Source organism: Nicotiana tabacum, chromosome 10, assembly GCF_000715075.1.
Source record: "Nicotiana tabacum cultivar K326 chromosome 10, ASM71507v2, whole genome shotgun sequence".
Taxonomy (NCBI): Eukaryota; Viridiplantae; Streptophyta; class Magnoliopsida; order Solanales; family Solanaceae; genus Nicotiana; species Nicotiana tabacum.
Genome location: NC_134089.1, coordinates 171,395,267 through 171,467,355, shown reverse-complemented (window position 1 = coordinate 171,467,355; position 72,089 = coordinate 171,395,267). Strand labels below are relative to the sequence as shown.

Sequence of the window (72,089 nt, the reverse complement as noted above, 5' to 3'; positions counted from 1 at the left end):
TGTGCTACCCAAGTCACGGCGCAACATGTCCTTTCAAGGGGAGTATACTTAACCTCATAAGATGTGAACTTCTTGTTGAGATAGTAGATGGCTTGCTCTTTCCTGCCAGTGATGTCATGCTGACCCAACACACAGCCAAATGAGTTATCCAAGACTGTCAAATATAGAATCAAAGGTCTCTCGGGTTCTGGCGGGACCAACACAGGTGGGTTCAATAAATACTCTTTGATCCTATCGAATGCTTCCTGGCACAAATCAGTCCAATTGACCGCAACATCCTTCTTTAGCAGCTTAAAGATGGGCTCATAAGTTGTCGTGAGCTGAGCAATAAACCTGCTGATGTAGTTCAGCCTCCCTAACAGACTCATCACCTCGGTCTTGTTCTTTGGCGGTGGCAATTCCTGGATAGCTTTGATCTTTGACGGATCTAATTCAATGCCCCGCCGACTGACTATGAATCCCAACAATTTCCCCGATGGAACACCAAATGCGCACTTTGCAGGATTGAGCTTAAGATTGTACCTGCGGAGCCTTTGGAAAAACTTTCTCAAATCTTTGACGTGGTCAGACTGCTTCTTGGACTTTATGATAACATCATCCACGTAAACCTCAATCTTCTTGTGTATTATGTCATGGAATATGGTTGTCATTTCCCTCATGTAAGTTGCCCCAACATTTTTCAAACCAAAAGGCATGACCCGGTAGCAGTATGTTTCCCATGGCGTGATGAATGCCGTCTTTTCTGCATCTTCCTTATCCATTAAAATCTGATGATACCCTGCATAGTAATCCACAAAAAACCCAATCTCATTCTTGGCACAATTATCAATCAAAATGTGGATATTTGGCAGTGGGAAGTTGTCCTTCGGACTTGCCTTGTTGAGATCACGGTAATCAACATACACTCTGGTTTTACCATCTTTCTTTGGCACAGGCACAATGTTGGCTAACTACGTGGGATACCGCGTGACTCGAATGACTTTTGCATCAAGCTGCTTTGTGACTTCTTCTTTAATCTTCACACTCATATCAGTTTTGAACTTTCTCAACTTCTGCTTAACAAGAGGGAATGCTGGATCAATTGGCAATTTGTGGACCACCAAATCGGTACTCAAGCCTGGCATGTCAGCATACGACCATGCAAGAATATCCTTATACTCGAACAATGCTTTAATTATTTCTTACCTGATTTGCGGTTCAAGATGGACACTTATCTTAGTTTCTATGACATTATCTGGATCCCCTAGATTGATTGCTTCCGTTTCATACAGATTAGGCTTGAGTTTTTCTTCAAAATGACTTAGTTCCTTACTAATATCTTCAAAGACCTCATCCTCATCATATTATGATTCATCATCACACTCTATTTCTTGGATTATTATTTCAAAATTAGATTGACTTTAAAGACTGGTCCGAAGATACCTCATACATGTCATGTCATTAAAACCAGCATAAAAAGAACTGTACAAAGAAGAAAAGAAAACAAAAATGAAACTATCAGGAATGATGGAAAAGGGAAATTGCATTTAATTGAAAAATAAAGGATAACAGGTTTTGTACATCAACAGGCAAAAAATAAAAATCTGAGTCACAACCCTGGAATGACCCAAATAGAAAGGAAAACAAAACAAACAACCAAGACTCCTTCTGAGTAGGGAGAGGAGTAGCCTTCCAATTGTTAAGCTTTACACTTTACCCGATGAACTGCATGTCTGCTTTGCTAGAACCTTCTCCAACCTCTACCATGTTCACATCATCAAACAACCTCTGGAACTTTTCAATTAACTCTTCATCAATGTCAACCACAGAACTTGGAACTGTCTTCATTGAGCGTTTCCTGGCACCGGGCTTGACAAAAGACCCGGAGAGACGCGGAATAGGCTTTGGAAGTGCCCACGCCTTCAGTTTTAACCTTTTAGCCCTGTTGCTGTAGGTTTGAATCCAAGACTGAACGTACCCAAATTTTCAGGGAGGGACACTGGCTGTATGATACCCTGCAGGGATGCACCCAAACCTTTACCGGGCACAAAGCCATTTTTCAGCATTTCAGAGGCCACCATGACTGATGCAGAGGTTATCTTTGGAGTTGGAATACATCTCCCTTCTGGAACCTTCTCGGCCGGTACTGTTTCAAAAACTTGATAGACCCAAGGCCCTTTGTCATCTTCAGCCTCAATGAACAGGATGGAGGCATTATTGTGAGCACATAAATTCTCCTCACCATGCACGACGATCTCCTACCTATCCCACTCGAACTTGACCATCTGGTGCAAAGTGGACGGGACTGCTTTGGCGACATGTATCCAAGGCCGACCTAACAGTAAATTGTACGAGACGGCTACGTCCCGTACCTGGAACTCCATGGTGAATTCCACTGGTCCTATTGTCAATTCAAGCACTATATCACCGATGTTGATACCCCATTTTTTTTATATATTTTCAATATGTAAAATACCTTCAAAATAGCATACATATGTATATATAAGCATGTTCCAGGTTTTTACTATTTTTTCCATAATTTTAAGTTTTTAAATTGATCTATTTTCTCCCTTTTTATCCATAAAATCCCCAATAATTATTTTCAAAATTAATTTTTTGATAATTCATCTATTGAATTTTTATATTTATTCCAAAATATGTCTAATGTAATTTTTATATATTTTTATAATTACATTAGTATTTTTAAAGCTAAATAGCACATAATTGCAATATTAGCCCTTTTAAGATATAATTATGTTTTATATGCATAAAATTGGATCCAGTATTTCTAAATTGCTAATTATGTATTATAAATTATTTTAGTACTTTAAATTACTTTTCAGAAATTATCTACTATTTTTTATAAATTAAATAGGGAAAACTAGCTATTTAATTATAGCCAAATTGGCTTTGAATTATAGCCAAATCGGACCCCAATTCCCAGCCCAATTTTACAATTAAAAAACCCGACCCACGCCCTATTAACCTATAACCAAACCCGAAACCCACCTACCATTTTGAATCTCGACCGTTGATCTCCCAGATCAACGATCCACATTATTCCTTTCCTTTTTTAATGCAACGACCCCCCAAACCCTACCCTATTCTCTCGTTTGCACTGTCCCTGAATCCTCTCAACTCTCTCTAGAACCTTCGTCTCCTGAGCTCTGTCTCTCACCTTTTCCGGCCACCTCCCCCGCCAGAAACCATGGCCTCTCAACATCTCCTGGCCTCTGCTTCACCCCACGCCGGTTTGACACTACCCTGAGGTCCTCAGGTGAACCTGGAGTGGTTCAACTCCTATCCATGGTCTTTCATGCCATTTCCTGGCCATCCATGGCTGTTCGAGTAAGATCTATGACTTTTCTGGCTAAAACCGGTAGCATTTTAAGGTCCTCTCATCTTCTCTGGGTTCTCTGAAACCCTAACTCTTGAAATTCTCCACTTTTCTTTTAGATCTGTCTTAGATCTAGGTATATCCAGAGTTATCTTGCTATTTTCCCTTAAAGGTTTGCCGATTTTCTCAAAATGACTCTTCGTCTTCAAACTAGGGTTTGTAACCCCTTTTTCAAAACCCTTTTCCTTCTGATTGTTGGTATTAATCTATGATTTTACTATGTTTAAATGGTTTATTTAAGCTTTTCTTTTTTCCAATTCATTAGGTTGAAAACCCTAATTTCTGGTTCTAATCTTGGGTTTCTGAGTGTGTTTTTGATAATATGTTCAACCAGTCTGTATGTTTCTCATGAACATTTTGTGCTTATGTGACCTTTACCCTATGTTTGCTTGTTAAGTTCTTTGACTTCGACTATGCCTGCCTATTATGTGTTTATCCCCAGAAATTTGTGGTTATTTCCCCTTATCAGTACCATCTTTTACTTTGAATCCCGGATTTATGTGATTCTTTTACCCTACTCTTGTTTGTGTTATATTTGCTTCGTTCAGTTGTGATACTTTCCCTTGGTCAGTATACCTTTAATGGAATCCCTGATTCCCTATGATTGGTATACTCTTTTCCCTACTGATTTTCAACCTCTAAATATTTTCTTGCCTTATTTTGTGGTTGATTGTGTTGTCAAATTGATTCTTAGATATTTTTCTTAACTAAAATTTGTCGAACCTAGCCTCTATTACATGCTCTGTACTATGCTCATTTCCTTATGTGTTATATTCCAGTCTCATATGATCCCCTTCCTTATTTGTCACCCGCTTTCTACTGTTGGTAAATTACTCCCTTAATTAAGGGAGACTTGGCTGATTTTCGATTCTTAATTGATTCTGCAGTCCTATAATTGCTTCTTGCCTTATTGACTGGAATTTCAAACTATTACATATACCCTCTTCTCTTTTTATCACACAGACGAACAATTACACTATTCTAAACTCTCTCTTACACATATACAAACTCTCTTACTTGAAACTCAGGCGGCTGCAAGCCAAAACTGAGTGGTTACATTGCTCTATTGCTCTATTGTTCTACTGCTCTTCTGCTCTACACACTACTGCTCTATTTCCCTTCATTGTACTGCTTTTCACTCCTCACTCTGCACTTATTCTCTCATTTTTACTGGTATATTTTCAGTTTAACGTACAACATCCAAAACAATATGTCCCTATTTGTATTGCACTTCCTTTTGTTTCTCTTATGCTTTCACTTGTGGTTCTGCTGTCTCCCTTGCAATTAGCATGCTTATTGTTGCCAGTGGTTACCCTTTCCCTGTAATTCAACATGTCTACTGCTTCCTTTCATTTTTCTACTACTATTCTGCCCTACCCCCTAACCCCAATACATTATAAGCATGTGTTTGTGACACCTAGTCACTATGTGATCCTGAACCCTTCCCCCTGAACCTAATGAGTAACTCTGTTTAGCACCCCTTAATCTAATACTGTTAAGATCCTGGCATGACCTTTTGTGATAGACTATTGCTGTGACTATTTAAGTTCGATAGTACTTTTATGGTGTTAACCTGTGTGCAAATATTCTACTTGTCCCCGATTCCTCCTTTCCCTGTCTGTGTTTGAACTATGTATGTTGATTTGGTTTTGAGTTGATGATTGTCCTATTTCTTTTCTTCTTCAAACTGGTTTTCACCAAGGCAAACGCTTCTATTGCTTTCCAAAACTTATGTCAAACTAATCATTGTCAAAACTATTTCCAACTCAACTCTTTCAAATCTATGTCAAGCACTCTTACATATACTCTTAGACCACTAGGTTCTGCCCCTTTTGTGTAAGCCTTGCCTTGGGACCCTTGAGCTCCCTCTGAACATGGACACATAAAAGTTGGCATTTCCATACTGCACTTACTCTATCTTGGCTATGAAATCTAGGCGTGAGCACTGCCCAAGATTCTTTGAGGTCCTTAGGGAACTCTAACACATCCAAATATGAGAAAAGACTATAGAAAATTCTTGGCACTTGAGGTGATTTATTATATAACGCAGGGGGCAAATCCTAATCAGGTGCTGAAAGTCTAGGCTTGTTTCAGACTCTCTATAGTGTAATTTTTACTTTTCTTATGTAATTCATTTTAGTATTGGTCTGTAATAATTTGTAAATGACTCCGGGGTTGGTAGTGAAAAGGGGTGGGTAACATGCATGCTGTAGTATAATTCAGGGTAGAAATCATGTTCCTAGGTTTACTTTCTATATGCGCAATAGTAGCCATGTTAGGTACAACATGACAAGCATGTCATGCATTAGATATCATGCTATTTAGGATTTATATGTACTGTTTTCAGCATCTCATCCACATTTAGAAATCCTGCCTTAGGGTAAATGTGTTAACACAATTTGTTATTCATGCACTCACCATATTATAACCATGCTCCACACTTAGAAATCCTGCTTTGGGTAAACAACATCAAAAAAACTATCACTCTTGCCTATTTTGAAACTGTGCATAACTTGATATGCATTTAGAAATCCTGTTTGAGGTATTATGCATCATGCTGCATTAGACATCATGTTATAGGATCACACTTATTCAATCACACCTAGTCTAAATACAGAGGTATAAATGGTCCTCCAATTCTAAATAAACTGTTAATTAGTCTCTGATGTTTGGCAATATTTAGAATTGCATGCTATTAGGTATAACAACCTGGAATTATTAACAATCTGAATAACTGCTACATGCTATTTTACGCTTAGGAAAGCCTTAGGCAATCAACTTTAAAATAAAACCAGAACCGTCTTTGTGATTAGTGTTTAACTATCAAGGTGTTAAAATCAGTAGGCAAGCCTGATTCAGACTTCTTTTCTAAGTCATGTAATAAATCTAGCTCTGTTGTTATCACTTAGATACCTTGTTAGTATCTGAATTTAGACCTTAATTGTGTATGAGTCATGTTGTTTATGTGTACTATGTGTGGAGGTATATCTGAGCCTTTCATTTATCTTCCATGCTCCCCTTTATTGAAGTCCTACTTGTTTATGGTATGTCGCCTTAGTATTTTACCTTTAAACTTGAGGGTCTGCCTAGAACCCCCCTTTATAGGATAGGAGTCCTAAATTCCTCCGGGACTTATAGGAAGGGACGGGTAACAACATGCAATATGGGTCAAGACCAACCTTCGCTTTAATTACCTTCACGGGGTGGGAAAGGGTAGATATGGATATGATGACCGGTGCATTAATGACACATGTAGCCCCTCTTTGAGGAGTGTCATACCGAGTATTACATTGATGTGATCCATATTATAAACAAACCTAGGACACCCCTCTTTCATTCACGAATATGTTTAGATTGTAACTCTTTCAAAATCTCGCTTTTCACTAATTGTTTTTAAACACTTGTGTATTTAAACTTAAATCCCCTACTATTTGAGCCATACTTGTTTATTTGCTACTTGTGCAAATTCACAAAAACTGTTTGGCCGGAAACCACACTAGTGGATCCTAAGGGGTGCCTAACACCTTCCCCTTAGGATAATTTCAAGCCCTTACCCTATCTCTGGTTACCAAACATAGTTATAAATGAACCCTATAGATGCCCTAATGCACCTTAAATCATTAGGTATCGACTCTCCAAAAAAAGCAAAACCCCTTTCCCAAAAGGAAAGAGTTGTCTCAAAAATGTCATAAACCCGATTCTGCGAGGAAGAAGGGGGCGTGACAACCGACCGAGTCTTTTCCTCCACTGTTGAAACCTCAGACGCATATGATGTTCTTGTGAATTCTCTCATCATCAACTTTCAACTTGTTCAGAGTAGAAAGAGGGCAGATGTTTGCACTGGAACCATTGTCAACTAACACCCTGGTGACCATAGAATCTTCATATTTTACCGTAAGATAGAGAGCTTTGTTGTGTTCAGTACCTTCCACAGGTAACTCATCATCAGAGAAGGTGACCATGTTCACCTCAAATATTCTGTTGGCGATCTTCTCCAGATGGTTCACTGAAATTTTGTCTGGGACATGATCTTCGTTCAGAATTTTCATCAGGGCCCGACGATGCTCATCTGAGTGGATCAACAATGATAGTAAGGAAATCTGGGCGGGCGTCTTTCTCAGCTGCTCCATGATGGAGTAATCTTGTACCTTCATTTTTTCTCAGAAACTCCTCCGCCTCTTCTTCAATGACTGCTTTCTTTACTAGAATTGGATTATTTCTGGATGTTTTAGCTTTCCTTAACTCTTCCAGGGCAAAACATCTCCCCGAAAGAGTTAATCCCTGGGCCTTATTGGCTTTCTCTTTCACTTCCTTTCCCTTATAGGTCACTATCACCTGTTCATAGTTCCATAGGATAGTCTTGGTGTTGATTACCAGCAACTGGGTTACAGGCTTGATGATGACAGGATCCGTACGGGCACCCTCTACAATTATGATGGGCTTATTTGCCAATCATGGCACGACCACTTTTGACTTTTCTTGCTTTGCTACAACATCACTTGGAGATCTTTTCTTAACTACCACAAATGGTCCATCGTTTGTCATGCTCAACTTGTTCATTGATCCTTCAACCATTGGTTTTTTGACTGGCTTGACCTCACTGGACCGAATCATCATGACAGACTGTGAAGGCTTCTTGGGCTCCCCCCATGTGTACTATCTGGATCATGTTTGTTCCCTCATGGGCTGGCAATGGGTTTTGGTTGATGTTGGGTGCCTTTGGAGTTTGGACTTCAATCTGGTTTGTGTCAATGTGCTCCTGGATGGCATTTTTCAAGTGCCAGCACTTCTCCGTATCATGTCCCGGAGTACCAGAATAGTATTCACAGCTCACGGAGTAATCAAGATTCTTTGGAGGAGGGTTTGGCAATTTCAACTCAATTGGCCTCAGCATATCCAACTACCTCAATCTATGGAACAAACTGGTATAAGACTCCCCCAACGGGGTGAAAGTTTTCTTCCGTTGCAACCTCTCATTTTTGAATGTTGTATTGGATCAAAAACCTGGGCCGGCAGGGTTTTGGTAGGCTCGTGGGGGCGGGTAAGCATTTTGTGGATCTGGGTAGGTGTTTTGTGGGGGTGGGCCATGCCATTGTGCGTAGGCAGGAGGTTGAGTATATGTATGGGCGTGGTGGACAGAAATCTGAGGATCTGGTGATAGGAAGTAATGCTGGGGTAGATTGTATGGGGTTTGGGTGTAGGTTCGGTAATGGTGTCGAGGCTGGGTATAATGGTGTGACGGGACCCTCGGTCCAAACCACAATCCTGAATCAACTGTTTCCACATCTTCTTTCTTCTTCTTTCCGATCGTTCCTCCAGGACCATTCTGAATGACTTGGGTAGTTGCTTTGATGGTCGAGTAGCTCATGATTTGCTTGATTTGAGCCCTTCTTCCACCATGCCACCCATCTTCACTACCTCATTGAAAGACTTTCCTATGGCCGATATCAGATGGCCAAAGTAAATAGGCTCCAAAGCCTACAAAAAGTACTCCACCATTTCTCTCTCCTCTATCGGGGGTTAACTCTTGCCGCTTGTTCTCTCCATCGAAAACCATATTCCCTGAAACTTTCACTAGGTTTCTTCTCAATTTAAGTCAAATACAAACGATCTGGAACAATCTCGATGTTGTACTAGAAATGACGAGCGAATGCTTGGGCCAAATCATCCCATGTATACCATCTGCTATGATCCTGACGAGTGTACCACTCCAATGCCTAGCCACTCAGACTCTGGCTAAAGTATGCCATTAACAACTCATCTTTCCTGCCGGTTCCTCTCATTTTGCTGCAGAAACCCCTCAAGTGGGCAACCAGGTCTCCATGCCCGTCATATAGATCAAATTTAGGCATCTTAAATCCTATAGGCAACTGAACATCGTGAAATAGACACAAATCCTTGTAGGATACGCTCACCTAGCCTCCCAATCCATGCATGTTTCTGAACGATTGTTCCAAGCCTCTTACCTTCCTGAACATTTCCTCCTGCTCTGGGTTCTTAGGTGGTTTCTCAGTCTCAACTGGGAGGTCGAAACGAGGAGTTTAAGAGTAATGCTCTGGGGCCTTGAAGGTAGGCTTTGGGGAATAGTATTGGTTATCTTGGGTATGGAATAAGGGCTCACTGGAGGATCGATGGAGTGTAGCGGGTGGGGTGCCACAAAAATAAGGGTGGCTGGTGGAGGGGGGTGTAGGATTGGTTTGGGTGGTGGTGCTTGTGGGGTTTGGGAAGTGGTGCCTTGGTAGTGGGGGAAATGGGGAAAGCCTGGAGATGAATCAACAGTGGGAGGTTCTTGGGACTGAGCCAGTAGCGGGACGAAAGCAGGGTTGGCGGGGTATGATGGTGGTGGATGCCCTTTCATCCATGCCTAGTACATCTCTGCCATTTGGTGTTTCAACTTATGCAACTCCTCTTTCAGATTAACATCAGACTCTTCCCCCTCTCTTGACGGATCAATAACACTTGCATCCAGTTCTTGGCCAGCCATGATCAACTTGTCTTTGGACCTAGTGTTGTATGGGTGAGTTGCCAGAATGCCAAACAAACTAACCACCTGCCTGGACTTGATGACAACAAGCAAACTCGTTAGCGATTAGAGCTTAACAAATAGGCAACCGCACATTGGAGATGTAATGCACCTAAGCAGTTAACCATTTCTATTATGCATTTGAACGGCTGATTGCGTCATCCCGGCTTCCACTAACTTTCATTTTGCAATTTCTCTCTCTCTCTTTTTATTCCTGATTTTCTTTGTGTGATTCTTGTCTTTATTCTTTTATTCACTCATTTTCACTCTCTTGTTTTGCCATTATTTCTTTCCCACAATTTTCTTGTTTTCTCTCTCTCTCTCTCTCCCTCTTTTCTTTTCATTTTATGGTTATGATCGAATCCTATGGGGATTGCTTACGTATCATGACGCCGCATGAATTAGATCAAGCGTAGTTCTGGGGATAAGTGTAAAATAACAGAAAGATACATTTTTGGGGTTTTCAATTTTTCATAAAATAAAAAACATCTTGATTACAACGACTTCTCCTACAGAATTTAATCATAAAAACTAACAGACTCGAAAACGGAGACTAATAGACTCCAATAGAAAAATGAAAATACAGAATCAAAAATGGACTAACAGACTCTGGAGGAAAGATGAAAATACAGACTCGAATGAAAATCATGAATACATAAGTGCTTCAACTGCTCCATGGGCCCGCGGGACATCAGTCTGTCTTGTCGCGGGCCTATTCGCCATATCTTCTTAAAAGCGGAATAGGTCGTCCATGATCTGTCGGACAAAAATCATAATGGAAGCGAAGAACATGGACCTGGTCATATCTTCACACTCGTTGCACTTCATCACAATGTAGTCAGCAATGCTCCTAGCCCTTTCTCTGATAATACCCTTCTCTTGTAGCAACCGTCCGATCTGCTGAGACCTGGTCTCCAAAACTTGTTCAGCTGTATGATTTTGTTCTTGAAGCTGCTGCAGGTCTTTTTCTAACTGCGACATCAGGGCGTAGCAGTGTTCTCTTTCTGTTTTGAAGCTCTTTGTTTGTTCGACCATCTCGTTCTCAAGGGTAGTTAGTTTTTTCTTCAAATTGGTGGCTTCTCCCTCATATTTCCTTTTTAATTACCGGACAAACTCTGCTCGTCCCTCTACGTTCTTCGCCAACTGTGCCCGGGCTCTCACCAGATTACCCTCAGATTTTTCCAAATCATCCTCACACTCAGCTATTTTTCTCCTAAGACCACTTATGAGTCTTTCATCCTTTTGGCTCTTTTCCTGATTCTCAGCAGCTATTTTCATTTTTTGGATCTGTGCTCGAAGGGCCTTATTTTCTTGAGCCAATTTCTTCTTCTCCCCTTCATCAGCAGTGGCATGTACACTTTTTTCAAGTTTAAGATCTCGGATTTGTCCCTCCAGTTTGCTTATGGTGGATCTGTAGCTTGCCTCTTTTGCCAACCAATCCCATTGCTCCTACGCTCCATCAGTGGATTTTTGGACATTGGGCCTTTTGGCGGGCCGTTCGGGCTCTTGATGGACTTGAGCCCTTTTACCGTACCAAGTTGTGTAACTATGCTCCAACTCGCCTCTGGACAAATCTTTTACCTGAGTCTTTGGATCTAAGAACCTACATTGATGCAAAATCCGACGCACCCTTTCTTCCGGGAAAGCAGCTTTTGGTCCTAGTTCGATGACTTGTCGGCTCAAATCCTCATCATGCGGGATAGTCTAGTACCTGCCTAGCTGGCGTAGAATTCTATGTAGGGCATAAGGTTGGATGCTATGGAGACCCATCAATAGAAGAAAACATACTTCGGCCGACATGTAAATGACTTCATTGAGCGGGAGCCACCCGAATGTCCACTCAATTTTCTCTGCGGTCAGGGAGCTCAAATGTGCGAACCGTGCTTCCGTACCATCCGGAAACTCATGGCCATCCACCCGTTGTTCATGTTTTTCAATGCATTTAAGACCGATCATGCCACAGTTCATGTACCCCGGATGGTGGCAAAGGTGTTCCTCCATCCATAGTTGTAGAAGCATATTGCATCCCTCAAAAAACTTTCCTCCTTCTCGGCAAACAGTTAAAGCTCGATAAATCTCCGCTAGGATCATCGGTACAATGGTGCCATTAGCCCTTTTAGTCATGAAGTCGGCTATTCCCACAAGCCCCAATTCTATGTTTCCATCCTTTCTTGGGCAAATCAAAACACCCAGGAATGCCACTATAAAAGCTAGTCCCCGCCGAGCTTCTCACTTATCTTTGTTCCCCGAATGAGTAAGACTGGTATCTGGCATCTCAAAACCGCGGGGATTCCCGTAACGTTGGTACAAAAAGTAGAATGTGTAGAATCCCTTAGCCAAATTTCCATCTTGAACTTCCCTACTGATGCTTAGAAGATCCAGAAACTTATGAGGAGTCACTATTCTAGGTGCCACTGGGTATTGATTTATGAGATTCTCACTAAAACCAGCATAGCCCGCCATTTCCTCAAGCGTAGGTTTAGCTCAAAATCAGCAAAATGGAACACATTATGCGCTGGGTCCCAAAAGGGTATCAAAGCCTCAATTATATCTGTTCTCGACTTAATCTTCAGAAGACCAACAAGATCGCCCAAAGCTTTTATCACAGTTTCTCTGCTGACTTCCCCTAAATCATTCCACCACATATGGAGTTCTGACAGGATTTTCCCCGAGGACAGTGAAAGGTTCATTTTCAATCGTGCTTATCCTGCACATTTATTCAAAGTGATTGGTTTAAAAGACCATGTATTACTTTGACTCAAGAGAAAAATACCAATTCTCGAAAACTGCAATTTGTAACAAAATACTTTTGCGAATACAGCCCTTCATCACCTCAAGAAAGAAATTTTTAGAGCTGTGTTTGTTAATCAACCAAAATTTGAAAAAGGACCTTAGGTGGCTATTCTTGCAAAAACAGCCTTCCGGCGCCTTTTTGGGGCATTTTGGCTATTTTGGACAAGAACGGCGTCACCTAATTTATTTATGATAAAATAGCGACACTTCAAACTTTTTTGGGTTATTTTGTAAAAATGGAGCTGGACCCAATGAGGGTTGCCTACGTATCCCACATCCGGTGAGAATTAAACTTTCGTAGTTCGGTCAACTTTGACGCAACAACCAAAAAACATAAACATTTAAAATAGCTTTTTTTCTATTTCTTCAAAAAATTCGGTAGAGTTTCGGGATATTTTGGACACCGGGTTTTTCATAAGTGGGTAATTGCCTCTCGCTCACCTCAATTTGGTTTTTCTCAATTTTTTCCCCATTCTAGAAACCGGTCAACATGCAATCCGAGTCAAATAAATGCGCACGTAGCAAGTGAAATACATCAGGATGGTCTTTTGATTTTGGGTGTACCTGTCCTAGACGGACCCAACCCCAGTGTTGAGTCCCCAAAGTCAAATGCACATGATGCAAACAAGTGTTCCTGCTAGGGATCCGACATGAGGCTATGTTATACTAGGTTTGAAAACCTGGATTTATTTGTTCTAGACTTGGCTTACCCGAGCGGATGGCTCGAGCCGGGGAGGAGGGCAGCGTACCAGGAATACAGAAGCTTCACCGGCTTTGCAACTTGTCCGAACCTCATTCTAAAATTGGGATATGACTCTAACAGAAGAGAAGTCACACGAAGTGCACACTTCCAAGATGATTTAGAAGACTCAGATAGAGGAGGGTTTCATATCAATTTATATACAGTTCAACAATATCAAAGCGGTAAAAAGCAACATTTAGCACATTAGGCCCAAGCATGTAAAAAATCAGATAATAAATAAAGCAAAATATAAAAATTATTCTATAGTTCAACTTATATACAGAAGAGAAGTCACACGAAGTGTACACTTCCTAGATGATTTAGAAGACTTAGATAGAGGAGGGTTTCATATCAATTTATATACAGTTCAACAATATCAAAGCGGTAAAAAGCAACATTTAGCACATTAGGCCCAAGCATGTAAAAAATCAGATAATAAATAAAGCAAAATATAAAAATTATTCTAAGCTCGAATTCTTGAACCCTGAACCAGAGATTCTAGGTTCTTGTCCACAGCAGAGTTGCCAAAGCTGTCACACCTCCTTTTTCTACCTCGGAAGGGTATAAGGGAGTTTTTTTTCCAATTTAAGTGACAATCGAAATGAGATTATTTGTTTGAAATCAGAGTCTCCACTTGGGATAATTTATGGTGTCCCAAGTCACCAGTTTGAAATCCCGAATCGAGGAAGTTTGACTCTAATTATGGTCTGCGAAACACAGAAATTCGGGTAAGGAATTCTATTAACCCGGGAGAAGGTGTTAGGCATTCATGGGTTCCGTGGTTCTAGCACGGTCGCTCAACTATTAATATTAGCTCAATTATCTGATTTAATTACACATTTTAAACCTACGTGCCCTTTTGACTTTTTAACCGCTTTTAATATTTTAGGAAAATTCAAGGTTATTTAAAACATATCACAAGCCACGCTACATGAAATGCACTCGTGATTCACGATACGTTCTATTTAACCTTGTTGGAAATTAGAACCGAATCACATAAAATGCACACCCGGATTTTAGTAATAGCCGTGATAATTATATAATTAACGCGCCTAAAGCAAACTACGAAGTTCATTTTTAATATCTAAATTATAATACTCATGAGAGCCATAGATGATTTAATTTGCTTATGGCATGCCTCAATCTCTTTCTTCAAGTGATGTCTTGATCTAGTCTTTAAGGGCCATAAATTATAGGTCTTGTTTGATATGGCACATTTCAATTCGTTTTTAAAAGAAACACATCTAATTAACGCAGGCTGGATACTCTTCTCTCTAATTGATTTGAACTAAAAGAACGGTTGTTAGTGGTAAAAAGGGTTGGGGTACATGTATTGGGCTCTTGATTATTTAGATCCAATTGGTTTGAGCTATTATTAAAAGACTTAGGGTACATGCTCTAGACCCTTTAACTAATTTTAGGAGAACAGGCCAACTAGAGGCCCCAAATTACTGCAGATACAACCAGAAACGAGACTAAAGGGATTGGGCTAAAGGGGAAGCCCAAAGTCGATGTTGAAGCTGCAGGAAGCATCAACGACTCAACTGGGCCAAACACAAAGCCCAAGCGCAGATTATTGGTTATCCAAAAGCGATTTAATCATACTGCCAACCAAAATTGAATTAAGCTAAATGAAATATCAAGGAAACAAATAATTGACATTGATCTGAAAATGCCCCAGCTTAAGACTGGGCCACCTGAAATTGGGCCCCATGTCAAACTCATTTGAGACCCAACAGCTTTTCTTAACCTATTGTGGCTCAAATAATCTGCAGAGTTTAGCTAAAATGAAACACACATTCTGAAATCAAACTACACTACAATATTAATGGACTAACACTGGTCCTAATCATCTAACCATGAGTGTTTACGGAATCAAAAAATTAAAACATGCTGAAAATACTCAAATGTCCAAGTCATTTAGCAACCTTACAACCATAGTTAAACAATTCTTAAAATTATAACCAAACACTATACAAATATGAGACTCAGAATATTCAAACTCCTAGTTCACTAAAGAAAAGCGCAAATACTAGCACTCAGACATAACTAGGAAGTAACAACTACCATAAACCAGTAAAACATATCAAATGTTGAAGATAAACAGAAGAATGAAAGGCAGAATAGTCCATTTCCACTTTAATCCATGCATTGCTTCAAACTTGTCATTTCAAGAGTAATGACCATACCTGGATACAGCCAAAAATAACAAAAACTTCAGCAAGGTGACAAAAGAGATCAATGGAGCTTCAGACCACAGTAAACAGCAACAACACCATTAATTTAATCCATGTTTCGAACCCAGAAGAGCAGCAATGTGTTCAAGCTTTTTAAACCCAAAAAAAAATGAAAATCAACTGCAATGGAACAGTGTTGGAGACCCCTTTTTGTGTTTTTCTTTCTAATTTTTGAACATATATCAGTGTGTGTATATTTCAGCCATTTGCTAATTTTTGTATTCTAATCCCTGCTAGAAAATGAAGGGAATGAGTCTTTTTATAACCAGCTTTAGGGCAGCAAAATTGATTTTAAAACTTTACCATTTACCCCTTCCCCAATTTTTCATCTTTTCATTTTGGACCCTAATCTTTTAAACTATTCAGTAATTCACTCAATTCCCACCTTCCTAGCAGCTTCCTAGTCAGTTAGCCAAGATTCCTATCTATCCAATTCCCCTAAATACCCTTTAGAAGGTTGTTATTTACCTTATCAAAATCCAACAAATGTGACATACAGCGAGAATTGAAACCTTCCCCCTTTTCTTTGGACTTCTGTACTACCAACAAACTGCAAAAACAACAGACCAATGGAGTTTTGAACTCCTGACATCAAATTTCCAAAGAATCAAAAACAAAAAGCAGAATTGAGCAAAAAGCAAGCACGAAATCAAATGTACTAACAAAATATGTTAATTGTATTATTAAGCTAATATTACTATAAACTAATATGATTTAAACCTAACATGCAAGCAGAAATCGATTTGAATCAGAAAAGAAATGAAGAAAAGGAAAGAATCAAGAAGAGACGAAGACTCAAAAAATAAAGATAAAGAAAGAGATGAACAACTCACCAAAACTCGGAGAATAAGAGCATAGATGACCAAACTTGGGATGCTTTGACGAAGCTTGAAGCCGACCATGATGACCACTCTAGTCAAGAATGGTCTACCAGGGCTAGCTTCGAGCCATGACAAGCGGAAGCTTCAAGAAAAAATCTGAACTCCGAAATTAGGGCACATCTGGATTTGAGATTCAACGAATTCCAGCAGTTATTTAGGAAAAACACCAAAGGTTTCGAGTTTGGGGAGGCTTGGTGGTTATAAGGTGTGAATTTGGAGGCGGTTTGGGGTTGCGCTGCCGGCCGGAGACGATGGAGATTTGAAGGCGGCAGATCTTCTAAGGTTTGGGTTGAGAGAGATGAAAGAGTGGGAGGGGTTCGAATGGTTTAGGGGGTGGGTTCGGACACTCTTGTATGGCTTGGATACCCAGTTCCCAGCCATTGGATCGAATTAAATCGACGGTTGGGATTGACCTAATGGAAACGGGGTCGTTTTGATTCGAGAGTGGGGCTGGGCTGCATCAGGGTATGGAGTTGGGCTGGGCGGATAGGTGAGAAAAAATGATTTGGGCTTTGTATTTTTGGTCCATTACACAACACCCCTATTTTTTAATTCTCTTTTTCATTTCTTTTTTTTTCTATTTTTCTCTTTTCCTATTTTAGTTAATTCAAACCTAAATTAATACTCCTAAAATAATCATTTTGAAAAAAAAAATAAGACTGATCATCTACTAAAATATTTATGAAAATTAATTACTCCTAAATTAAGAGAGGAAATTACTAATTTTTAAAATTAAAAAGCTAAAATGCAAAAGTGGGCCAATTTTTGGAATTTTAATTTTAATAAAGCAACTAATTCAATAATCAACCTCAAAAAATATAAAAATAAATTCTAAATGCAATGCATGGTGTTTCTAACATTTTCATGATTTTTAACAGAAATAAACATGCACAGAAATGCAAACAATTAACACAAATTCTCACTAAATCTTATAAAATTGCAAATAATGGAAAAATTTTATTTTCTTGAATTTTATAGATTCATATAGGGCAAAAATCACGTGCTCACACTTGGTTCGAAAAGAAAGGTACAATTAGTGCTTTTGTATGTTTCGAATCAAATTTAATAGAAATTCCTAATAATACTTGGTGGCTTGATTCTGGTGTAACTGCTAATGTATCTACTACATTGCAGGGATTCCTTACGATCCAAACTACAAATCCAAATAAGGATTTCTTGTTCATGGAAAATCGTATAAAGGCTTCAATTGAAGGCATAGGGACTTATCGTTTAATCATGGAGACTGGACGTCACCTTGATCTATTGCAGACTCTTTATGTACCTTCAGTTTCTAGGAATTTGATTTCTCTTTCAAGACTTGATGTTTCTATTATTTGATTTAAATGTTGGGAATGGATGTTTTAATTTATATAAGAATGCTATTTTGTATGGTTCTGGGTTTCCTAGTGATGGTTATATAAATTGAAACTCGATATTGGTTTTGCTGAATCCCTTCTTACTGTTCAACATAATGTTGGAATTAAACGTAGTTCACTAGATGAAAGTTCTGTTTACTTGTGGCATAGAGGTTTGGATCATATATCTAAAGAAAGGTTAGAAAGATTAGTAAAGAATGAGATTCTTCCGAATCTAAATTTTACTAATCTTACTATATGTTTGGATTGCATTAAGGGAAAGCAAACCAAGCATAGTAAGAAAGGTGCCACAAGAAGTACCTAGCTTCTTGAAATTATACACACCGATATTTGTGGACCCTTTGATGTTAAATATTTTGGGGGAGAAAAATACTTTATCACTTTTATCGATGATTTTTCACATTTTGGATACATCTATTTGCTGAAAGAAAAATCTCAAGCAACAGATGCTCTCAAAGTGTTTGTTAATGAGGCTGAAAGGCAATTAGATAAAAAAGTGATGTTTGTTAATGAGGTTGAAAGGCAATTAGATAAAAAGGTGAAAATCATTAGGTCAGATAGAGGTGGTGAATATTATGAAAAATATAATGAATCAGGACAACGTCTGGGTCCATTTGCAAAGTTCCTCAAGGAACGTGGCATATGTACATAGTATACTATGCCAGGAACACCTCAACAAAATGGTGTTACAGAAAGGTGTAATCAAACACTTATGAATATGGTTAAGAGCATGATGAGTAATTCCTCGTTACTCAAATCATTATGGATGTATGCTCTTAAAACCGCTGTATATTTATTAAATAGGGCTCCAAGTAAGGAAGTTCCAAAGACCCCTTTTGAACTGTGGACAGAAAGGAAACCTAGTTTAAGGCACCTGCATGTTTGGAGTTGCCCAGCGGAAGCTAGAGTTTATAATCCACAAGAAAAGAAATTAGATTCTCGAACAATAAGTGGTTACTTTATTGGTTACCCAGAGAAATCTAAAGGGTATGTGTTTTACTGTCCAAACCATAGTTCGAGAATTATTAAAACCGGTAATGCAAGATTTACTGAGAATGGTGAAGTTAGTGGAAGTGTTGAAAAATAAAGTTTGGAAATAAAAGAGGTGAGGGTCAATATTTTATTACCCACGAATGTGCCTACTTCCACACAAATACCAAATATTGTTCCAGTTATTGAAGAATACTTTGACAACACTGAACAACATTTGGGTGAAACACTTCATGAAGAAATTAACTCACAAATATCTAACACAAATGAACCACAAGAAATGTCATTAAGAAAATCTCAAAGAGTTAGAAAATCGGCTATTTCGGATGATTACGTGGTTTATTTGCAAGAGTCAGATTTTGACATTGGTCTTAATAAGGATCCAGTTTCATTTTCACAAGCCATAAAAAGTAATGAGTCTGACAAATGGATTGATGCCATGAAGGAAGAGTTAAAATTCATGTAATACAATAAAGTCTGGGATCTTGTTGAATTGCCAGAAAGTTCTAAAAGAATCGGGTGTAGATGGGTCTTTAAGACCAAACGCGATTCAAATGGAAATATTGAACGATACAAAGCCAGACTTATTGCCAAGGGTTATACTCAGAATGGAGGCATTGATTATAAAGAGACCTTTTCACCAGTCTCAAAGAAAGACTCGTTAAGAATTATTATGGCTTTGGTGGCTCATTATGATTTAGAGTTACACCAAATGGATGTGAAAACTGTCCTTCTTAATGAAGATCTCGAGGAGGAAGTTTATATGGACCAACCAGAGGGTTTTGAAACTAAAGGAAAAGGTCAATAGTGTGTAAACTGAAGAAGTCAATATATATATGGACTTAAACAAGCCTCACGATAATGGTATATAAAGTTTAATGATATCATAACATCTTTTGTATTTGTGAAAAATACCGTTGATCGGTGTATATACCAAAAGACAAGTGGAAGCAAGTTTATATTTTTAGTCCTATATGTTGATGATATTCTACTTGCTGCTAATGATTTAGGCATATTGCGTGAGACTAAAGATTTTCTCTGTAAGAATTTTAATATGAAAGATATGGATGAGGCATCCTATGTTATAGGAATAGAAATTTCGTGATAGATCACAAGGATTATTGGGATTGTCTCAGAAAAGCTATATCAAAAGTGTTCTAGAGAGATTTAACATGAATAACTGTTCAGCAGAAATTGTCCCAATTCAAAAAGGGGACAAATTTAGTCTCATGCAATGCCCTAAGAATGATGTAGAACAAAAAGAAATGGAATCAATTCCTTACTCTTCTAGTGTTGGTAGTCTGATGTATGCTCAGACTTGCACAAGACCGGATATTAGTTTTGCGATCTGAATACTAGGAAGATATCAGAGTAACCCAGGAATTGATCACTGGAAAGCTGCAAAGAAAGTTTTGAGGTACCTGAAAGGAACGAAGGATTACATGCTCATGTATAGGAGATCCAAGCATTTGAAAGTTATTGGATACTCGGATTCAGATTTCGCTGGATGTATTGACACTAGAAAATCCATGTTTGGTTATTTGTTCCAATTAGCTGAAGGAGAAAATCGTGAAAGAGTGTTAAACAGTCTGTCATTGCTACATCCATGATGAAAGCAGAATTTGTGGCATGTTTTGAAGCACAAATCATGCATTCTGGCTTCGAAACTTTATTTTAGGACTTGGGGTTGTCGATACCATTACCAAGCTGCTGAAAATTTACTGTGATAATTCTGCAGCAGTATTCTTCTCCAAGAATGATAAGTACTCCAAAGGTGCCAAACATATGGAATTAAAGTACTTTACCGCCAAGGAGGAAGTTCAGAAATAAAGAGTGTCACTTGAGCATATTAGAACAGATTTCATGATTGCAGACCCGTTAACGAAAGGTTTACAACCAAAGATATTTAAAGAACATGTACATAGAATGGGTCTTGGTTGCATTTATGATTGATATATTTATGATGTTTCGACACTCGGAGCTCATTTATGTGTTTCTGGTATATATTAGTGCTTTCCTATTTCTTAAAATAATGTACACATTATTGTTTTGAGATGTTACAGGATAAGTCTCAATAAGACATTACTATGAACCATAATATTTTATAGCTTATGAACCTCATACGATAAACTACTAATGTTGTAGTATATGGAAGGAAGTATGTAGACAAATTATATATAACTGCCATAACTCATATTTACTAGTTTATCGTATTGTGGTATTTATGATGGACATTATAGAGGAGATTTGTTTATGCGCAAATAATGTTCTTATATTAAATATTAATATTATGTGATTATTGGGCCAAGTGGAGAATGTAAGATTTTCTTACGTTAATTTATTGGTGGCCCAATAAGTTTAAGGCACATAATTAATATTTAATTAATGTGCAAATTTCATTCGTCTGATCGATTACTTGATGGACGTACCAGATTAAATGAGAACCTCTATAAATTGGTCATCTCCCCACCCATTAAGGTTACCGTATTTTATTTCTCTCTTCCATCACTAAAGTCGGTGGTAACGAAAGTTAGGGCAAGGAACAAGAAACCATTTCCAATTAACGCTTCCACTTTGTGATAATGGCTTACGATTCAGGTATATTTTCTGTAACAATTTTATGTAAGATTATCATGTTCAAGATCCTGGTATGCAATTAAAATATATGTTTACAGAAAAAGGTTCCTAAAAAATCACAGAAAACCATCCAAACATTCTAAGAGATTATTTAATACCGTTGAGTTATGATTGCCCCATATTTAATGGTAAGCAAAAGGTTAAATTTGTCTTTGCATTATTCGATACTCTCTCCGGTCCACAATAAGTGACCAATTTGCTTTGGGTACACTCATTAAGGAAATACTAAAATCTAGACAAAAATACTTAGTGTGACTAAACTATCTTTAATTAAATGTTGCAGCATAATTTAATGTGGGGAGTAAAAGACTTTTTAGGGATACATACATAAGGATAATTTTGGAAAAATAAATTGAATTTTATTTTGATTATATATTGAACACTTATTTTGGACCAAAATAAAAAAGTTAATTGGTCATTTATTGTGAACAACGTATTGAGTAAAATTTTTCTCATCTGTTAATGGCATTATAAATAGGGATTTTTTTCATTCCTATACACTATTTGAAATTTTATTACCCTTGATGTTCATGTTTAGTTAATTACCCGGCATAAACAAGTTTTATTTACGAAATATATACAATCCACCTTAAAAGGCTCCCAGTTCATTATTTGTGCCTTCAATCAAGAGATTTAGTTATACACTTTTCCTTTTTTCCTCTCCTCTCTCCCCTCTTCTCCCCAGATTCTCTCTTTCTTCCCATATCTTCGGCATAAGTTATATCTTGCATAGAAGTGAATTTAAACATACAATTTCTTAGTACTGCAGTTGTATGCACTTCACTAATCCAAAGGAATTCTTTTGGTTAATTAATTGGTTACTCACATACGAACTGACATTATTGTACCAGTTTCTCCGATAAGTCGCTATATTCCTTGAACACGTGTTTTGGGGTTGGGAATGAAGATTAATAAGAGTTGACGAATCATTTAATCACTCTAATGAAAATACAAGTCACTTTTATGCATTACGACAGTTGACACAATTGAATGGGTCTTCCTATAATTTTGACCTTAAATTATAATGTAAGAATTATAAATTAATTAAATTATACTATTTTGTCTTACGTTTAATTGCTCAAATGTGATATTAAATTTTTTCTTTTTTCATGCTTAACATAGTATCCTTGGATATGGAAGAAACACGTGTTTCTATCTTAGTCTTTATAAACAAATGTATCAAGTTACATGTACTTTAACATATTTTCCGACATCAAACATCTAAATTCCCCTCAATTTCAATATGTTGTTCGAACTTTCATACAATATGTCTTTTGTATATTTTGTATTTGCTTTATACATAGTAAAAATAAATTTAATACAACTAATTATATATTATACAATTTATCTACAACTCATCTATAATTTATCCACAACATTCACACATTATTTATATCCAGTTAAATACAACTATAATAACATACAACTTAAATACAAAATTTATACAATATGTCTTTTGTATATTTTATATCTGATTTATACATAGTAAAAATAAAAATCATACAACTAATTATAAATTATACAACTTATCTACAATTTTCATACATTATTTTTACTCAGTTATATACAACTACAATATCATACAACTTAAATATAAGTTTAATACAATGTTGTTCAACTTTCATACAATAGTTAAATAAATAAAAAATATATATAAAAACAACAGAATACAATTTTTCTACAATTTTACTACAATTTCGTAAATATAATGTATATCATGTCTTCTTCTTCTTCGAGTTTCAATCTGAAATTCAGCCAAAACCAAGTCTAATCTTCACCAAAACCCCTCAAAATTGAGATATAAACTCCAAACCATATTCCCAATTGTTTGCAACAACACCCAATCCAAACAAATAATGATTTTTGAAAACCCAAATTCGAATTCAAAGCTTCAAAGTTTTTTAATGGCTGTCAATGGTGGAATTGCTGCTCTCTTTTCCTTTGCTTTACATTACTGAAATTAGGGATTGAGAGATAGAGAAAGACATAGAGGAAATTCTCAATTCTTTGCAACAACATCCAATTCAAACAAATAATGTTTTTTGAAAACCCAAATTCGAATTCAAAGCTTTTTAATGGTTGCCAATGATGGAATCGTGGGTGGGTGCAAGATACCTGAGGGAGAGGGATGAGATGTGGAGAGAGAAATGTGGGGGAGTGGAAGATATGTTAGAGTAATTTTAGGACACTAATTATTATCATTAATTTCCTTAAAATGTACATAAATGATAATTGAGTATATAAAATGTAATTATAGTAAAATTTGAGTAGTGAGAGTAATATAGTTTCATATAGGTGATTTGTTGAGGCCCAGAAGCATAACAGATAAAATAATTTTAAATAATTTTTTTATTATTTTATTTTAAAATTAGTACAACTCGTTTACAAATCATACTACATTACTGTCTATACTGAAGTTGAAGAGCTCAAGCTTATAGAAATTTTCCACACATACGATCGCCTTTTTTTAAAAAAATCTTAAAGTTTGTACTATAAAGAAAAAGAAAAAAGAAAAGAAAATGAAGCTGCTGCAGTTGACACTACTACGTAATATTCTTGGAGTGTAGACATCGTTGATTCCATTAGTAATTAGTAATAAAGAGTATATAGACTTTTTCTCCTGCTGGTGTCTAATTTGTGGGGTCGCTGGAATACGAGTGTTAATTCAACGTTTGTTTACCTTTCACTGTCTTTGTCTTCCATTCCTTTGATGCGCTTTTTATCAATTCTTTGTTCGGCACCTCTCTCTTGTTTGTACGTATTTGATTATCTCAATAATTGAATTCCTGTTGAAAAATGATGCGATAAATCAAGCCTGCAATTGCTGGCTGCTTTACTGACATTTTTGGATTTTTCTGCTTTACCTTTTTACTTAACCCCAGAAAATCATGACACCTCGCTTTCTGTTCTGTTTCTGGCTCATACTTTCCTCATTTTTTCAGTTACAGTCCAATTCTTGATCTTGGACTTTGGTCTGTTTTATAAACTTAGCAAGTGGCAGTCTAAAGGAGGAATCTTTTTGTTATTTTGGGCAAAAAGATATTTGCTGAAATGGGTTTCTGAGGAATAATCAAGAATTAACTTTTTAGAGGTTAGGATTGAGATGAATCTGCGAGAGAAGAGTGGGACTAATAGAAGCATGGATGTGGGAAAGAGAGTGGTGCTTGTTGCTGTGAATGCTTCAAGAGATATATCAAGAAGTGCCTTTATCTGGGCATTAACTCATGTGGTTCAACCTGGGGATTCTGTTAAGCTGCTCGTGCTCATTCCTCCTCATAGCTCAAGTAAACTTTATCTACTGCCCTAACATGCATTTACATACTACTAGTGTTAAAAATGCTTTTATGAGTATACTTTTTAGTTTATGTGGTAACGGGTAAACTTGGTGCCGTGTGACCAAGAGGTCATGGGTTCGAGCCGTGGAAACGGTGGGGATAAGACTGCTTACAATAGACTCTTGTGGTCCGGCCCTTCCTCAGACCCGCGCATAGCGGGAGCTTAGTGACCCGGGCTGCCCTGTTACTTAGTTTATGCCAGACATCAATCCTTCTACTTTATAGGTGGTTTGGCCAAAATCCCTGCTTGCTACCTGTCTTTGTGTCTTTAACTAAGCGAAACTTCACCGTTTTTCCTGATAATGAATAGGCATATTCTTCCAGAATTTGTAGAGCCATTGCTAGCTCAAGCCTTGATTCATGTCATTGTCCTGTTTAACTTGATCCGTGCAAGAATTACGCTAGTTCCATGTGTGTTTCTAGTTTCTTCAGTCTTTGTCATTTGTCCTTTCATTTGCTATAGAGCAATATGTTAAAGTGACTTGAACTACACTTTCAGGTAAAAGGCTTTGGGGTTTTCCTAGATTTAACAGTGATTGCACGAATAGCAACTGGAGATCATTGTCTGGAACAACTTTAGATCAGAAGGACTTCATTACAGAATCATGCACTCAAATGTTGCTTCAACTTCATGATATTTATGATCCAGATAAAGTAAGTGATACATCTAATTCTGAAATCATAGTTCCTTCAAGGAACACATGGGATTCAAACATCATTCAGTTTTATTTCACAGATAAAGGTGAAGGTCAAAGTCATTTCTGGGTCGCAGTCTGGAGTAGTGGCTGCTGAAGCCAGGAGAGTTCAGACACGATGGGTGGTGTTGGATAAGTAATACAGTGTAAATCTTATTTCATGTTTGCATGCATTAGTACTTTGTGTTTTGCATCTGATTAGATTGTAGGTGTTTAGTTTCTCTTGGTGCATGATGTTTGATTTGAATCTGTTTTGTGCTAAATGCATATTTCCTTGATGACTCATGTTCAGGAGGATGAAAAAAGAGGCCAGAATATGTATGGAACAACAACTGGACTGCAGTATTGTTCAGATGAAAAATTCTCAACCAAAAGTACTTAGGTTGAATTTCATTGGATCGCCTAACACTGACACTGAAGTCTCCCGTAGGTCACGAGCTTCTTCAAAACATTTAGGTGAAAAGTCTGATGATCCCTGGAATGAGATTCGGGTGCCAAACGTGACTCCAGCAAGTAGTCCAGAGCATTCATCATTCACCACAACTGACGCCGGGACATCCTCGATTTCCAGTCTAGACATAGGGGCCTCTCCGCTTTTCTTCTCTGAGATCAATTGGGATATGAAGAAGAGCTTTTCGCATAAATGCAATCATTATTCAGATGAATCTGATTCTGACACAGATAGTGAAAAGCTAAATTCTCCTACAACAAGCATATGTTCCCACCAATGGATGCAAGACATTCTCATTGCAGCAAAGGAATATTCAAGTTTCTTAAAGAAAGACTCACCGAGATCCAAAGGCACATTGCTAAAGTTGAAGCATGATGTTACCCCGGAGAAATCATTTGGACGTGATCAGGACCCTGGAGTTCGTCTAAAGAAAGAAAGACATGATCTGGAAGTAAACAATAATATGAGAAAAATGATGTCATTAACCAAAAATTCTCCTGCTGATCCTCCTCCACTTTGTTCAATATGCCAACACAAGGCACCTGTATTTGGAAAACCACCTAGGTGGTTCACTTATTCTGAGCTCGAACGTGCTACTGGTGGATTTTCACAAGCTAACTTTTTGGCTGAGGGTGGATATGGTTCTGTACATCGTGGACACTTACCAGATAGACAAGTCATAGCAGTCAAGCAATACAAATCGGCTAGTTCGCAGGGCGACCTTGAATTTTGCTCTGAGGTGGAGGTCCTGAGCTGTGCTCAGCATCGAAATGTTGTGATGCTGATCGGCTTCTGTGTGGAGGATGGAAGAAGGTTGCTAGTTTATGAATACATCTGCAATGGCTCCTTAGATTCTCACCTTTATGGTACCAGCCTCTCCACTCCTGTCTTTATCTCTCAATCCTCTTTACATCTCATGTCTTTCTCAATGTGTGACATTCAAATGCTTTAATTGAGTAAAAATTGAAGCCTTTATTTTTGGTGTGGTTCCACTTCCACAAGTAACTCCTGTCTACAAAAATCTGTCGATTATTATGAGAACTATATTCTTTGCTAAATCTAAATCACTATATCTGGTCGATTATTATGAGAACTATATTCTTTGCTAATGTGTGGAGCAAATAGGGAACAACAAAGCTTAGGAACCTGTCACAAATTCTGCAACCCATATTTATTTGTTGATAATGAATTTCTCCAACCTGCAGGACGTAATGGACATCCATTAAATTGGCCAGCACGTCAAAAGATTGCCGTCGGAGCTGCTCGAGGATTGAGATACCTGCACGAGGAGTGCAGAGTAGGTTGTATTGTTCATCGTGACCTGCGGCCAAATAATATCCTCCTAACTCATGATTTTGAACCATTGGTGTGTGTTGCTCTTGTACACTTTATGTTTATCTTTTTACAAGAATCTCTGGTCATGTTTTGGTCCTCTTTTATTTCTTTAAAAGTTATAAGCTTTAGATGATCTTGTAAATCTTTTTCTCTAAGGAGAAGTACTCTGGAAAGTAAGGTTTTTAGGATAAGTAGAAGTAAGACTGAATACATGCACTACAAGTTTAGTTAGCACAAAAAAGAGTAAAGTCGAGGTGACATTAGATGAGATTATGGTGCCTAAATGCAAGCAATCCAAATATAAGACTATGTTCCAAGAGAATGAAATGATAGATGAAGACCTACACATAGAATCAAAATCAGATGGTTGAATTGGAGAAGTGCTACATGGGTGTTATGTGATAGAAGGATTCCTACCAAACTGGAAAGTAAGTTCTACATAGTAGTTATAAGACCAGTAATGGTATATAGGAGTAAATGTTGAGCTGCTTAAGTCCAACACATCCACAAGATGAGTGTCGCAAAGATACAATTTTTAAGATGGATATGAAGTTCAATGGAAGAACAGGAAATATATATAGGCGATACCAATTAGTTGAGAAGATATTTTAATGTTGTTAATATGCTTACTTCAGGTCATATACTATCTAGGACTCTTTTAGTCCTATTAGAGATACTTATGCCAGTAGGAAATAGAAAGTACTTCAGGTATTTTTGTTTTTATATTTATTTTGTGTAATGTTGACCTGAGATGAATTTAAATGGGAACATGATTAGTGAGGATTCTTTTAGTTGACCCCAACTTGTTTGAAATTGCGGCATAGTAGTAGTAGTAGTAGTAGTAGTAGTAGTTGTTGTTGTTGTTGTTGTTGTTTTCAAACATAATGGAAGGGAAATAGTACTCGGAAATATCTGAAGTAATTCGTCGTTAAAATGTAGTAGGCTGTTTTTTTGTCTAAAATTGGTCACAAAATGATCTGTCTGCTTGTTCTGGCTTGCGTGTATTATTCTCTTCTTTCATCCTTTAATTTTTAGGTCCCCTCTTCATTTTTTCCTTGTGATATAGGTTGGAGACTTTGGACTGGCGAGGTGGCAGCCAGAAGGGGACTTGGGTGTTGATACAAGAGTAATCGGAACATTTGGGTAAATAGCTAAGTATGAAACATAACACAGTTGGCCCCGACTAACACTATCTTTCAGCCTTTTAATTGATTCGATATTTCTTGTTCAGATACTTGGCACCGGAATATGCTCAAAGTGGTCAAATAACTGAAAAAGCTGATGTTTACTCATTTGGTGTAGTACTATTGGAACTTGTTACCGGAAGAAAAGCTATAGACATTAATCGCCCCAAGGGCCAACAGTCCCTCAGTGAGTGGGTATGAGTTCTTTAAGTTTTTCTTGTGTTTTATGGTCACATCAAAATCTCAATATACCCGTGCTTTAATGGTGTAGAGTACTAATAGTTTATCCTTAATATTCCAAATGGACCAGGCACGTCCTCTACTGCGAAAGAGTGCCATCTCTGTACTCATCGACCCATGTCTAGGGGACTGCTACTTGGAGCAGGAGATTCATGGCATGCTACATTGTGCTTCATTATGCATTCGACGGGACCCTCATTCAAGGCCGAGGATGTCCCAGGTAAGAGATATACTGAAGTTTGCTGTCCAAAAACGAAAACTTGTGAAAGAACTGTTTGTCTTTTTTTGCTGCAAAAGCATCTATATCTGGAAGCTAACTATATGCGTCGACCTGTTACGCGTTGATCTATTGCTTTCTTATTCCCCCCACCCCCCCACCCCCCAAAGAAAAAAAGGAAAAAGAAACAACAAAAAGAAGAAAGAAAGAAGAAAACAGGGAGGACCTAATGTTAATAGATTCTTCATGAGTGGTAGCTGTAAAAGATCATTATTGAGTGAAGTTATTATAAATGAAGAGTCTCCTATTGTTTGTCCAGACCCCACTTGTGGGATTACGCTGGGTCTGTTGTTGTTGTCTCCTATTGTTTTACAGTAGCAGGAGTTTAGGTTAAAGCCGTCACTGTATATTTTCAATGGACTGTATATTTTCACTTTCAGTGTTAAACTTAACATCATGTTAGCAGCACCCTAGAATTACTTTAATATGAGTCTTATGTACACTCTGTTGTTCTCATTGCACATGTAGGTACTTCGGATGTTAGAAGGCGACGTGTTAGTGAACTAACTTTGTAGTAAAATGAAAATGCTTTGGAGTTGGTCTTCAAAAGAAGTCAAGTTTGACATAAGATAATTGAGCCAAAGCTGGCAAGGGCCATTTCAGAATAATGCTCCAACTGTTCTGGGGGCTGCAAAAAGATTCCACGGGCAGAAAGGTTCTCCTATGTACGAGACAAGGGAAGCTTACATGATCGGCAAAAACAAGAATGTCATGGCCATTTTTAGTCCTCCCACAATCATCAACCACATTTTGTTCCTCTTTTTGTACACTTTATGATCCACATGCATTATAGATGCTGTATAGCAGTGATAAGTATGAATGTGTAAAAATTATTTGATTTGTTATTCATAGTAGAACTAAGACGAAACATTGGATATGGGAATGGCAGTGAAACTGTAGCTTGTATGTAATGGTTTTTGGCTTCAAAAAAGCAATGTCTTGAATACACAATTTTGTTGAACTTTATTCTGTTTACCTGGAACAAATGCAGAAATAACCTTTCTCCCGTAACATTTTACTTTCGCGCTAAAGTCTAAGTAGTGAAGCTACTAACAATGAGAAAAGTATTGGGCCTCTTGTGCAAAAAAATTTCCAACAGGTCCTTTCTCTAGCCTCTACCTCAGAGCCGTGCACCTCCCCCCACCCCCCACCCCCCCACCCCTCACCCAAAAAAAAAAAAAAAAGAAAAGGAAAACAAGAACTTGGCTGTTTTGCTGACCTAGGAAGAGGAAGATCTTTTTCTTATGTAACTTAAAACTTGATATTGGAAGTCCAACTGGTTATGACTTGAGAGAGATGCTCAATTATGTGGAATCTTAATTATCATCATTTTGTTTAATGTTCCAAGTTTGTATTAGTGGCTAATGCACAATGAAAGACATCTTTCAGCGGATGCAAAAAGGAAACATTATCTTAAATTCATGAGACCTCAAAGGATGAAAAGATTGGCTGTCTAATATTCTAGACTTTAATCACCCCCAACTTGTGGCAAGGTCATGAGACGTGTGTGTATATATATAAATAAAACATTACGGCAAGTGATAAAGTCAGGAAAAGAAAGTTTATCTTTTGATTTGTTCCCTAAATCAAGATTCCTTCCTTGGGATAATTATGCCAAATCATGATTTTGATGGGGTTTTAGTACATTGACCATAAATTATATAGTTCCCTAGAAGGATAGAGATAAAACCATTAAATAAGTATACATCTTTTTTGACGTATACTCTATGAAGCAATTGGTCGCTAATATTTTAAGTAGAACTCTACTATGAGATAAAGCCAAGTTGAATAAGATATCTAACTACAAAAACTTTGAGTACTAAAATATATGCGCGTCCAAATCTAAGTTAGATCTAAGTTGTAAACTGTTGGTCAGTTCATTGATTTAAGTAATGACTATGGTGTGACAGCCAAGTCTTTGGCAGACAAAATACAGGTTAAAAATGATTAAATGGAAGACCCAAAATAGTTGACATGTCAAGTTGTTGATCTCTTTATTTTAAAAATATTATTAAGGACCGGCCTATCGGTATTTATATTTCAGTTCTTTGTGAATGTAATAGTTTCATATTGTAAGTCGTATTATTATTATTATTATTATTATTATTATTATTATTATTATTATTATTATTATTATTATTATGTCATATTTTTACTAAATCATGCATGTCTATTACTGAAATTGCCTTGTTAAATATTGTCCTAAACAAAAATATAGTACTATATTGTGCGGTACAATTATGTATTACTTAGTACTTACTAGAAACTTTTTTAAAAAATTCTAGAGATATTTCCCAACAAAAAAGCTTATCTAACATTGTAGATAATATTATTTATCAAGTGATTATTTTATCCTGATCACCTTAGCTTGATGACCATTTATTTTATAATTGTCGAGATATGAGATAATGGTGTGACAAATCTTCCATTACATGAATATTAGTTAAGGGTACTTTTTTATTGTTTAGTTGAGGTTTTACATGCTTAAACACATGCAAATGCTTGAAATATTAGCGCAAATAATTAATACATGTAAAAGGGTACCCCCACAACATATTCAAATCTAGAAAATTGATACTGTAATTATTATGATATTTCATAGGATAAATTAACCTATACCATCTTCTACTACTTAAGTATATCCTTTCTTGTGTGTTTTAATATGTAAAGGAAGGGGAGTTGTTCCTTGATTTCTTGTCATGAACCCAAGTTGGGAAAATATCCAAGAAAAAACAAATAGTAACGTGGCAATCCAATCATCTTCACTTGGTGTATGCTCCTATTTTCATAAGACCCAACTTGTACTACAAAACATATTATTACTCATATAAACCACTTAATATTTCCTCTTCTTTCCACAACCAAAACGAGAAAACTCATTCTGGATGTTGAGTTCTTGGAGTAATTGGTAGTTTGGGAAGTTAATAATATTTTCTGTAGCTAGGTAAAAATGAGGAGAAAGTGTTCACATTGTGGGAAGATAGGTCATAATTCAAGAACTTGCACCAGTTTCAGAGTAGGTGTCATTAGCTGTGGATTAAGACTCTTTGGAGTGCAAGTACTTGACAATATCTCTTCTTCATCTTCATCTTCATCTTCATCATCATCTTCTTCTTCTCATGATATTCACTTGAAGAAAAGTTTAAGCTTAGATTGCTTATCTTCATCTGAAAAGACTAGTTGCACAAATGGTTCTCTCTCTGATTGTCTCTTAGGTCAAGCTCATCAACATAGAAGGAAAGGTTTGGAATAATTATTCTTGTTTAGATGTATAATGGTTTCTCTACTTTTCAGTATAATAAGGTACTGTTGTATGAAAATAATTGTCGAAATCAGATTCCCCTATCGAAAATAGGATTGACTAACAATTTCAGAAGAACTAGAGTTACATGTTTTCTTTCCCTTCAACAGGTATTGAAAACCCTTTTTGGCATGCAATCTTAATAACCATGCATCTTCGTCTTTGTGAAAGGAAAAGTTTTGTGTTTGTTCTCTCAATTGAACATTCCTTTCCAATATCTTCATGCATGTATGATTTAAACTACAGTCAAACCTCTCTATAACAATCTCGTTTGTTCCAAATATTTTTGGATGTTATCATGAATTGTTGTTATAGAAACCATATACTATTATAATAGAGCATGAAATTTGGTTTCGGAAAAACTTGACTTTTACAGTGAAGTGTCCTTATATAAGAATATTGGTTATAGAGAGGTCGGACTGTATTCTTTTCGATTGGCCTATTTACAATGTAACTAGTCAAAGTCGTTCTATTAATATTTTGACATTTTTTTAATAAAGGCGGTGCTATATATGAGCCACTTTGATTGTAGCTAGCTAGACTATTTCACCGGATACATGTACTTTACGCCAATATAGATATAGATAATTTTATCCATCAAAGTTTAATTAAGCAGATGAGAAGAAAACCAGCTAACATTTTTTATTTTTTACTGAAATTCGAACCGTGTCTCATTTGATTTAAATACACACACATTTTTTTAATGTTAATTATATGGATATTGTTGGATGATTTTAGGAGTTGCATGGACAGAGGAGGAACACAGAACATTCTTAGTGGGACTAGAGAAGTTAGGTAAAGGAGATTGGAGAGGAATTTCAAGGAACTTTGTGACAACAAGAACTCCAACTCAAGTTGCTAGTCATGCTCAGAAGTATTTCCTCAGACTATCAACTCATCATCTCATCAACAGTAAGAAGCGCCGTTCCAGCCTCTTTGACTTGGTACGTATACTATATAGGATCCTCATCGCCTATATATTTTCTATTTCTATGTGTTTGGTACCATCAATGTCATTTTTTAGAAAAATATTTTTGATGACATAGTCATTCTATGGTCTTTGCATAGTTAATAGCAAAGTATTTCTAAGAAAAATATTTTTCATTAAATCGGAGAAAAATGACTTCCCTCGCTTACTAGCAGAAGTCATGTTTCTTATAACTATCTTAACTTTTAACTTCGTACTACTTATTATAACTATCAATTAGACATCATTATTACTAGTATTATTTAGTTCTCAAAAAATCCCAATCAATACGCTCTTCTTTTCACTTTAATTACTAATCAAATATAATATATTTGAAATTTAATGTGTTATTTTTCTGAACATGATAGGTAAGGAGCAACAACAAGAACCATCTTGATGCTATAACCGATTACATTAATACCAAGCCAGACTATGCAAATTCTCTAACTGGGATAACAAGCTTAAATGAAGTTTGCCAAGAAACTAGTTTATCTAATTTGATGGATCTCAATTCTGCTTCTCATCAGATGGTCATGTCTTCTTCTACTATTATGTCCAACTCTCCAGTGGCAGCAGCACTTGATTTGGAGCTAAGTCTAGCAGCTCCAACAAATGTGGATAAAAGCAAGCCTAATACCTTTCTAATTGGACCTATTCCTGTTACTTAACGTACTCTCTATGCTATAATGAATGTGTTTTCCTTTTATCATGTTACTATATAGAATGTAAACTCCTGTAATAACTCTATTCTCCATCTCTAACATCAAATTTTCAGGCAACGACTTTCCAAGAGAAAAGCATTTTTCTCAAATATTACGTACTATTAGAAAGTAATAATGGGTGAATAATAATATCGACCCATTCTTTTTTTGTTTTGAGGGGTGATGGGTGGGGTTAATTGGGTTGGAGGACATCTGTTTTAGGAGTTTTAGTTTGGCATAACGCAAATAAATTTGGTATACCAAGTTGTCAATTGTCACATCGTGCATTCACTTTTAAGAAAGTGTCCTTTGAACCAACAAGCATACCTCCATATCTTGATAAATAACACTGATAATCTCTGTATTCATAGTTATTCACATGTTTCCTGTGGAGGATAGAGATTTGTCCTCTTCCCCCTACTCCCAACATTTATTTTATCCATTAAAGCTAAAGCCTACATCAGAGATATGATTGTTTTTGTTTCACACATCTGACTTCTGAGCATCTAAATTCTATACCGACGGATATTGTCACTCTACCTATCTATTCTAACCTTACTCAAGTGCATTTTTTTTTTTTTCATTAAGATTGTTCAAACTCTAATCAATGAGGCGTTCTTGAGACATGATTAAGCCTTGAACTCATTACAAAGTAGGTTATGTGCTTTGGCCCGCTCAAACTGTATTTTAGTGTATTCACCAAGGCGTACACCTCATCATTTATTGTCTTTCTTTATTAAAACTCGTGCTTTATTTATATTTTTCACTTAATGCTTCAATAGATTTTGGGGTCTTTTATTTTTACTTTTTGCCTTTGATAACACTAATGATTCAGTTCAATTCTTTGTGCACAATGCTACAAAATTGAATATATAGTAGGATTATATAGACAAAATAAATGTCCATTCACTAGCATTTCTTGATTCAAGACATGTATAAGCTGTCCTTTAGGTCTCTTGTGAGTTGGACCACTATAGTAGGACAAGTGAGAAAACTAGAAGCTTTCTATGGACCCCGTCCCTGCCCCTGCCCTTCAACACACCATTGTGTTGGTTGTGGTGGCAAAGTTTCACATTGTAAGTTGATAAGAAAAGAAGCTAAATACTAGTATAAGATACAGTAATGCTCTTAATGGTGTGAAATCTTTCAAAAAACTCGGTGCACTTGGCTTAAGCAATTGATCATTGGAATTGCAGAGCAAGAACTCCAGCATATTTGAGTTTGCAAAGTTAACTAAAAAGACATTAAGAAAGTTCATCCAATGTTTCATTCAACGAACTCATTAAATGTATATATTAATCATAAAAGACGGATATGCTATGGACTATTAGTTTTGGATAAGGTCACGTCTAGGGGTGTGCATTCGATTTATCGATTCGATTTTGACCCTTATCGATAATTATTTATCGATTATCGATTTGTACATATGCTTATCGTTATCGTTTCAATAAGGTTTCGATTTTTTCGATTTCGATTTATCGATTTTTGGGGCTTATCGATTCGGTTATCGATTACACCAATAAGAAAATTTACGGGATTCCACGGAAAGTATATCGCTACAAACACACCTAACTAATATGGACAAAAGGAAGCTAAAATAAGAAGAGCACCGTTTATAACATAAAAATTGTGTCAACAAGCACATGCAACGAAACTAAAGTAAGGGATCAAATGTATGTCACCAACACTCAACGGTATAAACAAACAAAAAATCAAAATACATCATCACGGCTAATTTTGTTTTCCATTAATTTGAACTTCATTCACTTGAGCTTTAAATATGACCATTCCTTAAATGTGGTAGAGGAAATAATAGGGTTAGGGACTTAGGGTAAAGGAAAGGGTATTATAGAATAAGGGTAAAAAAAATTAAAAAAATCTAAAAAAAATTTACTGTAGCTTATCGGTTTATCGATTAACCGATAATCGAAGAGGACAAAATCTAAATCGAAATCGATAAATCGATAAGGAAAATTTTGAAATCGAAATCGATAAATCGAAATCGATAAACCGATAACAGATAATCGATTCGATTTATCGATAAACCGATTTGAATGCACACCCCTAGACTCACGTCTGAGTTTAATCTCAATCTTGGGAAACGTCTGAGTTTAATCTCAATCTTGGGAATGTGATTCGATTCTAATTTGAGTTATTATCGGACCCGAGATTGATTGTGATGTGCAAATTTCCGGAAGCTACAATATACGTACATAACAATCGCAGTAGTCATTACACTTTTTGGCCCACTCCTGCAAACCAGCTGTTGCTTTTGCAAAAGGACCACTGCTTTATGCTTTTGCAAATTGGGTCAGGCTGTCGTATCTACGAAACATAGGCACGACAAATTCTGGATTATATGGAAAGGTTTATGTAATGAATGAGTCCAGAAATGGGATGAGGCCAAACTCGGACAAGTTTCCACCTTTCATACCATATGGTATTATTATGTGCATGTTTAAGATTGCTGATGATCGTACGATCAAGGATCCTATTGATGACCCTTCGAGAAAAAGAATTCATATTTCTGGAGAGTAGTCAGGACGTAATAACTGTTGATGTAATAGCTTTGGATCACTAACAGGGTCCAGAGTCCAGACATTGTCCTATTACTGCCTCTAAATTGTCAACAAGGATGCAAAATCTTACCTTATATCCATTTGATGTTCTGTCTCAATTCAGTTCCTGACCAGGAATCTGAAAGTAGGGTCACTGTTCACTATTTGTTTCGTCATTCGTGAAGAATTTAATCTCGAAGGTAAGAAGCCACAAATTGTGCAGAAGTTGTAGGATTCGAACATAATGTTCGTGAAAATGGACTCTTAGTGGTCGATTGGGTAGAACAAATAGGAAAGAAAAAGGAGAATTGAAGTAAAACAACACTCCACGTTTAAAGTGTATTATCCTTCTTTTTATTCACTTTTGGATTCTTTCTGTTCCTGGGGGAAAATCCCTGTTACTAGCTGACAGATTTCATGCTTCATACAAGGTCTTGGCACGAAAACATAGATGGTGAGAAAAGTTATTGCTGCAGCTATCACAAGAAAATAATATAGCAAGAAGCTCTTACTTTGTTCGCAGGTGGAAAAAGTAATCCTCTTTGCAAACCATTCATTTGCGTCATGTCTTTAGCTTTGCCAGTGAGAATCTTCCAATAGTAGCTTTATTCTGAAGTGCATCTTTGAGAACGAGGTACAGGCAGAGTTATGCAAAGAAATTCTCCTTCAATGTAAAGTACAAACTTTAAAATAGGATGCACGGAACTGTGTTAGAGAATACTTTCCCACTTACCGCATACAAAAAGAAGAGGGAAAGAGAATTTTGTGGCGCTTTATTAAGGGGCAGTTGGAGTATTCGCAAATTTAGGCACTGGAATACTGCACCTGAAAAGTCAAGGTTCAGTTGTATACATACAACTATAATTGCTACATCACTTTAATCTATGATCGTCTATTTACAGAGGATATTGAGAGGGCTGTTTTGACACAAACCCAGAAAAACAAAAAAATCTAACTAGAGAATATAAACAATTGCATTACAGATGGGCAAGATTGTATATAGCAGCTACGTGGGAAGTAATGGCGTATCAAAAAATAAATGCCATGGAATGTTGGCAGATAGATCAATAAGGGCTCTGCAACTTTGCAACCTCTCCGATGTATCAAAGAAAACCACCTGATGTTGGTGCATACAAGGAGCTTCATGATTATGAATTGTCCAGTCAGTCACCTCCTTTGCACTCCTGTCCCCCAGCATCAGAATGCCATCAGGTATATATTACTATTTGCTTTTCTGGTTCTGATTTTTATTTAACTATCATGAATCACGGGATCCTTGGATCAGCACACTGATACGCTTAGAACTGTCTGCGCGCAGGATATCTCCTTTGGGTCCAATCTGTATGAAAAATCATTTCCAAGATCTCAAATCTCTTAACACAGGCAGGTATTCAAGGGAAACTGTAACCAAGTGAGCTGATAAAACTGCAGAAAAACCAGGCATTCTTTACACGACAAAAAAAATACCTCATTTGGAGTTTCAGGCGAGAACCACCGCAGTAGTATTCCAAGATGCACAACAGCAGGAATTAGCTTGAAAAGCAATGGTGTGGTCACCTGTAGAATTGATTTGGAGTGAGGCCCAACATTTTTTTTTTAATAAGGGAAGTGAGGCGCAACATATCAGCATAGAAACAAAAATGAAAGATAAAGTAGAACCATTAAATTTTATCACTTGAGCCTTTCCCTAAAAGATTCTCCCAATTGTCCTATGTAATAACGCATAAGTCATCTTCATCGCCAAATTATTAGAGTTGTCAAAGACATAATGAAGTGGTACTTATTCAAGGTTTGGCTGATAACTCTAGCCTAAGCATTGCAAATATAATTTCCAACAATATCTTGACTAAGGGTAAAAGTTTCAAAATTCAGACACTAGGCTTCAACAACCTTATGTAGGAATCCTATTTGTTAGTCCTCTAGAATCCAAAAATAGATCATGAAGTCCACAAATGTTTCCCAAATCCCCGTGCAGAAGCTCGCGTACATGCATGCAACCCCCTTTCCCGGAATTGAAGTGCTTGTAAAGCTGGCTCACCTGTTTAATCAACCATTCTAAAGTACAATTTAGCCCATCATAAGCACATAAAACTCATGCAGCTAAGTACCAGTAAAGTTATTTTGGTAAAATCTGCAGAAACCTTTTCATTTGCAATCCAGATTGTTTGGTGTTCAAGATTTTCACCAGGATAACTGTAAAAGATGTTTAAAACTCAAACACGCTTAGTTCAGGAAGAGTCTCGATATGTTCTTTATGCCTAACCTCTGACATCAACCCCCTACCGGGACATAATTATGAAAACCCCTTAATGCAGATCTCATGAGTCTTCCATATTTTCTGAAGCACCAGCTCTTTACCTCCTAAAGAGCACATGCATTGTCACAGATCCAGATTCTAGTCAATTGATCACTCATAGAAAGATATACAAGTATCAAAAGCAAGAAGGCAAGCAAAACTTCAACAAAGTCTCAAAAGTATATAAGGTACAGCTACTGTTGCTAGAAAAGAGAATAACAGTAAACATACCAAGCTAAGTGCAGTTGTGCCCAGAAGCAGCATATACACTTTACCCTGCAGCATCACCAAATTCCATTACTCATCTCAAATCAGCAGTCGATAACTCAACAATGATTGAATTTTACATAAGTGAGAGTGGCAACAAGGAAAGGAATACAACGTATTAGTAAATTAATTTCAATTCCATCAAATCACACAATTCCTACAAAATGGTACTCAAAATATCACATGATATCATATTACTGTAGACATCAGCAGAAAAGAATTTTTCATACTGCTTAAATGGCATACTAAACCAGCACCTCAATTAGATGAAGATTTGAAGCACGGCTAAGAAGAACAAAAGCAAACTCTCCTATTTGAGCTAGAGACATTCCAACCTGGACATACCCATACAAAAAAGTTAGTAACAGAAATTATGGGTGGAAAAGAACAGATACTAATAGCTGTTTTATATATTGAAAAGAGTTCAGAAATTATGACCTCATATGACTTGGAAAACTTACTAGAATTGCAGCCTTGTTGGTGTAGCCAAAACCCTTGACAACTGCAGCAACCACTATAGTTTTTATAACGATGACCAATATAACAGCTGCTACTAAGATATCAATGTGATTCCAAAGAAAATGAACATGGATAAGCATTCCAATGCTAGCTAGAAAAAGAGCAGCAAAGAAGTTCCGTATAGGTTCAACCTGCAACAAAATGAAAATACAGCTAAGAATAAGGCATGTAGTGCAGACGGTGTAATAATGTAACCATAATCCACGAATATGTGAAACCCACATCTTCCAGCATGCCTACGATTTATATGGAATTGTTAGAGAAAATTATTTCCTTAGAGAGAAGAAAACAGTTATAAGCTTAAAGCCGGAACAGATAAAAATAGGTCCGGTAGCAACATGGACAAACCATCCCAACTTCTAAAGTGGAATTTATACAATTCTAAAGACTAAGTGCCCGAACAGAGCGGAAAAGTCTTAGATAAGCAAAGTTCCTTCTTCAGATGGATCTTTATCCTCTCTCTTACTGAGCCTTGCCAGGGACCAGGGCTATGCTAGGATATTAGGCTAGGTAGGAGAATCATTGAGGATAACGGAAATTGGGGAAGTACACTTTTGAGATGGAAAAGAGAGAGAGAAGATGTGGAGTATTCGCCGAGGTTCTGTGTTGTTTAAGCAGATTGGGAACTAAGGAAGAAGGCTGAGATCGGTAGTGATAAGCTATTATTGCTTAGATAAAAGACGGGGAGGATGTTGATCACTATCCGCCGCACCAATAATTTCATTACAGCGTTATGGAATTAACATATTTCTTATTTAACTTTCAATTGGGTGTTCCTAAAACCAAGGCAACAATGATGACAGGTTCGGGGTCACACAGATTGAAAGCTGGAAAATGGGGTTATTGAATGTCTCCATTTTGCTTTTTCAGGTTAATATAAGCTAGAGAAAAAGATAAAGAAGAATTTTTAAAGGGGCCATTTGTATAGATAGTTATTAGGCTCTTCGAGACTTAATATATACATGCATTTGTAAGAATGACATCGTTATGATGTAAAATTACTGAATACTTTGGTTAACATAAAAGATGCAAGCAAATTTTAACTTGTGCTATTCGGGATTGCTAAGACCGACTGATCAATCAATCGAACATGCCTTATCCCAATCTAGTTGAGGTCCATCGGATGAATCCTCTTCTATCCATTCCAATCTAGAGGATTATTATATTTTCTAATCTTTGAATCTGTTGATTTATTCTTCTCTGAAAAACTAAAATCTCATCAATTTTTATACTTGTTCCACTTAGATAATGTTCAAAATAGTGATATAGCTAAGGAATCATCCTCTCTATCTCCACAAGGTAGGGTAACGTCTGCGACATAGTACCCTCCCTAGACCCCACTTGTGGAATTACACTGGGTTCGTTCTTGTACTGATACAGCTAAGGGTCAATTGAGAATCTTTGCCTAGAAACACAAGTTGTTCTTCGGTATTTTGCACATAGATAACGTCATAACGATAGCGATGAGAGAGACATGAGGAAAAGTAAAATGCTTATGAAATATACGAGATGAAAAACCTGTTCAAGTGTATGTTGAGCAAGATCGGTTGTTGATATCATCACTCCAGCAGCAAAAGAACCCAGCTCAAGACTCAAACCCAGTTTATCACTACACTGTGATGCAACAGTCAATTTAATCCACAAGTAGGTCATATCCAGGAGATAATAAGAGGTTAAAAAGTTGAGAACCACGTATTTGCTACTCAAAGATATGAAAAAGAGACAAACCCAAGCAACAAGCAAGCAGAAAGCCACAGATGCAAGTTGATACAGTTCATTAGTCTGCAAAGAATTCAGTAAATCAGTCATGTATAGAAACAGCTGTGACATAAAAGATGTGTCATTCCAACAGATGCAAAGTTACCTGCGAAGATAGGCCAATCATTAGCTTAAGAAACCAAGGTACACAGGTGCGGCATAATACTGACAAAATGGCCAAGAATATGACCAGAACGACAAATCTGTAATCAAAAGGATAGTAGCAGTCAAGGACAAGATTCACATTCAAAATGTTTAATACAGTCAATATCATAGAAGAACAGAAGGAAAATCAGGAATTGTGCTCTTATTCTTTCTTTCTTTTTTTGGGGGGAAGGGAGATGAGTAGAGGCTAAAGTGAAGTTGGAAATTTTGTTCTACTGCAGTGAACGTGTGAAACTAATCAACATAAGTGGACTTTAGATTTGTGAAATGGCATAATGGAATTTGCCCTGTAATAAATATGTTGTGTTTAAGAGATATGTCTCAAGTGTTCAGCGATCAACGGGATCCAGAATGACTCACCAGCTGATTTTTTACTGGTTTCGCACAAATCTAACAGGTTCAGTAAGTAGTTGGCCTAAGCTATAATGAATTTTCACACTTAAGGTGTCAAACTAATACGAAGCACTGCAGTTTCACCTCTCAGCTTTTGAAGTCTTTATAAACATGGTGGGACTTAACTGGTCAATGCCTAAGAAATTGAAACTACTTCAATGATGCTGCAGAAAAGGTTTTTGAAAAGCTTCAGGTAAGGTCTGGAACTCAACCCCAGCTGCAATCTGGTGGTCAATTTGGAAGGAACGAAATGCAAAAAGTAATAATTTAGAGCAAAAAAAAAATCTATAATTACAATGAAGTATAGATGTATCTCTTTACTTTCTTTTTGGTGCAATGTGGCTTTAGTTAATAATGTAGAGGCCATGACTGATTTTTTGAACTTATTATACAACCTGTGATGCAGCTATATTGTAAGGCTATGCTTATCAATAAAAGCTATACTTAAGGCTATGATTGATTTTTTGAGCTTATTACACAAGTTGTGATGCAGATATACAGTACATACCTCAGAGCATATACTTGTAGCTGGAAATAAACAAAACTACCTCTTACTGATTAAGAGAAAAAGTGTCAAACAAGGTAATAGTTTAAGATTGAAAGCTCTTTTGTTTGGCACATCATAATTGCCAGACACCCACCATAGATATCACAATCTCACCTCTAAGAATGACGAAAACAGAACAACATATGCATTATGGAAATGCAAAAGAATTCTGTAATGCATGTAACAACATATTGTTTCACATAAAAAGAATTCTGCATTCCAAATTCAAAATTTATTCAATCGCCACTGCTTACAGTTTTGCCATGGAAACCATTCCTTGAAGAGCACCGGAACTACCACCTAGAATAGGAAGCAGTGCAAATAGCAAACCCACCGTGCAATCCTGGAAGTCAGAGACATCTCAAAAGTTCAATCAGGGAAGAACTCTTGAGAAAAAGGACAAGAAAATTTTGACGAGAAGGAAATTTTTAGGGTATAACACATCCATGTGAAAGGCAGCACTATTTTTATAAGAAACATCCATATGAAAAGACAAACGTGAGCCAATATTTTGTCAAAAACATTGCTATATTCACAAAAGAGAAAAGGATAGCTGAGACAGACCTGCAGAATAAGAGTTCCAATGGTGACTTGCCCATAGAGGGTGTTAACACTATTTCTTTCCATCAAAAATTTTAACACCTGTTATTCAGAAAAGATAAAGATCTTCAGTACATATATAAGAAGCTTTACTAATTAAAGCATAATGTGCCCTTTACAATATTTTCAGTCCATAACATCCGATAAGGGGATTCAACATTCAAAATTCGTTCCCTTCCGCAGTTTTCCCATTTTCCTAATTCAGTTATTAGCCAGTTATGAAGGAAAATGTGTTGTGTTTAGTGGATTCAGAGAGCCAGAAATCCTCAAAATTCCAGTGAGATGGCTTCTCTACATTCTGAAAGGGAATACTGAAACAACTTTGCAGTTACTCTATCGTATTTCTTGGGCTTTTTAATACCTCTAATCACATTTCTTAACAGCAAGTGAAGCACAAAACTGATGCAGGCAGAAACTAAATGCTTATGCATCATTTATTGTGATGTTAGAAAATTTTCAAATTGGAGTGAATCCCATTGCACATCTTTCTGTAATACACTTTTTTATCAGTACATCTTCCTATAGTACACCCCTTTTCAGATTATTCAAAAGATCTTTCCTAGAATGAGGATGTTACTTCCTGTCTTACAGCACTCAACAAGGTCCTAACATTTCGTAATAGTAAAGATATAGGGTATTGAATCCAAAATACAAAAAGATTCATGCATCTATGGCATCAATTTTCCTTCTCCTTTCCTCAATTATACCTTAGGTAAATTTAACTATCAACTGCAATTTTTTCCATTTTCCTCTAGGAACGCATAGGGAAACTTACATGAAAATTGAACAAAAGCCCGTGACAAATACTTGATGGTACAATCAATTAAATTGGAAAGATAAATTCAAAAACGACATCAACTTGCCACTGCTGTTGAAGACATTGATAAGAAGACGCCGACAAAAACACCTTCAGATGCTTCCCCACCGCATAACTGTAAGTATCATTGATTCATGGTTATGAATATAGAATGGACGTTATATTTTGCATAACTGGAGCTCTGGAGCTTTAAACATAGAGACAACATTTTAAAAATGCAGATTCCCGTAGCTGAACTGCATGTTGAGAAGGTAGCTAAAAAAAAGGTGATAATAGAAATCACATACCGAGGCTGTTATCCCAGACAAACACATGAAGAGAAAAATTTGGAGTAACCCTCCTAGCACAGCAACAGCTCGAACAATGCGAAGCTGCAGTTACAAGTTAAAAATGCACTTCTGCTTTCACTCTACATGATAAAATACAAAATTGTCTTAATCTAGAAAATCAAAAGCAAACCTTCGCGGTGGAGAACTCCAAACCCAATGCAAATAGAAGAAAAATAACACCAAATTGAGCAACTGTTTCCACCTGAATGATGTAGCCACTGGATATTAGGAAACACGAATTTAGAAGACCTAACCTTTTTTTTTCTGATAAGGAAATTAGAAGACCTAATATCAGTTAGACCATTAGCACAACATTAGATGGGGATGGTCCAAAAGACAACTTAATTAACATAAAAGTACTATAAGCACAAAAATCATATCAGGAGGCTACGCTGTTTCAATAAAGCAGTTCAGTAAAGAAATTGAATTTCCAGGAAGCGGTAATTGTAAGATGGCTAGTAAGCGGCTCTCCAAAAATATATTTGCACCTCAAAACTCTGAAAAGTATGCAATGACTCATTAGCACTTACAGATCACAAACGAAATTTATAACATTTGCAAGTTCACAAAATTCAGTGAGGGGCTAAAGTGCAAGAATAAAATAGGCCTACTAAGGTCACTGATTCAACAATGGAAGGCAGAGTTCTATTGCTTCTAAGAGACCAAAGTGTAAGATTGGAACCGGAGAGCAATCTGTCAAATTTGGCCAAACACATGAGTGGACTGCAATAGGCCTGAAAGACTGTAAAGTGATCTTTGGGACAAAAGGAGCTAACGATATAAAGAGTTCGTTAGTGGCCACAACTGTATCTCAGGCTTAAGTCTTTCGTACACAATGACTTAAGCTGGTTTTTTGGGGAGACATGAATACAGGAGCAGAAAAGAGTACATCCTTCGTAGGCCTCATCTGGTTCCACTTAATGGAGGTCTGCCTACTAAGTGGCTTTCTTTTCACAACCATTTATTAGCTCTTAATAGGTCTGAATCATTAAGATCTTGTACAAAGGCTTAAAATCATTCAGACGCTCATTCAAAAAAAAAAAGGAGACAGTATTAAGCTTCTCTAGTCTCAACTTTCTTATTCCAATCAGATAAAAGTTCTCTTTTCTTATCTATCGAAAAAGATGACTTTTTACTCCAAACTAATGAGAGAATTTTCAAGTAAAAGGAGCAAGCTAACCATCCTCCATGTGGTGGCAGTTATACTAGGGCGAAGTGAATACTATAAGAACAACATCAAGAAAAGATATTCTTGTTTTCTACTGACTGGGATATATAGTTGAGGTACATTTGATTTTATCCTCCTTAAGACTCCGTCAGATCAGTTTCCTTCAATTTGGGGCAGTGGGAGCAAAGACAGTCCCACTTTGATATGAGAATATGTGGCTGAGATCAATGGTTTTGTAGACATGGTCAAGATTTTCTGGAGTCTTATGATGTGACAGGAATTCCAAGTTACATTCTGACGAAAATACTAAAGCTGCTGGAAGTACTTGGAGTGAGACGGCACCACTTTAAGCCATCTAGGAAATAGGAAGTCTGCAATAGTGGAAAGCCTTATGAATCTTGACAAAGCGCTAGATGAAAGTATCTTAATACTTTAACAGAGGAGGAGCAACTGCAAAAAAAAAAAATTAATATTCAGGTTGGAAGAATCTAATGGAGGCAAAATTCAAGATCTCTTTGGCTCAAACAAGGGGATAAAAGCACCAAATTTTTCCACAAAATAGCCAATGCCCACAGGAGATACACCATGTTGATAAGCTAAAGATCACTGGGGAGATCTGAGAGGCGCAAGAATCTAACAGAGAAGAGATATTGAAGTTTTACATGGACTTCCTTCCAAAGTGATGCCATCCCTAGAAAATTTGAAGAAGAAATGAGCTAGGAGTTCAATGAGGTATAAAGCACATAGGCCTGATGGGTTCTCCATGCCCTTCTATTGGAGGTGCTGGGAAGTTATCAAATCCTGACTCATTTATTCCATCAATTTGAAAGCTTAGAAAAAGCTTTGATGCCTCATACAATGTCCTGATCCTCAAGAGAAGGAATAATTAGAGTTTAAGTACTTCAGGCCCATAAGCTAGCTGGGCAGTTTCTACCATAAATTTGCTAAATTCTTATTATGGTCATGGACAAGCTGATAACAGACACACAGCTAACAATTACCCAAGGGAGGCAGAATATTGATGCAATACAGATTGCAAATAAGTGCCTACTCAATGTCTATGCAAACTAGACCAAATAAAAGGTATTACACGATAACATAATCTTTGTCAGTTTAATGAATCAGACTGGAAATCGACATACCAAAAAAAAAAAAAAAAAAAAAAAAAAAAAAAAAAAACATACCTGCACCATTTCACTGACAAAGTTAAAACCCCCTGGTCCAATTACAGATCCTGCTAGCAAATATCCTGTGAAAACCTGAAAGATATTAACAGGATAGGACTTACTTGTTTCTGAAGTTTAATGCATAAATTAAAATGTGTAAAAGCAGCCAAGATAATATCGTCAGCATGAAAAATAAGAGGCTATACAGTTAGCATAAAAAACATGCAAAGGATGAATTAACACACCGGTTGTCCAGCACAAGCAAAGGCAATGCCACCACAAGTTGCAGAAACAATGACAACAACGAGATCCGATATTAATCTGCCAATTGATTTACAGTAAAATCAGATCAGTTAAAACAATATAGCTCCTCTTAACAGAACAGTCTTCTTTTTTCACTTAGTTCAGAATGACCAGGATGTAGGGAAGAAAAAAGCTAACCTCAAGTCTAGCTGCAGCACTGGAAACTTCGACTTGGGATTAGACATGATAAAGACATTATCCTGATGGGGGAGCAGGAGTGAAGGCACCAGTTAGTAAATCATGTTCAGTAATCCATAATCATCTCTCACTACTACTAGTGCTCCTGTGTGACCTATTAGCAGACCCAATACTTTCTAGATGCAATAGGTACCTTTCGATCTATCAAGGTAGGTGTATCTTCAGCTCCATTGTCATTCTCCAGGTGGAAAACATCATGCAACTGGAACGACCTAATATAAATCATTATTCCAACACCATTCAGTATTTTCACTTCCAATAACATGGAGACTATTGAAAGTAGCATAGCATGTACCAAATACAAGATTAACCTTACTTTTCCTCCTTCGTCTCATTCTTCTTGGGCTTGACCCTAGCAACAGTTTCCAAAACTGCCTGAGAAATGAAGCATTTCAAGAAATATTCAGATCAAAGTGATAACATCAACATGAAAACACATCTTAAGATTCTTCTCAGACACTTATTATTAAATGGCAAACTACATGGTAAGCAAAGAATAAAGCCTTAAGCTAAGGAATAATGTGCCGTTTAAAACAATCTACTAGCACAATAACTCAAAATAACATCTAGTTACCGATTTTGAGAATCTTTTCTCACAATAGCAGCCATGTTAATCTGTATCTAGCTCTCAGGATCAAGAACAACCAATAAGCTCCAAGATCAAATTCCTTATTTCATAAATTTGTATACAACATATTAGCACTTCATTCTTTTTACTTCCCAAAGACCCTCAATGTTTTATTAGCAATTCTTGTCAACTGCAGATTTTCATCTTTTCATGTAAACAACCGGAAAATATCACAATATAATTTAGCTAAAAAAAGCATGCTACTTCATTGTAATCAAAAGTGTGTTGTGCCCAACTTGAACTTCAAGCATCACCATTACCATGCACCACATTCCACAACTTGGTTTACAGGAGTATATGGGTTAAGCTTCAGTTTTAATATGGGCAGACCAACCACTGGACCTCAGATCATAGCACCAACAATTATCACCTTCAACTAAGAGAAGCCCAACCAGTTGGCAATAAATGATTCTTCGGCTGATTAACAGATGCTAATTGACCAAAAGAACAAAACAGAAATTTTAGGAAAAGAACTGCAATGGGAACTAGCATGTACTTTGCCAGAGAAGATGTTCCAAGTGGCAGTCCAAAAAACTCATCCTTGAATAATAGTTCTTTAAATAGTTCCCATTTATAGCAAAATAGTAAAACCGCTAAGATTGTAGCAAACAAATACATAATAAACCCCTCAAAAAGCAATTAAAGTTCCAGATCAGCAATCAGACTACAAATATCCTATCCAAAAACTATTTCGAGGAACGGATAACCGGAGAACTATTGCAATAACTTCTCATTCGAAATTTGCAAGTCATAGGGGCCAAATTATTTTCATTCAGACAACTCGAAGGAAGTAGGGGCAAACCTCTTGATCTGCCACGCTGTTGTTGAAGCTTCTGGGATCAGTTGCTGAAATGAAAAATAAATAAATAATAGTATGAGAGAACAAAAGAAAGACCAGAACGGGAGCTACCGAATCCTAAATCACAAAATCGTTTACAGAAACTTTATCACCAGCATCAGAGATAGGTTTATTGAGTTTCAAATAACATATCAGAGAATAAACAACCAAATCTAGAAACAGAAGATCTTGCCGCATAAATGTAACGACACGTAAAAGTGCCAACACTGTCAGTCCAGCTAGTAATTCCACTCAAATTGTTTCGCAAAGAGAACATATTATCCAGATTTAATAGTGTAAATAGTAAAGAGGTAAACTGGAAGATTAGTGGGAAATAGCTACTCAAACATGCAATTTTAGCTCCCGCATTGCATGTTTTGTTGGATTCAAGTTCCCTCAAGCCGAGGCATAGCATTGGATAAACCCTAAAAAATGAAGAGCAGGAATTGAACTAACCATCGGACTTGTCGTCAGTCTCGTTGAACTCCTTTTCGAGAGCTCGATCGATCATGTTAGCGAAGGTAACTTCCGTAGATCTAGACGAGTTGAATTCAGAAGCATTTACGACGTCGTCTGCATCTTCAAACTTCGCATCAGCATCAGAGAGAACGTATTGGAAGGAGAAGGAGAGAATGAGGAGGACAACGAAGAGCCCTCTCATTTGCAATGGATGTTAGAGAGAGAGAACTCTGATGAGTGAGAGTTTTAGAGAGAGAAGGTGACTTTTTATGTGGAAAAAGGGTGGGGTGAGTGGCAGCCGATTGAAGCTAACTAACCGTCGTCGAAGTCGAAATGTTTTCACGTTCACGTTATCGGCGAGGGAAGTTTTTGGCGAGAGATTGAAGGAGAGAGAAAAAGGAAAGCATCGGGCCCCGGGAGAAGTTGAGTGAAAGTACAAAAGACTCCTCCTTCATATTCGCTTCTTGTGATTCCCGTCAGGTGTTTCCAATGAGGTGCACACGAGGTTTTAGCACGTGCAACAAACGCTCCGGTATCAACCGCTTCGATCAACGGCGATACCAGGTGGCGGTCAACCTTAGTCACATTATCCGAAAGCAAACGAAATTCGTTATTTTTTGTGAAGAAAATCTTTATCTATTCTACAGTTCAAGGGGAAAATTTTTAAAACCGAAAATACTACACAATGTTAAACCACAAAAAGGTAAAATATTTCATAACAAATTTTTCAAGGCATTGCCCAGGAGTTCAACTTTATTATATTACTACTTTTTTGGTAATTTATTCCTTAACTTTACCAGCTTTATCTTTTAGCCTATGGGTTCTCAAATGTAATCTTCATTTTTCAAGAGTGAAGTCTTTTTATCCGTAAAACGGTTCAGTTGAATTTATACAAAATTTATAGATATGTGAATTGATTTGATCCTCAAATGATAAAGGAATTAGACAAAAATGTAAGACTTAAACTAGAAATTGAGATTAAACAGCCGATATCTTAGTCCCGGGCGCAGAGCTTCTGGAGGCAGTAAGAACAATATAAGTAAGCAAGAAAGTAAAATGTTATTGAGTTTTTGATAGAATATAGTGTATGCTTGTCAGAAAATTCATGTCCTTTACAATAACGGTAGAGATCACTATTTATAGTTATACCTAGGAAACAAGGTCCTAGGATCAAGCCCCTCTTAAATGATAATTATGAGGGTCATTGGAGAATGTGTAACGGTAGGCAGTGAATGTCTTATTCTCTGTAATGGACCGTGCACTTAATACTATAGAATATTTTTCATTAAATACTATCAGATGGTAGGTATTTATTTCGTCTTTATGAATATTATTCTCTTCGATAACAATCGAGATCATTGCCCTCAGCACCAACTGTCTTCTGTCTTCGGCTCCACATGTCACTTTCTCATGCAAACATTAATATGAACACCCTATACAGATAGTCCCCCTACTTTCCCGTGGCATAACTTTGTGTCACCGAGAAGTTAGTAGAGATACCTTTTTTGGAGGAAAATTCTCTGACCCCCTTTGAAAAGTTTTTGACGGTTGATTAGACGCACGTCTCTCCGCATTTAATGCTCCGAACACGCGTCATCCCACGATTTAGCATCATTTTTGCTAATTATCGAGGTAATTATGGCCATGATTTTAGCCTTGTCTTTCTTTACTTATACGCATCAAACTTCTTTATTTACACTTCATAATTTTTCAAACTTTCTCAAACTCTCTTTACTGAACTCGTATTTTCTCTTCAACTTTTCTTTAACCTTCTTCTTCAGAGAAACCCTTTCTTCCTTTCTGATAAAAATTGTTTCTTCTTCAAAAACCCTAGTTCCTCAAAAAATAAAGGTAAAGCTGACGATGTAGTTCCTCCTACGGTAAGCACCATCATCCCAAGAAGTCTTGTCACAACTAAAGACTTTGAAGAGAAGAATTCTTATGCTAACCCTCGTACGTGGCTGTCAGCGTGTACCCTACTTCCATTCGTCCTTTCAGTATTCCTGTTATGAAGGAAGACTGTCATTGATATGATTTAGACATTATCGCTCCTGATCTGATGGAGTGGATAACCTTACCCAAGAAGGGTTTCACATATTTTTATGTGTATCCCTTCACTTTAGGGTCGTTCTCTTTGAGTGGGGGAGCTTGACTCCGTTATTATGGAGTTTTGCATCTGTTACCAAGTATGCCTGGCACAAGTAAGTCCTTTTGTATGGAGGACAATCGTTTGTCTTCGGCGTTTGTGCCAGGAGATGAGAGATGAGCTAACTCTAGCTCGATTAATAAACCTTTATTCCCCCAAGATTTTTCGCGGGGAATGATAAATTTCAGTAAACGTGGTCCCCATGCTTTGCTAGCCAGCATGGATGATGATAACGGTCATGGGTAGGGCTGTGCACTGATCGGATCAGATTGGATTTAGCATATTTCAGATTCGGATTTCGGATTTCGGATTCTAGAAAATGGAATCTGAATCTGATCCGAATTGTATCGGATTTGATCAGATTTTAAAGTTTGGGTCGCATCGGATCTGATTTTGGATCTTATTATGCTTAAAGTTGCAAACTATTATGTATATTTTCTTTATAAAAGAGACAATACATTATGAAAAACTCATGTTTATGCAATTATGAGAGTACTATGGTACAATATAGCTAAATCTAGCAATTGTAAAGGTAATAATTTGGAGGAAGATGTAAAGGAAGTACTGACTACCGGAAATTAAAGTGTAGTATTTATACATTGCCTAATAATTTCGGATTTCGGATTGGATTAAAATATACCAATCCGAATCCGATCCGAAATCCAAATTTTAATAAACACAATCTGAAATCTAATCCAATCCAAAATTCGAAATCCGAAATTGAATGGATCGGTTCGGATTTCGAATATCCGATCCGAATGAACAGCCCTAGTCGTGGGTGGATGGAACAATGCGTTGCAGTTGCCATCAGGGACATCATTCCGGCCACGGCTTCATCCTTTCCGAAGTTGTAGAACCATACTCGTAAGTTCATAATTTGTCTCTTCTTCTAGTTAAAGACCACCCCATGTTGTTACTAATTCCTCTTCTTTCACTTGTTTCAGCAACTTGGTGGGTTCCATTAAGGGTTGAAGGCTTGGACCAATGGATCCAAAAGATTTTGGATGCTACTACGCCCAAGACCTGTACATGGAAAGAATTAGCCCATAAATATGGGTGGAAGGCCAAAAATCATGGTAGGTTGAACTGATCTTGTTTTTCCCTTTCGTATAAGAAAGCATATTAACCTTTTTCTCTCGTTGAATTTAGGTCTACCCCAGGGCTCAGTTGTTGTCTCCGAAGAGGACATTTTGGCTAATCCTGCTGACGCGATGAGGTTGTTGCAGGAGGCTTTTACCCAAATGGGTGTAATAGGTCCTGCTTCTGGCGCAAGTGCTTCTTCTCGGAGTCCCCGGCCGGAGAACAAGCAACCAAAAAGACGATGCTCCCTCGCGGCTGGGGGAAAGAACAAAAGATCAAAGAATGTAGTGCCTCAGCCATCCAGAGATGTCGTAGAGACAAGCGCCGCACCGAGCTAGTTCTAGAAAGCATGGTCATCAATGATGATGGAGAATACAGTAACGAGGGGGCTTCTCTACATAGAAGACGACAATCTTCATCAGCTCAACAAAATGCTCAATTTATTGAGCTAGTTACACCAATCGAGGACGATGCCTAGACACTCTGGGGGAGTTCGATATAGTGAAAAATGATAACTCTCCCTTCTGAATCTAGTTGCTACACCCGTTACTGTAAGGCTGAGTACCGTCTCCCTTCCTTCTTTGATTGACGAGCAACCAACAACCAGCACAACATTTGTCGTAGTTGCTTTATCCTACAATGCTATCCGTTTCATCTCCCTCTTCTCCAACTCTGCCTTCACCACCAATAACTGCTACATCATCTCCACCGATTGCAGATGCCCAAGAGGAGGATATCCCTCTTCCCTAGTCCCCAACTAATGAGAATTTTGGGCAAAATTATGTTGTCTCTTCTGAAGATCCCCAAAAGGAGAGGAATGTTACCCCCTCGGTCTCTACCGAATGCCATCTGTTATCCCGGCCGGTGGAGCTTGCTAATTATCTGAAGCCTTTGGCTTCAGAAGAAGATAGAGATAAGATACTAACTCTCTTAGGAGAGTATTTGTTGAACAACACCATGCATAACGCAACAACGGTATATTCTTTATTTCCTCTGTTGTTTCTTTTATCTTTGTTATGGTAGGATTTTGAATTTGCATTTTTGTTTTCTAGGCCAACTTCCTTACTTCCGAGGGCCTTCAAAGGTTGATTCATGATAAGGAGGGGCTTACCTCCGAACGGGATCAATTTTTGGCCGAACGAGAACAGAATATTGCTCGCCTCTTAGAACTAGAAGCACGTGATGTTGAGGCCATTGAATTGAAGGCTCAGTTGCAGCAAAGCGAGCAAGAAATAGTAACCCTTAGCCAGGAATTCGCCCTGTTAAAGGCACAATTTGAAGAAACTAACACCAAATGGGTTGAAGTCCATAATGTCGTTCTTGTTGCATCCGATCGTGACGCTGCTATCGCGCCCCTTTTTCCTTCGCGGAGTCTGGGTTTCGACATTCATTGGGAACAACTCGTTTCCTTTTGGGAATTGGGTATTTGAAGAGTTGCTACCTAACGGATTAAGGTGCGTTAGGTCACCTAGAGCAATTAACTCATGTAACCAGTTTGCATTATCAGAGATCAGGGTAAGGGCTCGAAATAACCTTGAGGGGAAGGTGTTAGGCACCCCTTGCGGTCCACAACGGTGGGTCCCCACCGAACTTAGTTATGTGAATTAGTCATTTAACAAGTAAGCGATCTAAGCACACATTTACAAATAAAGGTAGTTTATGCAGTCTAAATTAAACACACATACATAATCAAGAAAGTTTAGATGGTCTAAGCATATGTAAATTAAGGAAGTTTAAACAGTCCAAGCATACATATATAAACTGAGGAAGTTTAGGCAGCCTAAGCACACATATGTGAGTTGGGGAAGGGAAGTCCTAAGTTGATTAGCCTATAGGATCACATTTGTACAATACCCGGTAAGCCTTCCTCAACTAGAAGGGTTACACGTGGCATTAACGCACATGTCATCATATCCTTTTACTACCCATTACCATCCCCTTAGTGATTATATAAGCTAGTTTAATTAACAAACTCTAAGTGTGCTTTACCCGTCCCTTCCTTGTGGTCCCGGAGGTGTTTAGGACCTCTACACTTAGGCAGTTCTAAACACTCCTAAGGTATTTAAAAGGTAAAATCTAAGCGACAACAAAGAACATATAGGACTGTCAAATAGGGAAGCAATTAGGGGCTCATGTTTTACCTACACAAATAAACAAATACGTAGCACGTCTCAAACAACTGATTTTAAAGAAATTCAGAAAGTCCTAGAACATGATATCTAGATGAACATCACAAACACAGAATATGCAGCATTTGTTTAAAAGCGAAGTGGTTGAACCCTAGTCAGCTTGCCTATTGATTTTATAGCATGTTAAACCTGGACAATTTCACACATAAACAGAACCTGATTTCACAGTTATAAGACCATTAATTACCTATGGCTTACCTAGGCGTGGGTCTGTATAGAATCATAATTATGGGAATTGGTTAGGACAACTTGAAGTCATTCAATCTTATAGGCATATTGAATTAGGTGATTAATATTACATAACTGATTTCACGCATGTGTACACTAGAACATAATATCTATGTTGGTTCATTTTTAAACCTTTTATTGACAGTTATCTATTCAAACGATGTAGACATGATTTAGAGCCAATGCAAACAAAGTCCTAAATTAGGATTTCTAATGCACAGAGAGATGAGATCATTTTTATTAAGCATGATTACAGCAGTAGTTTATTGACATGATTCCCAGGTGATAATAACTTATGCAGAGTCAGAAAGAAGTGATGAACTTATAACATGTTTCTAATATGCAAAATATAAACGTGAGTGTCCTAAGGCAGGTTTTCTAATGCAAATAATATAGACTTATGACATGTTTTGATGCAAGTAACATAGCATATGGGCCTAAAGCATGATTTCTATCATAATATAAACTCAAAGCAGGATTTCTATCTCAAATCATGTTGAAGACAAAGATGAGTTTAACAGAATTGGACACAATCATGACCAATTGAATGCAAGGGAAAACTAAGTAACCTAAGAGCATGATTTCTACTATCTATTGACCTAAAACATGATATCTACCCAGTTTCCCACAAACATCATATAGGAACCCTCCCTTTTGACTAATCACCCAACATCTGTTTACAAATAATATTATTACAGACCAGGATCAAATGAATTACATAAGTAAATGAAGCTATACTATAGGGAGCCTGAATCAAGCCTAAAATAAACCTGGGAATGCCAGGCCTTCAATACAGTCTCAGAAGCCAAAGATCTCAGGCCAATAATGTATGTCTTGGTGTGTCAGAGTTCCCTAAGGACCTCAAGGATCCCGGGTAGTGCTCACACCAAGACCTTTCATAAAATAGGGATTGGTTATGTGCAGTATGGAAGAGCCAACCCTGGTATGCCAGAGTTCAGAGAGATCTCAAGGATCCTTAAGCAGTACACACACCAGAGGGGCAGAACTTAATAGTCTAAGAGTAGGGTGAGAGTGCTTGACATAGTGCTGAAAGACTTAGTAAAAATAGTTTAGAAATGAAAAGATTCAGAAACAGTTCTTAAAGATACTAGGAGTGACCAGTTTTGAGAAGAATGCTATGAGTAGGAGCAGCAGTTTTGAAATCATTCTTTGGGGAAAGCATACTCCGCAAACAACCCAATTGATCATAGAGTACCCAGATTCACTCAACAAGCAGACTTACAAACAGGGGTGAAGGGGATTGGGAACATATAGGGTTGAAACCACATAAATAGGGAAACATTTGATACAACAAATGTACAGAACAACTAGGAGTCTACTGAACAAGTTGGTCATGGTAATAGACAATTAAGACATAGAGAAAGAATGTAGCAAAATCATGTTGAAGACAAAAATGTTTTGAACAGAATTGGACACAATCAGGACCAATTGAATGCAATGTAAAAATAAGTAACTAACATAGTCACACCAATTAAAGGGAGGGGGTAAGGGAACTAAGTAAACATGCTGGACAAATATCAAATAACTAAATGAAGTCAGATATGATGATTACACATAAGGCAGAATTTAAACATGCTTAATAATAGCAAACAGAGAAACAAATTGAATAACTAGTACAGGAACAAGCATAGGTGTATAGACAAGGAACACATTGAGTTGAGTTTCAAAATCTAACCAGAGACATACCAGTTAAAGAAGAAAATGCAGAATGTGAAAAACATATGCAATTCCACTATCTAGTCTTTGCTTTCAGCCGGCTAGACCCACAGTTAGTACAAATAGCAAAGAAAGAAGAGAGAGTTTGAATGTATGTGTGTGTATTCTAAACTACTGTTCATCCCTAGGAGAACTAGAATGAGAGTATATATAGCACTTAGTAAGGTAAGAACAAGTAAGGTAAGGATATGTCAGTTCATAAAACAAGGGTAATCGAATAAATCAACCAGTTAATTGGGGATTTAACCAATCAAATCATACAGAAAAATCCGAGAAAGACCCTTTAGAATAGGGAGAGTCAATCAATGGTACAAATTAGGGCTCAAATAAGGTAAGAGAATCAATTATACCATATAAAACTTCTGAATCAGAATAATAGTTTAATTAAGGAAAATAGTACTAATTAAAGTCACGAATAAGGCAAACATGCAAATCACAAAGAAGTACCGATTTGAACGAGAAAATATGATTCAAATCCCTAATAAAATCATCCAAGATAATTAATTGACAGAAATAAACACATAACGGAAGAAAAATTGAAAAAACTAGTGCCATAAACAGAAGTACTTAGGGTTTAAGCATATACACAAAAATCGGCCCAATCAGCAAAGGAATAATCAGGTTTAACACTTGAAAATTAAGAAAAAATCATTAGAAGAGAACTTAGGATGAACCCTAGTTCTGGGAAGTCACTGAAATTGAATAATGATAAGGAAAATAGGAAGTTTTTCCGAAGAAAATACCAAATAATGTTCAGAACGTTTCAAATCTACAAAGATCTAAACAGACCCAATTAGTCATGAGATTAGGGTTTTGAAAATAACATAGGTGAAAGAGACTTGGTCCAAAGTCATAGATTCGTACTGAAAATAGGAAGAAAACAACACTCACAAAATGATAATGGCCATAGGTAGACCTTTGAACGGTATTTGAACCAAATCTGAGTTGGATTTTTTAAGATCCCTTCATTCAACAATAGGGTCAAAGAACCAGGAGAGGTAAGAAGCCGGTAGGTGCCTCAAACCACTATGGAATCTCATGGAATAGGTAGGAATCGAAGGGATTTGGGGTAGATTTTAGGTGACGACACTAGGGTTTGGGCGAGTCTCTGAGAGAAGAGGGAGACAAGGGATTCAAGGGCGTCGGGCGTGACAAATAAGCCGGGTTAGGGGGGTTTGGTTGAATTAAAAATGGAAGATCAATCCTGGACCGTTGATCTTCTAAGATCGACGGCCAGGATTGATTCTTTGGATGGGTCGAGTTAAGGACTAGGTTATGGGTATAGTTTAAATTGGGCTGGGTTTAATTGAATTGAATTAGGGGTCTGATTTTAAAGGAGTCATTTGATAAATACCCATTTAATTGATAAAAATAATTTGAAAAAATATTTAATAAATTATAAAAAATAAATTTCATGCCTAAATACTTTTCAAAACAATTATTTAATATTTTAAAAATATAATAGATAAATTTCTAGTAAAATAATGCAGTAAGGTATGCATGGGGCTACAATTGTAAAGTTGTTGCAATTGTAACCAAAAAGTATAAATCTGGCCCTTTGTGAAATAATTTGAACTTAATATGACTATAAATAGCAATATTAAGTCATGAAGTGCTATAAAGTCATTTGTAATACAATTTTGTAATTATTTATACAAATAAAATACTAGGATAAATTAATTAAAAAAATATAGAAATTATGAAAAAATTTCAATTGATGCTAATGCATAGTTTTGAAGATATATATGCATTTAAAAAGCATTATAGGGAAAAATTGGGTACCAACAACTGTCCCTCTTTACTAGGGAAGGATGAAAGAATTTTCGGGTAAAGAATTGATGGCCAATTTTGACCGAACGGGCATTTTTGGAAAATATAGGCCGAACCCTGGTCTTTGAGTTGCTTACATATCCCTGGTTTTACAGGAATCAGGCCATTTGTAGTTCTGGATCCACCAGTGAATGAAGCCGATGGAGTTGTTATAGGAATGGTAGCCAATTTTAGCAAAGGTTCTTTTGTGAAGGGTGGTGAAGGGTAATGTCGGATGGAGTTATGATTATGGGTCTGGAGTGTATCAGATGTATTATAGGGCAGATAGCTGGATATCACGAGGTAGGATGGGTAACTGATGAGAATTGGTTATGAATGGCGAAGTGAAAATGGTATGAGCGGAAACCGAAGCGAAGGCTGCTCCTGCATGGAGAACGGTTACCTCCTGTAATACCTGCAAAACATTAAAAAAAATGCATGTGAATATATAGATGATGCAAATTCCCTTTGGACCATGAAAGATTATCTTCGGACGGTTGAGGATAACGTTCTTAGACCATGATGTCCTGGGCCATGATTTGTTCAATGAGGGATTCGTAGGATATGAAATGATGTTCTCGGGCCATGAAAATGGTGCCTCCGAACCATGACTCCTTCGAATAATGATATGCAAATTTGAGATATCCTCAGGCCATGGCATGGTGTCTTCTAACTATGAGGATGATGCCTTTAGACAATGATATCTTTGGACAAGTTGGCGATATTTCAGCCCATGAGATGTAATAATATGATGCTAAAATCAATAAGATAAGGCTTAGTCTTGTGAGGTTGAGGGCAGGGCTTAGCCCGGAAGAGGAACAAATAGATAGTGTCGGAATAGAGCAACATTTATGCAAGGAGGGACAATGTTTAGTCCCATGAGAAGGCAATGCTTAGACTTATGCGAATATGGAGGCAGGGCTTGGTCTCATGCAGATGGAGATAGATATTGGTCTCATGTAGAGAGAAGGCAGTGCTTAGTCTTATACAAAATGGAGGCAGGGCTTAGCCTCGTGCAAAATCAGAGACATAGCTTAGTCTCATGTAAGATGCGGGACAAGGCTTAGTCCTATGCAAATGGAAGGCAGATCTTAGCCTTATGCAGATATGGAGGCAGGGCTTAGCCTCATGCAGGTGGATACAGAGCTTAGTCTCATGCAAGATTTAGGACAGGGCTTAGTCCCATACGAATGGAAGGCAGTGCTTAGCCTTATGCAAAATAGAGGCAGGGCTTAACCTCATGCAAGATGCAGGACAAGGCTTAGTCCCATGCAAATGGAAGGTAGTGCTTAGCCTTATGCAAAATAGAGGCAGGGCTTAGCCTCATGCGAGATTCGGGATAAGGCTTAGTCCCATGTAAATGGAAGGCAAAGCTTAGCCTTATGCAAAATGGAGGCAGGGCTTAGCCTCATGCAAGATTCGGGACAGGGCTTAGTCCCATGCAAATGGAAGGTAGAGCTTAGCCTTATGCAAAATAGAGGCAGGGCTTAGCCTCATGCCAAATTTGGGACATGGATTAGTCCCATGCAAATGGAAGGCGGAGCTTAGCTTATGCAAAATGGAGGCATGGCTTAGCCTTATGCAAATGGGGGCAGGGCTTAGCCTCATGCGAGATTCGGGACAGGGCTTAGTCCTATGCAAATGGAAGGCAGAGCTTAGCCTTATGAAAAATAGAGGCAGGGCTTAGCCCCGTGCAGATGGAGATAGAGCTTAGTCTCATGCAAGATACGGGACAGGGTTTAGTCCCATGCAAAGAACATGTAGCAAATAAGAGTAGAATATTTCTTAGCTGGAGATCTGTTCGGTGTCTAGCGGCCCGATTGCTATAGATTTTGCTGTGTGTATATATTTACGAATGCTACTGTTACGTCAGATGTACCTGCACTCAAAGAAAAATTGTAAGTTTTATAAAGGAGGTTGGTTCGTGTCTTGGCTGGCCTTGCTCCTCCGTTTCGAATGCCTTGTTTGAGTTTTCCTGGGTAACACCTGGCTGTTATAGAAATAGAGTTTTCGAAAATATGCAATTATTGATGAAAGTAGAGTTATTTTAGAAAACATAGTGAAATATCAAGTAGTTTTAGACAAACTAGTGACTGTAACACATTTCAGAGACATTGCAGCTTTCTCATGTTAGAATTTTGAGGGTCCTCCTAAAAATTCTGCCCTAGTTTGTAGATGATCCTTCGGCTGTTTGCGAGTGACAAAACTTGTTGAACCTTCTTCGGAATTTTGAGAATACTTCTCAAAATTCTGCCCCAGTTTCTTAACCAATTTCTAACTTTCTGGCATGCAATTGCGTTGGCTGGACTTGCTCTGGAATTTTGAGGGTCCTCCTCAAAATTCTGCCCCAGTTTCTGGTTTTGGGGGGAAATGGAAATTTTATTATGATATGACCGAACCCACAGGGCTGCGTACGTATCCTCTCTTAAACGGAAATCAAGTCAAGCGTAGTTCAATTACATATGATAAAGAAATGTAAATAGTCTAAGCATAGTATCTCTTGATTGCGTCTGAATTGATTGGTTTTGGCCACACTTCTCCATCCATTTCTGCAAGTATAAGTGCTTCTCCTGTTAGCACCCTGTGAACCATGTAGGGACCTTACAGTTGGGAGAGAATTTCCCTTTGGCTTCCTCTTGATGTGGGAAGATCTTCTTCAGTACCAACTGTCCTGGTGCAAACTGCCTTGGTTTGACCCTTTTGTTAAAAGCTATGGACATTCTGTTCTGATAAAGCTAGACGTGACATACTGCGTTCATTATTTTTCCATCTATAAGGGCCAATTGATCATAGCGGCTCCTTATCCATTCTGCATTGCTGAGTTCGGCTTTCTGTATGATTCTTAAAGAAGGAACCTCTACCTCAGCTGGGATGACAGCTTCGGTACCATAAACCAACATGTAGGAAGTTGCCCCGATTAATGTGTGAACTGTAGTGCGGTATCCCAACAAAAGGGTAGCTTTTCGTGCCATTGTTTAGGGTTTTTTACTATCTTCCTTAGTATCTTCTTGATGTTTTTGTTTGCGGCTTCTACGACTCCATTTTTCTGAGGTCTATAGGCTGTGGAATTCTTGTGCTTGATTTTGAAAGTTTCACATATGGCTTTCATCAGATCACTGTTGAGATTGGCGGCATTATCAGTAATAATGGACTCGGGAACTCCGAATCGGCAGACAATACGATCCTTGACAAAGTCTGTGATGACTTTCTTGGTTAAAGCTTTGTAGGACGCAGCCTCTACCCATTTTGTGAAGTAGTTAATGGCTACTAGAATAAACCTGTGCCCATTTGAAGCAGTGGGCTCGATCAAACCGATGACATCCATTCCCTAGGCGGCGAATGACCAAGGTAAGCTTGTGGCATTGAGCTCATTTGGTGGCACTTTTATCATAGCGGCATGTACTTGACATTGGTAGCATTTTCGGACATACTAGACGCAATCTGTCTCCATGGTCATCCAAAAATAACCGGCCCTAAGTATCTTCTTGGCCAAGACAAAACCATTCATATGCGGGCTGCAAATCCCAGCATGTATCTCCTCAAGTAGCTTAGAAGCCTCTTTTGTGTCGACATATCTTAGCAATCCCAAATCTGGAGTTCTTCTATACAAGTTTCCTCCGATATGGAAGAAATGATTGGATAGCCTCCGGAGTGTGCGTTTCTGAGTATGGTTCGCATGCTTCAGATATTCTCCTTTTGCCAAATATTCTTTGATATCGTGAAACCAAGGCTTCCTATCTGTTTCTTCTTCAACATGGGCACAATACGCCGGCTGACTATGGATTTTTACTGGGATGGGATCGATAAAGTTCTTGTCGGAATGCTGTATCATGGATGACAGGGTGGCCAATGCATCGACAAACTCATTCTGAATTCTGGGCACATGCCGAAACTCTATTTTCGTGAACCTCTTTCTCAATTCATGTACATGGTGTAGATACGACAATATCTTGGAATTCTTGGTGGCCCATTCTCCTTGTACCTGGTGCACAAGAAGATCTGAATCACCGATTACCAGTAGCTCCTGAATATTTATGTCGATTGCCATGTTGAGCCTTAGTATGTAGGCTTCATATTTTGCCATATTGTTGGTGCTGGGAAATCTGAGTTTGGCAGATACCGGATAATATTGACATATTTCTGATACCAGAACTGCTCCAATGCCCACTCCTTTGAAGTTCGCAGCTTCATCAAAGAACATCCTCCAACCGTCGTAAGCTTCAGTAATGTCTTCTTCTACGAATGATACTTCTTTATCGGAAAAATACATTTTCAGGGGTTCGTATTCTCCTTCCACGGGATTCTCAGCAAAATGATCTGCCAGTTCATGTCCCTTGACTGCTTTCTAAGTCACATAAATAATGTCGAATTCGCTCAATAGGATTTGCCACTTAGCCAGCTTGCCAGTGGGCATGGGTTTATGAAAGATATATTTCAAGGGATCTATCCTTGATATGAAGTATATTATGTAGGCACAGAAGTAATGCCTCAATTTCTGAGCTGTCTAGGTCAAAGCGCAGCAAGTGCATTCCAACAAAGAATATCGTGCTTCATAAGGTGTGAACTTCTTACTCAAGTAGTATATGGCTTGCTCCTTTCGCCCTGTCTCATCATACTGCCTAAGAACGTAGCCGAAGGCTCCATCTAGCACTGCAAGGTAGAGTAGCAAAGGTCTCCAAGGTTCTGGTGGGACCAAGACTGGCGGTGTGGACAAGTATTCCTTGATTTTGTCGAAAGCCTTCTGACAATTTTCGGTCCAACTTGTTTCAGCATCTTTCTTCAGCATTTTGAAGATGGGTTCACATATAACTATAAACTATGCTATGACGCGACTGATATAGTTGAGACGTCCCAGGAAGCTCATCACATCCTTCTTGCTCTTTGGTGGCGGTAACTCTTGAATAGCCTTAACTTTGGACGGGTCCAACTCAATTACCCGACGACTGACAATGAATCCCAATAACTTTCCTGCGGGAACCCCGAATGCACATTTTGTGGGGTTCAGTTTTAAGTTGTACCTTCTTAACCTGTCAAAGAACCTTCTCAAGTCCGCTATGTGATCTGCGACCCTCTTGAATTTGATAATGACGTCGTCAACATACACCTCTATTTCTTTGTGTATCATATCATGGAAGATGGTTGTCATGGATCTCATGTAAGTATCCCCAGCATTCTTTAGACCAAATGGCATCATCTTGTAGTATTACACCCCCCATGGTGTAATAAAAGCTATTTTTTCTGCGTCTTCTTCATCCATCCAAATTTGGTGATAAGCCGCGAAGTAATCTACGAAGAATTGGAGCTCATGCTTGGCGAAATTGTCGATTAGGATGTGTATGATTGGCAGTGGGAAGTCGTCCTTGGGACTTGCTCTATTTAAGTATCTATAGTCAACACATACCCTGACTTTCCCATCTTTCTTCAGAACTGGCACAATGCTGGCTAACCAGGTTTGGTCCAGGTTGGGTACTCGACCACCCTGAGAACTTTGGCTTTGATCTGCTTAGTAACTTCCTCCTTGATTTTCAAGCTCATATCTGGTTTGAACTTTCTGAGTTTCTGCTTCACTGGCGGACACATTGGATTGGTAGGGAACTTTTAAGCCACTATGGATGTGCTCAAACCGGTCATGTCATCATATGACCATGCAAGATATCCTCATACTCCTTCAAGAAATGAATGCACTCCTCCTTCTCTATCAGTGATAAGTGAATGCTTATGCGAGTCTCCTTGACGGTTTCGGCGTCTCCCAAATTTACTACTTCAGTTTCGTCCAGATTGGACTTAGGTTTATTCTCAAAGTTCTCAATCTCTCTGACAATCTCCTCAAGTGTTTCATCTTCTTCTCCTCAAAGTTCTTCATCCAAGATCTTTGTCGGGTTCATACCCAAACCATGCTAGTATGCTTTCTATTTTGTTACTCCACTGTTTGTCTTTCTCAATGGCATTGACATGTTCGATGTGATGATAAGTTTCCCCTCCTAGCCTTCTTCTATTCCCGATAACCAGGATGGTTTGACTGGTGTAAATGGGGTTACTCCCATCCCCGTGAATGATCACCTCCTAATGGTTCCATTCGAACTTCACAGCCTGGTTTAGTGTGGAAGCCACAACCCCAACGTGTATCCAAGGTCGGCCCAACACAAGATTGTATGAAGCTAATATGTCATGCACTTGGAATTCAACGTCGAACCAAGTTGGCCCCATATGCAGACAAAGATTAATCTCCCCGATCGTGGCCCTTTGAGACCCATCAAAGGCTTTCACGTTCATGTTTCCTGCCCGTATTTCATGGAAACCTTTGCCCAATCTTTTCAGAGTATCCAACGGAAAAATGTTAAGGCTTGAACCTCCATCGATCACAACTCTGGCAATGAATTTCTCTTCAAATTGTACCGTGATATGCAATGCTCAGTTATGATTCAACCCTTCAGGCGATAGTTCATCCTCGTGGAAGATTATCTTATGACTTTCCAGCACCCGCCCTACCATGTTGGCCATCTCTCCGTAGGTGATATTGTTGGGTACGTAAACTTCACTTAACACCTTCATCAAAGCATTCTTGTGCGCCTCTAAATTTTGCAACAGTGATAGGATGGATATCTGAGCTGGAGTTTTGTTCAAATAATCAATGACGAAGTATTCCCTTGCCTGTACTTTCCTCCAAAGGTCATCTGGTCCTATTTCAATTACAGGCTGCTTGGTAGTAGCATCCTTACTTGGTCCTCCCAAGTGTTCAGGTGTATAGATTCTTCCGGTCCTAGTCATTCCTTGTGCAGCATCGGATTCTTCCATCTTTGCCTTTCCTTTTTGCCTAGCTTCGGCAACGTAATCCCAGGGTATTGCTTTTGAATCGAAATGAGGTATGGTTGATATCGTTACTGTGAAAGGTGCGGCCACTTCTACTTCAAATGGAACAGGGGTGGCCGCAGGTGGAGCTACCTCTACCTCAAATGGAATCGATGCAGCTACATCAATCTCGACTGGTGACTGAGTCTGTACTACAATAGGAGAAAGTGTGACTGCGGGTTTGAAGTCATCGCCTTCTCAAATACCGATTGACCCCTCAGGACCCCATTCTTCATCTATCTCTATCACATGTATTCCACCACCCTTATGATCTGGGAGAGGATTATTGTGGACATTAGGTGCAACTTCTTTTGCCTGTATGACCTTGTTGTCAATCAGTGTCTGGATTTTATCTTTCAGTGTTCGACACTCGTCAATGGTGTGCCCCTTCATACCGGAATGGTATGCACAGGTTTTGCTTGGGTTGACCCATTGGGATAGGTTCTCTACTGCCACAACAGGAATATGAGTGACATAACCAGTACAACTAGTTGATGGGTTCAGCAATAGCGGTGTATTGTCTGGGTGGTTTGCGGTCAAAATTGGGCCATGGTCTTGGGGTAATTTTGGCGAGTTGGAGGTGACTGAAAATGAGATGGTTGGGATTTATAGGTGTGATAGACAGTGGCTGGTTGGGAATATTTATGAGATGAGGATTGATATGTAGATAAAGGCGCTTGGTATGTGGGTGGAGGTGTTTGGTATGTAAGTGGAGATGTTTGGTATGTGAGTGGAAATTTTGGGCCCTAAGCCACCATTATTGCCTCGACGTCTTTATTTTTCGATATGCCGCCTGATTGTAATGCTTTGTTTGTGGCCTGTAGTGCCTCAAAGTTTGTTACCATCCCGCTTTTGATGCCTCTTTGATCCTTTCACCAAGTTTGATGATATTTAAGAATTTATGGGTTTCAATAACCATCAACTTTTTATAGTATTGCGGATCATGTGCTCTGACGAAGAATTTGTTCATATGTTCCTCGTCCAAAGCTGGCCTGACTTAGGCCGCTTCTGACCTCCAACGAGTAGCATACTCGCGGAAAGTCTTGGTGGGCTTCTTCTTAAGGCTCTGAATGTAGAAAATATCTGGTGCATTTTTTGTGTTGAACCTGAATCGGTCCATGAAATCAGATGCCATACTCACCCAGTTGGACCATTTCGTAGGATCCTGGCTGATGTACCAAGACAAAGCATCTCCTATAAGACTTCTCATAAAAAGCTTCATCTGGATTTTTTCATCATTTCTGACTCCGACAAGTTTGTCACAGTAGGTCTTTAGATGAACCCTGGGATCACCTATACCGTCAAACATCTCGAACTTGGGAGGTTTGTAACCCTCTAGCAGTTCTACATCCGGCTAAATGCATAGGTCTTCATAATTCAAACCTTCTATCCCTTTGCCTCTTTCGACACCCTGAACCTGACTTGTCAATTTCTTGAGTTCCTCAGCCATGTTCTTGATGAGCATGTCCTTCTCAGCAAATTCTGGTGTATAGGAGGTTGGTTGAGTAGAGTGAGGTACGATTTCCACATATATAGGGTTGTTTTTGTAAGTGCCAGGAACCCAGGTGTAGTAGTGGTCATTGGTTGAGTTTTGAGGATCGGGAATGGGTTGTGGTGTATTTTGGGGAGTGTGATAAGTAGCGGTTGGTGGGTACTAGATTAGTTAATGATGGTGTTGTGGTGGAGTTGGTATTGTTAAGGGATTGAGATTTTGAGGTGGAGTTGCATATTAATGTGGTGTAGGAGGGTTTTGTGGATGTTACTTTAATGTATTTTGGGGAGGTGCTGGGTTTTTGGTGTTTTGTTGGTTGGACATCGGGGACATTCAGGGTGAGGGATAGGTTTTCTAAGTTGTAGACCTGCTCAAGTTCTCCCTGTAGCTCTAGTATCTTTTGTTCCAACCGTAAAACCAAATCATTTGGTGCTGGAGTACTCCGACCAACTGAAGTTTCCGCATTCTACGCATATTCCTTTCAAATACCACTTAAGTCATTCATTTTAGTTTTCCCTTTGCTCTTTGTATTACTTGGAGGAGGTGGTGGAGGGACTCTAGATCTGGTGTGATACGTTGATGATGCTAGTATGTGCGAACCAACCTTAGGGGATGGGAATAAAGAATAAAGAAAACAAAAGGTAAACAAGTCAGTAAGGGTTCTAAAATGTTTGCAATATTTAAATACCTATTGCGAGAATGTAAATTCGTTGTCCTAATTTAGGAGCCCCGTTGTGCCCGAGGTAGGCCTAGTGACAAATGGATTTGGAGAAATTTAGTGCCAATAATTGCCTCATTTCATTAATGTAAAAATAAACGACCCAAAACGACACTAAATAATGTTACTAATGGCACTTGGCCTTACTACATTTAAAAGAAAAGCAAGTAAATCTAATCTACTTGGTCCCAGAAGGACCCTCTCCAGACCAGATGCTATTGTCGATCAGCTCTCCCAGCTCGCGCAGGTTCAACAGTAAGAATGCCCCTGCCAAATGCCCTCCTTCGTTTCCTTCAGCGTTCTGGCAGTCAGTGACTCTCTTTTTTATCTTCCCTTCCAATTCCATTAAATTGTACTCCAGATATTCCAGCCTTTCACTAGATTTAACAGCTCTCTCTTTCCACTCATTTATCATTTCCATATCGGCCTTATGTTGTGCCATATGCTCAGCTTCACACTCTCAAACTCTTTTGCGCAGCTTGTTGTCACACCTCCTTTTACCTACACCCTGAGAAGGGTGTGTACAAGGGAGTTTTTCCAATTAAAGGACAATCGAAACAGGATTATTATTAAAAGATTCATAGTCGCCACTTGGGAGATTTATGGTGTCCCAAGTCACCGGTTGAATCCCGAATCGAGGAAAGGGTGACTCTATTCAACAGTCCGCGAACCAGAAATCCAGGTAAGGAATTCTATTAATCCGGGAGAAAGTGTTAGGCATTCCCAAATTCCGTGGTTCTAGCACGGTCGCTCAACTGTTATTTTTGGCTTAACTATCTGATTTTAAAAACACTTTTGAACCTATGTGCATTTTAACTTTAACCACTTTTATTCAATTTTTAAGAAGATTGAACGTCATTTAAAACGTGCCTTTAGATCGCGCCACATGAAATGCACCCGCAATCTTAGACACATTTTAGTCAACGTTTTAAGATTTTGATTTGGGCCACATGAAATGCACACTCGAAATTAGGAAGGTAATATTATTAAATGACGCACCTAAAGCAACTACGCATTTGCAACTTTGCGAGGGCCATGAAATTTGCTAAATGGCACCTTCGAATTCTAAGGATTTTAAGGGATATAATTAAGGGAAGGCCACGCATTCGGGATTCTATTTGGCCGGCACACCTCACATTATTTTAACTACAAGGTTTCGAAGTTAACTTGTGAGGGCCATAAACTACTTGTTTTATCTAGTATAGCTCACCTCCCAATTATTTGAAATACTTAAAATGAGATAAATAAGCAATGATCCGTTTTCCCTTGAAGCTAAACCCCATGACGTACCGCAATTGTAGAACTCACGAGTTTAAATGATTTGAGCCAAACTTGAAAATAGGCCCAATTTGTATACAATGGAGCGACAAAGTAGAAATTCAAGATCTTAATGCCCTATCCCTATTCCAGGTCGGCTCATGGTGTTCGGGCCCAATAGACCTGAATCGAGCCACACGATGCACAAGCTAGGGGTTTCTGGATGCCATGTCGAACTCGCGTAGTTGCAGAACTCATCTAATTTGAAAAATGACAAAAAATGGTTCTAGGCATCATTATCTTTATAAATGACAAAACCATCGAATTAATTGATCAAAACTATTGGGTATCAAAAGCTGACTGAAACCAATTGAACATTTCTCTAAGCCCTTTTATTCAGAAAACATATTCAGATGCCAAGTGAAGAAACTATAAATTTACAACTATCAAAGACCATGAAGCTGAGAAATTATGCACATTCCCTTACTGCTCACATTTGAACATGCTAATCGACTTTTACCACTTCCGCTTTTACGCACATCTATTTTACTCCACAATATGCATATTAATCAAAGTCCACTCATATTCATCATACACATATCAATAACTTTCCCTCTATAATTATTTCCCTTGCTATGAGTCCTCATTCTAAATAATTTTAACACATGAAATGAAACTAGCAAAATAATAGAGATGTTTAACTTAACACATCTCATTGCCAACAGTGCTCAAAAAGAAAACTCTCAGAAATTATGCATTCACCAGATTTCTGTCAGTAGCATATCACCAACAGTCCAAAGTTTAAATATAATACACAAACTTAACTAATCAACTGGCAGTAACTAAGCTATATTAAATCAAACGATGAAGCATGCTAAAAATGTAAACAAGCAAGACAGGTTCAGTTGTCACATTTCAAAACTTTTCAACTTCATCTTTAATATGAGAACTACATCGAGTTTGTTTCAAGGGGGAATACCTGAAGTGAACAAAACAAGAACTGAAGTTAACACCAGAAACAACCAACAAAAGCTCACAACCCCAGAGATGATTTGTAACAACTCAGTATATCCAAAACAACCAAAAAACAACCTCAAACAGACCTTAAATCAGGCTCTAGAGACTAAGTTTCAAACCATTTCTCACTCGGATGGAAAAATAATCCCAGAAGCTAAGAAGAAAGCAGGAATTTCTACAAAATCTAATGAAATAGTGATTTTCTTTAGTTTTCACTTGCCTTTTTTTTTTGAGTTTTTCAGCTCTTGGGTCTGCCTTGAAAGGCAAGAAATGATGACTTTATAGGCAAGGGGCTAGGGCAGGCCTAAAGAAATCATATTTTACAATTAGACCCTTTTTACATTTTCATTTTTGCTCAGAAAACCTTAGTCTAAAAATCAGAGTTCCACATTAATCCCAATACTCAACTTCCTAGAAGTTTCCTAGGCTGTTACTGAGATTCCCTTACCCTTAGAATTCCCAACTCTACCCCTTAGGGTCCTGTTAATTACCCTAACAAAATTTCCATGAATCATGGGTCAACTCGACCCAGTATTAAACCAGTCCAACATGGGTCATGGGCCAAATCCATTTTGGGCTTTGCAAATTTCAGGCTCAGATCGAGCCCTAATTCAACATCCCAATTTAATGAGCCAAAGGAAAAATCCGGAACCCATAAGACAAAACCCAAAACCCAAAAGAAAAAGCAGTGACTTAATTGATTTCAAACAATAACCAAATGAAATAGGCTGATTATTAAGCACTTATGCATGGACAAAATTGAAACGAATTCATAATGAAAAAGAGAAGAAGAAACAGAAAAAAGATGAAGAAGGACAGAAACAAGGAAAATACCTAAATCAGGCTGGCCAAACCTTGAAAAACAGGACTCTTGATTTTGACCAAAAAGGGTCTCAATCACGTGTTCTCAAATGAAAACACCTGAACAAGGCCCATTTTGGTCTAAATCGACGCCAAATCTACCGATTCTGGAGCTCGACATTTAGGTCTCATCTTCAACTTAAGATTCGACGAGCTTGGGACATGTTCAAGGGAAACTGGTCCGGGATTTGGAAAGAGAAGAGTGTGATGGTTGTTTGGTATTAATTTTGGGTTGATTGGAGCCGGCACCGCCGGGCCGAGGCGGTGGAAATTGGGGCGGCGGGCTAGGGTTCTAAGGAGAGTCCTAGGAGGGGTGTTTGAAAGAGACGAAATGAGGGGGTAGGGTAGCGTTTGAACATATAAATATCCTTACCTCCCCAGTTCCGATCCGTTCGATCAAATCAATTCAACTGTCGAGATGAAGGGAACAGGAACGACGTTGTTTGGTTAAGTGGGGGGAACCGGACCGGGTCAGGGGTGCGGCTGGGTCTGGATTGGGCGAGTTTTAAGGGAAAATCCAATTGGGCTTAATAATTGAAATACTACTCAGCCCAAAATCTGATCCACACCTTTGTTTTCTCTTTTTTTTCAATTTTTCCCTTTAATTTCTTTTAAATTAAATTAAAAATAAAAATAAAACCTAAATTAATTCCTAATCAAATTATCTGATTAAATTGAATTAATTAATTCTAAATAATAATTACCACCACTAATCAAATGCCAAATTAAAGAAAACTAACAAAATTCGAAAAATTAAAAATAAAGTGCAAAAATGAACTATTTTGTGATTTTTCCCATTTTTATAAAACACTAAATTACTAATTAATTCAAAAATGCAAAAATTAAATCCTAAATGCAAATGCAGTGTATTTTTGTATTTTTCATTAATTGAACAAATGAAATGTACAGACAAATGCAAATAATTAACAGAAAATACCACAAAATTGCAAATAATGAAAAGAAATTATTTTGTTTTGAATTTATGGGAGTAATTCATATAGGGCAAAAATCACGTGCTCACAGCTGCCCCTCTTTGCCCGGAAACACGAAGAGTTTTCGTGCAAAGATAAAGTGAGCGGATACGAGCGATTTTTGCCCATTTGAATACTTCGTGGGAAGCATTTTTGAAAGATTTGACCGCACCCTGCTTCCGAGGTTGCCTACATATCCTTGGCTAAAAAGGAATCAGGTCAGTGTAGTTCAGGAATGTTTGGTAGCTGGGACTACCATGAAGCTGTGATTTCACTGTTGCTGTTGCTGCTACTGCTTACTAAATCCCCTTATTACACCATGTCAAAAATAAAAGAAGCTAGGCTAGACTATGATCTATGCTTTACAAAATCCTATCTAGATCTTCAAACTTGATCTTGTGTTTCTTGTTGCCTTGTTGTCTTGTATTATCTTGGTAAAATTCCTTTGTTGTCGCCTTGAATTGTAAACTGAGATGTTTCCCTTTTTCCAGGTAGATGCCTGACTGCTGAACTTGATATGTATTCCCATGCTCTCCAGGTGGGCTCCTGATCGCTGAACTTGAATGTATTCCCATGCTATCCATGCGGGCTCCTAATTTCAGCAAAATAGACAAAAACAAAGAAAATTTTCTGCCCCAGTTTGGGTATGTGGGCTCATGTGTAAGTGTAAAACGAATCACATTAC

At 37.9% G+C, this 72,089-nt stretch overlaps 3 protein-coding genes across 6 annotated transcripts; 2 read left to right on the top strand and 1 right to left on the bottom strand.

Annotated features, from left to right (window-relative positions):
- The first annotated feature begins 24,263 nt into the window (after positions 1-24,263).
- Positions 24,264-30,038, top strand: LOC107832562 (inactive protein kinase SELMODRAFT_444075-like). Of its 3 annotated transcripts, none has more exons than XM_075223560.1 (9): positions 24,264-24,839; positions 25,390-25,544; positions 25,627-25,721; positions 25,878-26,902; positions 27,242-27,402; positions 28,438-28,514; positions 28,603-28,750; positions 28,866-29,015; positions 29,541-30,038. In XM_075223560.1, the coding sequence occupies exons 1-9, from the start codon at positions 24,659-24,661 to the stop codon at positions 29,577-29,579; spliced, it is 2,031 nt and encodes a 676-aa protein (XP_075079661.1). In that variant the 5' UTR covers positions 24,264-24,658; the 3' UTR covers positions 29,580-30,038. The 3 variants fall into 3 exon arrangements, 2 of the variants coding, with proteins under 2 accessions (XP_075079661.1, XP_075079662.1); XR_012695904.1 differs by having other exon boundaries at positions 24,265-24,839; positions 28,438-28,526; XM_075223561.1 differs by lacking the exon at positions 24,264-24,839 and having other exon boundaries at positions 25,406-25,544; positions 25,614-25,721.
- Positions 30,039-31,671: 1,633 nt separating this feature from the next.
- Positions 31,672-34,130, top strand: LOC107832572 (putative transcription factor At5g61620). Its single transcript, XM_016660435.2, has 3 exons — positions 31,672-32,314; positions 33,112-33,317; positions 33,709-34,130. The coding sequence occupies exons 1-3, from the start codon at positions 32,023-32,025 to the stop codon at positions 34,006-34,008; spliced, it is 798 nt and encodes a 265-aa protein (XP_016515921.1). The 5' UTR covers positions 31,672-32,022; the 3' UTR covers positions 34,009-34,130.
- Positions 34,131-37,392: 3,262 nt separating this feature from the next.
- LOC107832580 (K(+) efflux antiporter 4) lies at positions 37,393-49,741 on the bottom strand. Of its 2 annotated transcripts, none has more exons than XR_012695903.1 (20): positions 49,048-49,741; positions 48,556-48,599; positions 47,442-47,500; positions 47,259-47,337; positions 47,066-47,127; positions 46,870-46,945; positions 46,643-46,717; positions 44,421-44,492; positions 44,249-44,332; positions 44,008-44,076; positions 43,109-43,186; positions 42,799-42,887; positions 41,546-41,642; positions 41,410-41,463; positions 41,200-41,295; positions 39,624-39,812; positions 39,420-39,497; positions 38,490-39,171; positions 38,067-38,156; positions 37,393-37,938 (listed from the first exon to the last, which is right to left on the bottom strand). XR_012695903.1 is itself a non-coding variant. In XM_016660440.2 (20 exons), exons 1-20 carry the CDS (start codon positions 49,250-49,252, stop codon positions 37,858-37,860), a joined length of 1,722 nt encoding a protein of 573 aa, XP_016515926.1. In that variant the 5' UTR covers positions 49,253-49,741; the 3' UTR covers positions 37,393-37,857. The 2 variants fall into 2 exon arrangements, 1 of the variants encoding a protein (XP_016515926.1); XM_016660440.2 differs by having other exon boundaries at positions 39,127-39,171.
- Between the last annotated feature and the right edge of the window lie 22,348 nt (positions 49,742-72,089).

Coding starts and splice junctions, on each gene's coding strand:
- LOC107832572 (XM_016660435.2), top strand. CDS start 32,023: ATGAGGAGAAAGTGTTCACATTGTGGGAAGATAGGTCATAATTCAAGA. Junction 32,315..33,111: donor TCATCAACATAGAAGGAAAG/GTTTGGAATAAT, acceptor GGATGATTTTAG/GAGTTGCATGGACAGAGGAG. Junction 33,318..33,708: donor GTTCCAGCCTCTTTGACTTG/GTACGTATACTA, acceptor TGAACATGATAG/GTAAGGAGCAACAACAAGAA.
- LOC107832580 (XM_016660440.2), bottom strand. CDS start 49,252: ATGAGAGGGCTCTTCGTTGTCCTCCTCATTCTCTCCTTCTCCTTCCAA. Junction 39,813..41,199: donor CTCAACATACACTTGAACAG/GTTTTTCATCTC, acceptor ATTTTGTTGCAG/GTTGAACCTATACGGAACTT. Junction 39,498..39,623: donor CCAACAAGGCTGCAATTCTA/GTAAGTTTTCCA, acceptor GGGTATGTCCAG/GTTGGAATGTCTCTAGCTCA.
- LOC107832562 (XM_075223560.1), top strand. CDS start 24,659: ATGAATCTGCGAGAGAAGAGTGGGACTAATAGAAGCATGGATGTGGGA. Junction 28,515..28,602: donor AGAGTAATCGGAACATTTGG/GTAAATAGCTAA, acceptor TTTCTTGTTCAG/ATACTTGGCACCGGAATATG. Junction 29,016..29,540: donor CAAGGCCGAGGATGTCCCAG/GTAAGAGATATA, acceptor TTGCACATGTAG/GTACTTCGGATGTTAGAAGG.